Raw genomic sequence first — 60,827 nt, forward strand, 5'->3', positions numbered from 1 at the left:
GGTTGGTGATGTGGCGAAGGACGAGGGGACGGACGAGGTCAATGACGGTCTGTAGGGTGATGAAGAAGCGTAGCTGCTAGTGGGAACTCTCTGTTAATGTCTTTGGAAAACTACTATGCTTGGAGCCTGTGTATTCCTGAATGTTCTTTCTTAGAGCCTATGTTATCTCGAATGTTTCTTTCTTTGCCTTGCTTTTTTTGAATGGCTTTTTTTTGAATGGATAGATAATCCTTTCCTGTACAAACAATGCCTTCTTTTATGCCCTTTACTTTCCTTCGCTATAAAATAAGCTAAACTCACGAGTTTGGCTAAGTCAAAACGCTGCCAAGTTGTCGAGTTGCTGACATCTTTCAGATTGGCATAGGGGGGCCTTAGAGCTAAAAGTGGTTTGGCTTCCCCTATTGAAGCTACTAAACTTGTGATTTTGGCTAAGTCAAGACGTTGCCGAGTTGTTGAGCTGTTGACATCTTTCAGGTCGGCATAGGGGGCCTTAGAGCTACAAGCGGTTTGGATTCCCCTTATTCATTTAGCGGGCGGTCTACTTTTGCTCTTGTGGATGCAGCTCAAAACTTACGAACTCCTCATAAGTAGTATCTCCTTAGGTTACCAATGTTCCACGCACAAGGTACATGCTTCTCCTCCAATGTTTTAAGTTTGTAAATGCCTTCACCGATCACCTTAAGTACTTTGTAGGGGCCTTCCCAGTTCGGACCTATCTTTCCTATGCTGTGATTAAGCACCATAACCTTTTTGAGTACAAGGTTGCTAACTCGAAATTGGCATCTCTTAACTTGAGCGTTATAGTACCGAGCTACCCATTGTTGGTACGCCATAGTCCGAATGTAGGCTAAGTCGCGAACTTCCTCCACTTGGTCAAGGTTAGTCCACAGCTCGTCCTCGTTAGCCTCCTCATCATATGTCTCAGATCACAAGGCCGACACTTCGATCTCAGTTGGGATGATAGCCTCCATCCCATACGTCAGGTTGAAAGGAGTCTTGTCGGTCGTCGTCTTGGTGGTAGTTCAATAAGCTCAGAGAATGCTGGGCAACTCGTTTACGCACAAACCTTTAGTTTGGGGAAGTCGAGTTTTCAATCCATGAAGGATTTCCTTATTCATCACTTTGGCTTGACTATTCGCCCGGGGTGGGACACCGAGGTAAAGTTCTGCTAGATTCCCATCTCGGTACACCAGTTTTGGAACTTGATGTCTTCGAACTGCTTTTCGTTGTCTAATATTAGTACCCTATGGAGTCCGAATTTGCAGACAAATGTTCCTCAAAAAAAAAATTTGGATGTTGCGAGCTATGATGGATACCAGCGGCTTAGCTTTCACCCACTTAGTAAAATAATCCACCACAACCACTAAGAACCTCATTTTCCTGGTTGCAGGTGGGAGGGAACCGAGAATGTCTATCTTTCACTGTGCAAATGGCCATGGGCTGGTAAGGTATCTCAGGACAACAGCGACTGACGTAGTATGTTAGCGTGTCGCTGACACTTCTCACACTTCCGAACTAACTCCATTGCATTTGCCTTCACTGTGGGGCAGTAGTAGCCTTGTTGTAGGGTTTTCTGGGCTAGTGCCTTGCCCCCCAAGTGTCCTCCGCAGAGACCTTCATGGATCTCACATAACACTTGGTCCGCTTTTGTTGGATGCAGGCACCACAAGTAGGGAAGTGTGAATGACGTACGTTACAAATGTTCGCTAATAATAACATAGCGGGCTGACTACCGTTCTACCCTCCATGGTGCATTGCATTCTGCTGGTAGGGTCCAATGGTGCAAATAATCAACTAGTGGGTCAATCTAGGTCGGTTTTGCAACTAAAATAGGAGTGACCTCTTTTGCTACCCTTTCTATGCTAGGTTGTAGCAAGTCTTCAATGTAAATTGTCATCTTCGTGATATCCGTTGCATCGACTAGCTTCAAGAGCGCGTCGGCCTTGGTGTTCTCGGAACTTGTTGGATGTACCAAGAGTGGAATTTGGCCAAGACCTCTATAACCTTGGCCAAGTATCCCAACATGGCGGGCTCCCGAGCCTCATATTGCCCATTCACTTGGTTCACCACTAGTTGGGAGTCATTGTACACCACGAGATGTTTCGCACTGACCTCCTTTGCCAATGATAGCCCAACTATCAATGCCTCATACTCAGCTTCATTGTTCGAAGCTTGAAACACGAATTAGAGAGCATACTCTAGCTTCACCTCGCTAGGTCCATAAAGGATTAGCCCAACTCCGCTTTCGCACTGGTTGGACGAGCCATCCACATGGAGGATCCAAGGCTCCTCATCCCAAGTCGGGTCAGGCGTCGTGCTAGTAAATACCTCTGAGGTGCTCATGGGCCCAACAACTTTAGGGGTCGGCATTCTGAACGTGCATTTGCTGATGAAGTCTACCAGGACCTAGGTCTTGATTGTTGGGCATGGCTCAAATCGGATGCCGTACTTGCTCCTATTTTGTTAACCTTTCCGAGACCTTGGACTTTTGAAGGACTTGTCTCAGAGGTCGATCAGTCAGAACCACAATGGTATGGGCCTGAAAGTAAGGGCGCAGTTTACGGGCTGCTAGCACCACCGAGAAGGCCAACTTCTCGATGTTTGAGTACCTAGTCTCGGTGGCATGTAGGACTTTACTTACGTAGTAGATATGTCACTGCACCCTATCCACCTCGTAGATTAAAACTGAGCTAACTACCTTGAAAGTCATCACATGCTGAGAGGTAGAATTTTAGCTCGTCTCTAGGTTCTGGTCTGGTTAGCAAGGGTGGTGAACTTAAGTATCTTTTCAACACATTAAACACGAGCTGGTAGTCTTTGGCCCACTCGAAATCTTGGTTCTTTTTTATGGCCTTGAAAAACGGAAGACACCACCTAGCTGACTTAGACATAAAGCGGTTCAGGGCGAGTTAGATTCAATGCCACGTCGATTCATTATGTATCCAAGGAACGTGTCCAACGTGAATCCAAAGATGCACTTGTTTTGGTTGAGCTTCATGTTATATTTTCTTAAAATGTCAAAAATGTAGTTTAGGCCGGAAATTAAAGAGCTTAAAAACTAGGTTTTAACAACCATATCATCAAGATAAATTTCTATTTTACTTCCAATCAAATTGAAAAATATTTTGTTTCCAAGATGCTGGTAGGTCGCCCTAGCATTTTTTAAACCAAAGGACATAACTTTGTAACAGTACAAGCCCGTTTTAGTTACATAAGTTGTCTTTTCCTAGTCGGTTGGATCCATTTGGATTTGGTTGTAGCTAGAGTAGGCATACATGAATCTCAACAACTCAAACCCTAAGGTCGCATCTACCCGGCGATCTATCCTAGGGAGTGGGGAGTTGTCCTTTGGGCATGCTCTATTAAGGTCGGTGTAATCGACGCACATGCACCACTTGTCGTTGGTCTTTCTTCACGAGAACTAGGTCTGCAATTCAGCTCGGGTATTGGACCTCTCTAACAAAGTTTACTGCGAGGACTTTCACACCTCCTCGTCCACTATCCTCAACCAATCCTGTGTGAGGTTCCTTTTCCATTACTAGACTGCTTTAACTAAAGTGTCAACATTTAGCCTATGAGTTATGACAGAGGGGTCTATGCCGGGGATTTTTGCTGCCGACCAAGCAAAAACATCTAAATTATTAATTAAAAAGCTTACCAGTTCAGAGTGTAGTGGTTTTGTGAGGCGGACTCCAATCTTTACTCACTTTGTGGGGTCAGTATTTGAGACCGGCACCAGGATGGTGTCCTTCACGGGGCGAGCTCTCTCATTGCCGTTCTTCGGGGGTGGCTCTAGGTCGACGTCGACGGCTTGCTTTCCTTTCCCTTTTAGCGTGGTCACATAGCTCTTTTGTGACTCAACCTGATCTCCTCGCACCACTTCCACCCCATAGTCTATTGGGAATTTCATCGACAAATGATAGGTCGACACCACAGCTTTGAGGGCATATGGCATTGTAGGGCGAGGGAGTTGAAACCACTAGGAAGTCGTGGTTGAAGTGCACGTGATTTTGCGCTGAGCCCGCTGTCATTGATACTCATATTTGGCCTAGAGGTCGCACCACTTCTCCATTGAAGCCAACTAGGGGGCGTCAGCCAGTAGTAAGTCTTCCTCTCCAACTCCATCCGCTCGAATGCCTCTGGAAAGATGATATCCGCTGAGCTGTCGGAATCAACAAGAATCCGCTTTACCTCAAAATCATTTATCACTAACTTGATCACGAGGGCGTCGTCATGTGGATATTGGATTCCATGAGCGTCATCCTCGGTGAAATAGATTATTTCCTCCACACGAAACACGAGGGCACTTAGGTAGGTTCTTGTCCTCATGCATGAACTCCCAAATTGAGTTCTTCCTGCTTGAGGTGTTGCATCTTGCTACGGTGGACCCCGCTCATGATCATGTTGATTACACCATGGATGGGCCGCTCTATGGGTGGTGGGTCTCAAGGAGGTTTGTTCCTGCTTGACTTGGCACTTCTCTAGATTGGTCAGCAGGTCGATGGCAATCTTCTTGCTTGATGAATTGCTTCAGGTAACCTTGGCGGATTAGCTCCTCGATCTTGTCCTTGAGGTTACAATAGTTTTTTGTGTCATAGTTGATATGTCGGTGGAAATGGTAGTATTTGTTCAGGTTCTTGTTGGTAGGGTCTCCTCTCATCTAAGGTGGCCATCTAATGTACTTGGCTATTTTTATTTGCATCAGGATCTCCCCTCTCTTCGCGCTCAGTGCAGTGTAGTTCTGGTTTTGGATGGGAGGGGTGTGAGAACGCCGACTTGAGGACCTGCTACCTCTATAAGGGGACCTGCTCCTTCGTGGCAACTTGCTACGCCGATTTCGCGGGGACTTGTTTCTCCTCGATGACTTATTTTTCTTCCTTAGTTTGTTGATCCCCTATTCGTCCTCCAACCTCTTCCGTTTTCCGCTCAGCTTCAATCGGGATCCGAGCACTTCCTTAACCTTTGTGAACTTGACTGCTTGGTTGAGAAACTCCTCCATGAAAGATGGAGGGTTCAACTTGACCTCCTAGTGCAAGTCAAGATGTCGGACACTATTAACTGTTGTGGTGGGCTGTATGGCCGAATCGAGGTTTGGGATTTGCAACTACTCCAGGTTGAACCGCTTTAGTGTCAGAGCTTCTAATTGGGTTGTTGGACCACATTCAAGAGGCAGGTCGCTACTTCAGACATCGCTTACTCGTCGCAAAGTAAGTGGTGGAGAGATCGACGAACTAGCTCCAGCTTTTAATTGAGCCTGCGGCTAGTCCCGAGTACCACATCCAAGCTGTAGCTCAGAAGGTGGTCGAGAAGGCCATGCAAAGGCTCACATCGTTGGCCCCATATAGCTACACCAGGGCCTGGAAATTGTCTAGGTGGTCGACCGGTTCAATTGTTTAGTTTAATGATTTCAAGCTAGGGGCCTTAAAGTCTTTAGGTCATGGGGCCGTGAGAATTTCAGTGGCTAGTGGCGAAGTGCGGGCCACCGGCTGTGTTGACGAGGTGGTGATCTAGCTCACCTCTTTCTTCTCTTCCTTCTTTTCTGCCTCCTCGTTTGGGGTGAGGCAACTCCTTCCTACATTATGGCATGCACGTCTGTGATGCCTCCTCCTGGACCCCTTAGTGGAGTTGGTGGCCTCGGATGTCACAATTCGGGTTGATTCCATGGCAGGAACCTGGTTTGGATCATCGTGACACCGATGTGGATCTAGTACTTGATTGTGGCTCTGGTCGTCGGGTTGTTGATTCTGGTTCTCGTTCTGCACGGTGACCTGATGCTGTTGGTGTTGTTGTTGCTGCTACATCCCTGCTAATGCCACAAAATGGACTTCCTATGTCCTCATCTGCAGGTTTATCCCGTTGACAAATTGCATCAGCTCATGAAATTGGCGATCATCAATCACAACAGGAACCATGGAGGGCTCAATCGTTGGAAGAGGCACGTTCATGACGGGCAGAGGGAAGTTGGGATTTTGTGTGATAGGGATGCCTGGTACAGTCAGGGGCACGGTGAATTGCCCGATAGTGACAGAGGGGACCTAAACATACATGGCGTGCTAGTCCTACCCCCCATGTGATTGCTTCGTCAACGCGTGTGTTGTTGTTGATGAGGTTGTTGCTAGAAGATGCCATTAGGTTGAAGTCTTAGTGAGGAGGTGAGAACTCGACTTTTTGTTATGTGTTCCCATAGATGGTGCCAATTTATGATGCAGGATTTGGTGTTCCTTGCTGGCAGATAGTGGGATGTCGAACTGAGTAGGCCGCTTAGTTGAGTTGCAAAAGAAGATATCATAGTGTTCATGTTGCTTGACCCAGGGTGGGCACTCCAATACTTAAGTTAGCAAAGAGTTTTGAGAGAGCTAAAAAGCGAGAAAGCTAGAGAGCTAATGAATTGTGAGAGGTAAATCGCACCTACCTTTTCTGTGAATGGGGATACCTTTATATAAGCAAGCTGTCATGAGGCTCATGAAGTGCGTCCGAGGTCTCTAGCCCGTTTGATTCGTAGGTGGTTTCACTCCCAAAGATGGACTCCGCGTAGGGGTGATAATTTCAGCCCGGCCCAGCTCGGCCAAGAAATTTCGGGCATGGGCCTGGGTTTTGTATTCAGGCCCGCAAATTTTAGGGCCAGGCTTGGGCTTAATACTTCAATCTCGGCCTGACCACATATATTTAAACTTACACATTTTGTGTATAATGTATACATATGTATACATGTTATTTTACATTATATTATATATAAAAATATTATAATATGACATTTATAATTTATATTATATGTAATATTTTATATTATATAATGTATAAAATAAGTTTATATGCATGTTATGTCATTTAATATATAGATATGTAATGTTTTATATATGAGTGACATTGGCTCGGAATCAAGCCTGGAACCCTGGGCTGGGCTGGGCCCGGGCCTAAGCTATAGCCCTTATCATAAGTGCAAAGCTTGGCCTTAGCCCGACCCATGATCACCCTTAACTCCATGTAAGTGGGTAGTGTCTATCCAGTCACGCCCAAAAGAGGTGGGGTGACAATCGACTCTTTTGATGTGGCATCGTGATCTCGGGGATGTCGGAGGTGATAATCCGCTCATGGGGGAGGTCGCTAGCCAAACTCAGGTCAGGTCGGCAAAAAGTAGGTCGCCTCTTATGCCGAATTGATGTTTTGTCGGGCCGTTCGCAGTCCATCCTGTTGAGGTGGTGCCAAGGTCGTCAAGGCGGATGTGAGGTGTCTGAGGCACTCCTGAGGTTGCTTACGTGGCGCTGAGATGTCACTTGGTTGTCTTGATGTGCCACATGTCATCACATCACTAGTGGGTCAAATCGCCTCTCATTAGTAGATGTTCCCAATACGCAGTTGAGATATGGTAGGTGTTTGGCATCGATGCTGGGAACATCGCACCATTTCTGAGAAAAATAGGTGTTGGGCATGTGGAGTTGTGAGCACGGTGCTGGGCTTATTTTTTGTTTGTAACCAGTGCTGCCACATAGGCATTATTTGAGAAAACAACACTGGTTTTATTTGGTATCAATGCTGGCAGCAATGTTTTTAACATTGATCTTATTATCCAATGTCTAAGATGATGCCACATTGATGCCATATCATTACAACTTAGGCAATAACACACAATTTTCCTAGAAAATATCAAATTTGGCGTTACTCCATACCACACTTTCCCGATTTCCAAGGCATGGTCTAGAGCAACGTTTTTTTTTTTGAGAAAATGATACCAAACAAGAGGGCATTGCTTCCAATACCGTTTTCTTTGACGTGACACCTACATCGCACCATTTTCTCAGAAAACGACACCACCATGTTGTCTGGTGCAGATGTGAACTCCCCGTTAAAGCTAATCTGAATTACAACTCATACCAATGCGAAGTGTGTTCTCCATGACGGATCGGGATGTGCTACAAACACGACGTGCACAATTACTTGCATTATCCAATCGCTTGTGAACACGTAATGTAAATCATTGCCTCATCGATAAGTTAGCAGATGTATGGATTTCCAACATTCTTGGTGTTGGTCATTTAATCTCATTAGAGATTAAACCCAATGGGGTTTGATTGGTCAATTACATGAAAAAAACACACATGCACACATGTTTTGAAAAATAACTTTTTTTTTCTTACTAAAGTCACTTTTTAACTTGTCCCACATTGGAAAGTTACAAGAATTGTTTTGGGTTTTTTAATAGGAGTTGATTTACACTCCTTAGATATAAAGAGGAGAGTATGGAGGCTTGTCGCGCATGTGTGCAGCGCAATGAGGTGCTTTAGAGGCACACTTTGCATGTACCCGTGTGGCTCGCGAAAAGTAGCTTTGGCTTTTGGTGCGAGGCTAACCGTTGATGTGATCAACGACCACAATTCAATTTGGTGTGATCGAGAGGCACCATTCAAAGTTAACAGTCACAATTTCAAAAATTGTGATTGTTCAAGGAGCCTTTTTTTAAACCAGCACCTTCCTTTGTTTCATGACTCTTCACGAATTATTTAAGGTGTGAATCAAGCATTTGCAAACACAATTTTCGAAAATTACTTTGTCTCTCTTAGTCTGGTTTGTTACTGTCTCACAGAAGGTTTCTTTGGAGACTCTTCAACTTTGCTGGTTATAGATTCTCATCTAAGACTCTGTTATATCATATGAACGGATTTGCCTGTAACCCAATAACAAACTTAGTGGAAATGAGTGATGACAAATAACGTTCTAAAAACAGTATCTTCAAACACGCCTCAAAACTTCTCCTCAAAATTTCAATGATTCCACTTCCAAACACCTAGTACTCTATTTCATCCATCCTTATATTTAATCCTGTGATAATATATCACACAGTTGATCCTCTTTCTCGCACACCCCCCCGAATCCTAACTGAAGTCCTTAATCAAATGAATTGTGGGCCAAGGAAAAGTGATGAGTCCGGGGGGAACCAAAACCTACTAAAGCAAGCGATTACCAACGACGCTATGTTGTGAACTCTTTGCTTGTACCATAGGCCCTTGTGTCATGAACTCGAGACCTCTTTAGGTGGGAGGACTTCTTATAGTTTGTGCCGGTTTCGATATCTTATGATCATGGGTGCATGCGCCACGTATTAACAATGAACTCACGTTTTAGCGTTATGGTTGATTAATTAATGTGATATTGGTGAAAAAACATTTTTTTTTATAAACTTTAGAGCCGTTAAAGAATTTGCTTATCTATATTATAATAAACACCGATATTTAATTTCTGATAAAGTTAATATTGTCAGTTGGGACATGTTTATGCAGGTTAGGGTAGAGCTGCCCCCAATTCGATGAGTAAAAATATGCAGAATCAGTCCATCATTGTTGGGGTCTGTAGTAAGAGACCCCAGAACTCAACCAATTATTAATTGGGATTATCACTCGCCTGTTTGGGTCTTAATAGATTACAAAATAATCAAAACCCGATTCAATTATAAACTAGACATGTAATAATTTCGATCTTCGATGAAACCTTTTCATCTTTTATTTAGAGTAAGCATGTGTTTGGTTTTGTGAATGTCTATAGATGGCATGGTTTTCAAAATCGGATTGGACCAGAAAAATTGAGAACCAGTCATTTGATTGGTTCTATTTTTCTTTGAAGTTGTTTTTTTCCTCAAAACCATTGATTTTGGTTAGTAAATCATTGAACTGGCTGGTTAATCATTTGAACGGTTTTGATCATTTTTTCCTAAAACCCAAATGGTCGGACCGTTCAAACTAGTAACTAGACCCTTAATCGATTCAATTTTGAAAACCATGATAGATAGAGTGTTTATTGCTTTAAACAATATTTAGGCTGTATTTGATTGTAGTGTAAATGCAAATCGATATAAAATTCAACGTCAGTTCACATTTGTCTATATTTGTTTTTGTTATAAATAAGGAGTGGTGCAAAAGCAAAACTTTACTCCTGGTCTGTATTTTTATGAATTTGTTTCTATTGTAAGGTTTACATCAATTTTATTAATATATTATTTACATCCATTATTATTTGAAAAAAAATCCAATGGTTTATTGAAATTTTAAATTCATTGGCATTGAACTCCATCAATCTATTTTTACATTGATGAAGTATATGCTTTGTTCTGTAGGTATTTCATAGATGGGCCATTTATTGCTTTAAATGTTTATTTGTACAATGTTACTTTAAACCTTTAAGCTATGTTTGGTTTGAAGGAAAAGGTAGGGAAATGCAGGGAAACCTATACAAAATTTGTAAATGTTTCCTTTCATTTCCCTATTTTTTCCTTCAAACCAAACATAGCCTTATTGTTTTGTTGTTTGTTTAGACATTGTTTTAAACGTTTTTTTTTTTTTTTTGCTTTCTACCTTAGATTAATACCCATAAAAGTGTGTCACATTATCATTTTATTTCAGTAAATATTGGGATATTAAGAAAAACGAAAATTTAACGTTTTTCCAAATGTTCTATACACATAAATCAAAACATTTCAGTTTCTTAATATTTATTTGATAAATGGTGAAATCAAAAAGTGAGTTCATATACAATAAACACCAATGCCAATATGGTGTTGATTCCAAAGAAATTGAGAAAAGATTTGTGGTTTGGCAATGAATGTGCATCCTAAATGTGATACTATCAATAAATGATGAAAATAAATGACAGAGGGCCACCGTTCTCATAACCTAAGACTTTTGTAAGAAAGAGGATCATGACCCGCCATTGCATTGGTTCAACTTAACAGAGATTTCATCAAAGCGTCGAAGTTCACCTTGGCCATGGTGGGGCCACTCAAAATGGGTAATGACTGAATTGGCTGTATGGAATTATTAATTGATTAAATAGGTGATTTGCCCCGTGAAACTTTTTTTTTTTTTTTGAAAATAAGGAGAAAATTTATTAATACCACCTGATTGATCTATCTCTTTTATGATGCCAGTTAATTGGTTGGTTGTGAATTTATCCGATATCATTTCTTTCAGGTATCATAGTCCAACCCGAAATAAGAAAACCGAGAATTAATGATAATTCTTATTTGTTCTAAACGATTTACCAACAACTTCTGATTGAATAATTTCTTGGACTTTTTGGACTTGAAATGTCTAATGAAAGCATCTAAACCCAGCTAATTAGCGACCTAATCTGTCCAGGTCATTAGTTTGATTGCCCAATGACAATCGCATTTTGAAAACAATACTTAAAACCAAGGTGATGTTTGATATCGATGCCGATTTTCCCAAAAATCTGCGCCATTTGGATTCACATCAACATTTTTAAGAATCAGTGGTTTTTTCTCTGTTTGGTTGATCAATTATGCCAATTTCTAGGAAATCATCAAAAAATCAATCGTTAAAATTGGCCTGGGCGAGGGATTACCACATTCAGTAATTCCCCAATTTTTAAGGCTTTTCTGATTTTTGTTGGATGAGGTGACATCTTACGAGACAAAAGGCGAGAAGTTGTTCTAGTGCTTCAGTGAAAAATAATTATTCTTAAAACTCAATACCAAACAATCTCAGAAGTGATTTTTAAAAAATCGGCTGCCACAAAAGAAATGATACCAAATAACAAGAAAAGCATGATTTTTGAAAAATCACTGATTTTGGAATTCAATAATCACCGATTTTAAAAAAATCAAGTGTGAAGAATTATCATTGATGCCAAACATCACCCTAATTTCACTCATTCCATGGAGCAATCATCCTTTCCCAGCACTTCGGACACTCATCTTTTAACTGTAACACTACTTTTAGCTGAATCTTTTTATCTTATTTTTCATTCTTAATTAAAATCGAATTGTTAAACTTCGTTCTAATCCGTGCTTATGCCACAATGGCAAAGAATGAAAAGGGCTCCAAAATTTTGCAAAAAACAGAAACTTGTCAAAGGAAAGAGGTCTCCCCTCCAAAAGAAGAATCCTGACACCGCCTTGTTTATGTTGTATATGTATTTACCAACTACGAGAAAACATATAAAGATATATTCTCTTGATTAACAAATGCATGCCTGAATCAGACTCGAAACACCAGAGGCCCAGAGCAAGGTTCAAAGTATCGATACGATATGTCCAATACGGTATTGTATTGTATCTTTTAGCATACGATACAAGATGTGGTATGAAATTGGAAATGTCGTATCTTTTCGTCCGTATCGGTATCGTATCGATACGATACGGTGCTATATTGACCAATACGGCACTAAAACGATACAGGTGGAAATATAATTCTTCGAACTCAGGAGAGAAGGCTTCTTTCTCTTTCTCTCGAAAAAAGCCTTCTCTCCCTCCCAAACAACTCCAAACCTCTCTTATACTTGTCTACAATGTTAGATATGCAAAAAAAAAAACATAAAAAACGCATCAAACTTGAAGATTTGGGAAGATTTTTGAGGTCTTGGAAAATATTGCGAAAACAGGTGAGTTTTCCAAAAATTTTCATCTAATCTCTCTAATTTGCTGTTTCTTTCTTGTTTAAATGCTTGAAAATGCTCTAAACCTACCCGATCTACATTTCTCATGTCAAAAATCACATTTTTTTTTATTGTATGTGCAGATCTATGGATTTTTATGAAGAAATATGAAAAAAATAAAAATAAAGAAAAAAAATTGTTTATTTTTTTATTTGAATGTAAGCACTTACTATGTTAGAAACCTATGGGTGCAGATCTTTGTATGTGCAGATCTATGAATGTAAGCACTTACTACCATATCCATGTAAGATTTGAAATTTTCTATGTAATATTTATTTTTTGATTTATTTTTGTAATTTTCAGAATTAAAAATAAATAAATATTAATTATTTATTTTTTAATATGATTTGTCCATAAACACTGAACATATTGTAGATATATGGTTGATCTATCATGCCCATAGATTATTTGACATTTATCATTCAAATATGATTTTTTGTAATTTTTTTGTAAATTTCAGAATTAAAAATAAATATTAATTAATTATTTTTTAATATGATTTGTCCATAAACACTGAAAATATTATTAATATATGGCTGATCTATCATATCCATAGATTATTTGACATTTATCATTCAAATATGATTTTTTTTTATTTTCTTTTGTAATTTTCAGAATTAAAAATAAATATTAATTAATTATTTTTTAATATGATTTGTCCATAAACATTGAAAATATTCTTAATATATGGCTGATCTATCATATCCAAAGATTATTTTACATTTATCATTCAAATATAATTTTTTTGAATTTTCTTTTATAAATTCTATAATTAAAAATAAATATTAATTAATTGTTTTTTAATATGATTTGTCCATAAACACTGAAAATATTCTTAATATATGGCTGATCTATCATATCCATAGATTATTTGACATTTATCATTCAAATATGATTTTTTTTTATTTTCTTTTGTAATTTTCAGAATTAAAAATAAATATTAATTAATTATTTAATATGATTTGTCCATAAACATTGAAAATATTCTTAATATATGGCTGATCTATCATATCCAAAGATTATTTTACATTTATCATTCAAATATAATTTTTTTGAATTTTCTTTTATAAATTCTATAATTAAAAATAAATATTAATTAATTGTTTTTTAATATGATTTGTCCATAAACACTGAAAATATTCTTAATATATGGCTGATCTATCATATCCATAGATTATTTGACATTTATCATTCAAATATGATTTTTTTGTAATTTTCAGAATTAAAAATAAATATTAATTAATTAATTTTCAATATGATTTGTCCATAAAAATTGAATATATTCTTAATATATGACTGATCTATTAGTTTTAAAATTAAAAATGAATAATAATTATTTATCTCTTATTGTAATTTTTCATAAACATTGAATATATTCTTAATATATGGCTAATTTATCATTTCCATAGATAATTTGGTTTTCTTATTTAAATTTGAACAATAATTTGGAAATGTGGATTATGAATAAATATGACATTTATATTGAATAAATATGAATATGATTATGAAGTTTTTTTTCTAATTTATTTTTATGGTTTACGTGAATTATGAAGTGCTCTCTATCGAGTATTCGATATGACACCTAAAAGGGAAGAAAAACTAGATATTGGCTGGAGATATGGTACTGAAGTAAATAATAATAGACTCCATACCAAATGTCATTTTTGTGGGCAAATTATGAAAGGTGGTGGTATAACTCCTCTTAAACATCACTTGGTTAGAGGGTATTCAAACGTTTCTGATTGTCCAAAGTGCCAAATGGAAATTTTCAAGGCAATGAAAGAACATCTCAAAGAACAGGAGATGTTGAAGAAACAAAAACAAAAAGAGAAAAAAAATGATAGGAAGAACATTGAAGGCCAGAGGGGATGATGAGGATGAGGAAGAAGAAGAAGATGATGACGATGAAGAAAGGTCTGAATATGTTAACATTGATGATAATGTAGAGCAAAGGGCATTCAATATGAGTAGACATGCATCACGAGCTTTTCAATGGAAACAAAAACAATTACAAAGATTCCATAGCACTAGGCCCCAATTTTGAAAATCACAATATCAAGAGGGGAGTTCTTCACAACCACAATTATCTAGAAACAAGAATAGTATCTTTTGAGCAAAGAGTTGGAAAGAAGCATTTAACATATTTAAGCCCTCCAAGTCCAAAAAAATCTCAAAAAGTGACACTCCTAATATAGAAAAGATGGACAGATTTTTGTATAGAGACAAAGATGCTGGGCAAAAAAAAAAAAAAAGATTAAGGAGTGTTATGACCATGGATTTGGAAATGATGCTAGAAGAGTTGTCTCAAAGTTTTTTCTATACAATTATATCCATGCAAATGCAGCAACCTCTCTATATTATAAAATCATGATAGATGAAATTGCAAAAGCAGGAAAAGGTGTACGGGGGCCTATACCTTATGAAATTATGGGGAGGTTCTTAGATGAGAAAGTTGAAGAGTTGAAAATCCATTTCAAAACATTCTTCCAAAAAGCTGAAATATATAGGCTCACTATTATGTGTGATGGTTGGACGGGACCAACTAGATTTTCGATCATCAATTTTATGGTGTATTGTAATGGGCAAACAATGTTTCATAAATCTATTGATGCATCTAATGATCGACATAATGCACAGTATTTGTTTAATTTGATGAATGCAATGGTTGATGAAGTTGGTGCAGAAAATGTTGTACAAGTTGTAACTGATAATGGAAGTGCTTATAAAGTAGTTGGTAGAATGTTAAAATAAAAAAGAAAGCACTTGTATTAGACATCGTGTACAGTTCATTGCCTTGATTTAATGTTAGAAGACATTGCTAAACTTTCTATGGTGTCCAAAGTGATTGAAAGGGGAAAAATGATTATCAATTTCATTTATAATAACTCAATTGTTCTTAACTTGATGGGGAGCTTCACAAACAATAGAGAATTAATACATTCAGGGCCAACTCGTTTTGCTACTCCTTATATTGCTCTTGAAATTCTAAATTCTCAAAAGACAGCATTGAGACGCATGATTGACTTAGATGAATGGAAATCACTACCACAAGTAAGAACAAAAAGGGGAGAAGAAGTTGAGAAAATTATCAATGACAACAATTTTTGGAAATTAGTTCAACAATATGCTTTGATGACTGAGCCCTTTGTAAAAATGCTTCGAATTGTTGGTGGTGAAAAAAAAGCAACAATGGAAATTGTATATGAGGCAATGCATAGAGTGAAAAAGATGATTGAAGATAAATTTTTAAATTCAAATAAACACATCCTGGACATTATAAACAAGAGATGGAATGCACAATCGTTCACTATTTACATAAAGCAAGTATTTTTTTTACTCTATTTAATTATATCATTAATTTCCAATATTTTATATTTTTATGCTAATTACTAAATGAGTTTTTAAGATGTAAATTAACAATGCTATTGTTTTCTTAAATTTCAGCATATTATTTAAATCCAACTTTTCAATATGATCATGATCTTGTTGTGAATGAGGATTTATTGTCATCTTTGAAAAAAGTCATTACAATGTTGGAGCCAGATGAAACCAGAGCTACCATTGCCTTACAAGAGGTAAAGTGTAAATGATTGTGTAAGTTGATAAATTATATAATAAATATATTTTGGTAATATGATACTAATATCTGTTATTTTTAATTTAGGCAAAAATATTTCGTGAAGCATTAAGTGATTTTACAAATCCCGTGGCCGTTAAAGTAAGAACAAGAACAAAAACTGACCTAGGTAAATTAAAATTTTAATATATTCTTGATTTGTCTATTGTTTAATGTTAATTATCAAGTTGTTAACTAATTAATTTTATTTTTAATATTATATATTATATATTTGTATTAAAATGTATATATATTTTTTGTTTTTTCAGTTGAATGGTGGTTGATTTATGGCTAAGATGCTCCACATCTTTGTAAAATAGCAATAAGGATATTATCACAAACGGCTTATTCTTGTGGTTGTGAACGAAATTGGAGTACCTTCGGCCTTATTCATACAAAGTAGATAAATTGTCTATCCTATGACACTTTGGAGAAGTTGGTATATGTCCACTATAACATGATATTGAGAGTTAGACATCTCATTAGAGATAGAAGGCATTCAGAAGGTTATTTCAACCCAATTGACCTTGATGATATATATGATGTAGAAAATCCAGTGATATCTTGGTTAAAAGATAAAGACACAGAAGCAAGGGTCCTAGATGAACCAGGTAATCCTCCAAGACTTGATCCCTATATTGCAAATCAAATGGGGATAAATGTTGATGACTGGGTCAGAGAACAGACAGGCAATACTGATGATGGTGGTGGTGGTGATGGTGGTGAATATGATAGAAGTGGCTATGATAGAACAGGTGGTCGCAGTGAATGTGATGCTACAATTAGTTTTGTCAAATATATACCACTTATGGATGATTCAATGCTACTTAGTCAAGAGCTATACCGTCAAAGTCACAGAGATATGTAATTAATGGATAGTTCCAGTTATGGTTCTTATAGTTATGGAACATCAGATGAATGAAACCAATATTATAGAAGATCCATAGAAAGTAATTAGATGATACCTGGATTAAATATGATGAGTTTGAGTTCAACTTCTAATTATGGCTACAGTTCTTCTCAGTATGGATATGAATCATATGACACAGGTCATATAACTACAACCCCTAGAACTACAATGAGTTATTGGCTTTTTGGTGGTTTTGCTGAAGGATATGGATCAAATTATCAGACTCAACCTTGTTATCAGCAATGCTGTACTAAGGAGCAATTTGAGCATTTTAGACAAATATATATACATCATACACTAATAGAATGAGTTGGGGCAAATATTGTGATTTGGTTAGAGATCAATACAATGTAGATATAAGCAATTATGAGCCTGCAAGAAATTCCCTATGGCACTAAATTATTGCTTGTTATCACATGATTTCAGGTATATAAATAAATAATTAATTTTTGTTATGATTTTAATATTTATTTATTAATTATTTTTCAATTATATGTTATATAGGTTATTCATGGACACCACCATTCATGAAGGTACGTTTTATACTTCTATTACTAGATGTTTTTTTCTTTAATTTTAAACAATATTTTGTGTTGAATTAGGTTGTATGTGTTGAATTGAATTATTAGATGTTGATGTGATTATAATTTTAATAAACATTGTTTAGATGTTTTACATATATTGAGTACTTGAGTATAATGTGGTTCCTTATAAATTCTATTAAAATTTATTAATTTAATGTATCTTATTAAAGCCTTATATTTAGTGTTATTGGTGTATTTTTATATTATATTGAAGTTTTTATATTGTTTTTATACATATCTATGCGTATCTTAATTTTTTCTGATACACATGCATATCTCAAACGTATCTCAATATGTATCTTAAAATTGCTTTCTTAATACACTAAGCGTATCCGATATTTGAAACTTGGCTCAAAACGAATATTTAAACTACATGTTTCATTCTTTCTGTTCTTTCTGCCCCTCAATCTCCTAAACCTTACCTCTCCACCGACAATGACAAAATGACTGATACCTAAATTCATGAGTACTTCATGATCGTCTTTTTATCTTTTTTCTTTTTGTTTTCTTCTCCATATTCCTACCGCCATTTACATCAAAATTAGCCACCGACTTTCGCTACAGATTAAGAGTCAGCCATCTAGAATCTAGCCATTCAGTTGTCTCATTCATATACTTGAAGGAAACATCACGCTTTTGTCTGATTTTATGATGCCAGACAATGGCTCTAGATCGGAAGGAGACCTTTGAGCCTCTTTCCCCCTCTCACCCTCTCAGAGTCATTCTCACTAGGATGATATTTGGATTCTAGACCTTGACTCATCACCAGATTTCACTTGGCTCATTACCCAAGTTTTAATATGAAATAAAGAATTTGGCGAAACAGGATTTGAACAAAGATATCTCTGTGTGTGTGTTGTGACTTCGAGTCGCAGGTAAGTAGAAAGTCTGAAGTCCATGTTCAGCAGTAAATTGTCGAACACCCATAACTATCTAGTTTTGTCAGAGACAGTTTTTCTCATGCTCTCAGAATAATGAGTAACGGATTTTATTTTCAAGAAGAAAGAGGAGGTCCTAGTTACTTGTCTTTAAATTCATCTGCCAAAAAGCATAAATCAGAAACAGAAAATCAAGACATTGCGAATGAGGAAAGAAAGTGGTTTATTCACAAACACCGATAAATGAAAATCCCTGTAGTTCAAGCTTCAAGGGGTGGGAGTGGGGGAATGAGATAAAATCCAGGGGTTTTTACCGTTCACTCCACCCTTAGGTGGAACTACTACTAGAATAGGGGTGGACTGAATCCTGTCCTGGATTGATGCCAAATTCATGGAAATGATGTGGTTTATAGGGGGCTATTAATAGATTAAGAGGGGGCTGCAAATTCAATTTCTGAGGAGGATTGCAGTCCAAAAATTCCTAAAATCGCAACCGTGGTCTTATGCAACACCCAATGAAATGTGAATACACATTAGCTTTCGAAATCGAAATAAATTCAAGTAATTATTACATTAATTGATTTTTTATTTCATTGGGGTCACATGCCACCTAGGAATGGCAACGAGATAGCTATTTTATTTAAAATAATTAAAAATAAAATAGCTAAATTTTATAATATTATTAAAAAATCTAAATATATTTAATCATATTTTTAAAATAATAATATATATACATATACATACATATATAATTGGAATCCTCATGGAATGGCCTGCAGGGCAGGGAATAATACTCTTTTTGTTCCTGATAAAAATTTCTTTATCCATGTCCCCACAGGAAAAAATCATATCCATCCCCACCTCATTCAAAGTCGATCCCGTAAAGATTACAAAAATGGAAAATATTGCCATTCTTATGCGATCACAATTGCAACAGATTTTTTTTTTTTTTTTTTTTGGGGATCATCAGCAGCCATTGATGTCGATGTCACAATAGGGATAGAATCTGGTGGTGGAAAATGACAATAATGAACATGCGTAGGTGGTTAATGATGGTGAAGGGGAAAAGGGAACAAATAATAAACACGAAAGGGATCGAAAGAAAGGAGAAAGACGCTGCAAGTTTATTTTTATCATTCCAGGGATAGGAGATGACTGAGAACATGATTCATCTCCTTACATAATTTCTACATTCTAAGGAGTTGTAATTATGACCTTGGAGCTTCTGAGTTGGCTGGTTTTCTGGGTAAAAAGCATGTTATGTCAAAGTTTCAACAGAAATTGGTTATCTTATTTCTTAATTTTAGTGGGTGGGAATGTTAATTCCCAGATGCTGCATTTCAAAATTTTGTTACAGAAGCTAAGCCATAGTATTGGCAGTTTGAAGGCTTCATTGAAGTTAAGAAAGTAGGGGAAATGTTTTGAAAAGTTTGGTTTGGATAAGCTTAACAGATTAAAGTCAGCATGTAGCTTTCACTATTTAAACCCGCTTAACCAAATAATCAACACTGTGAAATCAAGGTTCAAAATTTTCTTACAATATATATTGTATTAATGGGTCATTGATATGCTTATTTTAAGGATTTTTAAAAAGATTTGACTATGATATGGGAAAGATATGATATCTGAAAAACTTTTGACCACTTAATTAGAATCATAAATGTGGTAGTCAATCAGGTGTTATTTATCAAATAGAATCAACTAGAATTATAATTATTTGTTTTAAATGCTTAATAACCTTTCCATCCCTGAAATTTTGAAACAAAAAAAACAATAAAATAATAAAATGCAAAATTTTCTTACAATATATATTGTATTAATGGGTCATTGATATGCTTATTTTAAGGATTTTTAAAAAGATTTGACTATGATATGGGAAAGATATAATATCTGAAAAACTTTTGACCACTTAATTAGAATCATAAATGTGGTAGTCAATCAGGTGTTATTTATCAAATAGAATCAACTAGAATTATAATTATTTGTTTTAAATGCTTAATAACCTTTCCATCCCTGAAATTTTGAAACAAAAAAAACAATAAAATAATAAAATGCAAAATTTTCTTACAATATATATTGTATTAATGGGTCATTGATATGCTTATTTTAAGGATTTTTAAAAAGATTTGACTATGATATGGGAAAGATATAATATCTGAAAAACTTTTGACCACTTAATTAGAATCATAAATGTGGTAGTCAATCAGGTGTTATTTATCAAATAGAATCAACTAGAATTATAATTATTTGTTTTAAATGCTTAATAACCTTTCCATCCCTGAAATTTTGAAACAAAAAAAACTAAAATAATAAAATGCAAAAATAAAAATGATTCAGGTGCACAATGTTGAATTCCAGTAAAGAACAATTTAGAATAAATTCAAATGGTATATAGTATATATTTCTTTCAAGGTGTTTTCTCACCTCTTAGGCCCCATTTGATTTGCAGGAATAGGGGTCTGGAATCGGAATTGAAATGGGCTATTCCAATTTTAACTGTTTGGTTGAGCGGAATTTTATTATTTGAAAAATAACATTCCCCCATTTGAAAAAATGGTCATTCCCTGCCCCTTCCATTCCTACTGATTTCAATTCTCATTTACATTTGTGTCTAAAACCAAATAGACTATAAGAATAAACTATTCCGATTCCGATTCCGATTCCAACTATGAACCAAATGTACCCTTAATTGGTTCGTTCTGTATACAAGAAAACCCCTTATTAATTAAAAAATAATATATATTTAAATAATAAATTAAAAGGTAAATCGTAAGAAGCTCCAATTCTCTATTCATGGGGGCTGTTTTTCTTCACAATTAATATGTACATTCTACTTTTTCTAGCTCCTGACCTTTATCATGATTTCTCGCAAAACATTAATAAATCAATGGGACACATGAACATTATAAGAGGTAAGCTCCAGTCACCAGTCGCCCAAACGTTGATGGCGCTAGAAAGCCTGCTGTCTGGGCATAGTTTAATACTTATACGACTTTTGAGCGATCAACGCAACTGTATGTCATTAGTGGACCCGTCAAAAGCTGAGCTCAAAAGTGTCAAGACCATAAGAACAGGTGTGGATGTGGCTACCACACTTTCCCCGCTCCTGGAGATGGAGTGCATTAAGATTTTGGTCGGAAGAGTGCAGAGCTTTTGCTATAAGCTATCATTTTTGGTAATAAGGGAGAGTCTCCGATTATATACTCTCTATGTTCTAGTTATGTCTAGTAAGCTTTTCAAATTTTCACTGCAAACAATGCTAAAATCTTAGGTCCCAGTTGGTTTGCGAGAATAGGAGTTTTGAATCAAAATTTGAATGGGCTGTTCCGATTTTAACTTTTTGATCGGATAGAATTGAAATCCCTTTTTTGGGATGACAATTTTTACCCTATCCAGTGGGTATTTGCCCCTATTCGCCCTGATGGGTAGGTATTTTTTGCTTGAACTATGGGTTTTGGGGTGGGAATAGGTTTTGAGATTCTATAATCTGTACTACCTGGTGATCGAACAAGTCAGGGGTCCGGTTATTGGGTTGAACAATCTGATCATTCAAACCAAACGCTCGACCCATTCTGACAAAAAAATAAATAAATAATGGTCAAAACCATTTGAATAGTTAACCGCCTGGTTTAGTGATTCGTTGACTAAAATCAATAGTTTTAGGGGGAATCCAGTTTTTGGGGAAAACGGAATCGGTCACTTGATCGGTTCCTGGTTTTCTAGTCTGATTATCCGGTCCGGTCCAGTTTTCGAAAACCATGATCTGTATAGGTATGGGTAGGGTACCATAGGCTAAACCTACTCTCCCCGACCCGCATATTGTTAGACATCATATAAACTTTGGTATTAGATGTTGAATTTAATAATCTTTTGAATTTTATGTGAAGGACAATTGATAATTTATATGCTTTTTACATGTCTTAATCAAATAAATGGAAACTTTATTGTTTATTTGTATTATTTTACTTATATATTGCTTATATATAACAAGATACAATAGGGAATTAGATGCAGGTTCTAAATCCAATTCACCCCTATCCTTGAATGTGGGGAAAGTTTTACATTTTCATGTATAGAGAATTTGAATTCTCAAAATCCAACCCATTACAAATTGAAAAATTTAAAGAAACAGATAGAATCAAAATTTACAAAACCCTCTCTAAACCCATCTTAATGCCATCCCTCCTTTTTTACATTACTGGTGGAATGGCATTCCCTTATTTGAGAATAAAATCTCATTAGTACTTATTCCGATTCTCATTCTCATTTCTATTTAAATCAAAGAGAGTATAGAAATAGACATTGTGATTTTGATACAAAAAAATTTAAATTCCCATTCCAATTCTAATCCAGACTACAAACGAAATAAACCCTTAAAATAAACAAATCAAATAAATATACGTAACTATAATAACCAACTACAGGTGTGTAAATGTGTTCATCATCCTTTCAAATCACTCCAACGTTGAATCATTAGACTTTATAAATCTGACGCGTGCAATACAAATTGGTTGGTTTTGAGAGAATGCATCACAGCAATTGACGGTGACCAACACCGACTACTCAACCCTCTACGTCCAATCCCTCACCTACCGAATAAAGCCCCTCATCAAGTCATCATAATAACCCAGATCAGGATTTGAACCCATACTTCATCGAAAGGAGAGATGCTGAGTTACAGATGCCCCAACGGGACAAAGCCAAAATTAAAGCCATATCGACTAGCTACTACTTCCACTGCCAATAAGGATTAACGAATCGACTGTCATATAATTAATTCTGGGACACACAACACAACGGTCGGATGTGAAAGGGATCTTGCCTTGGGCCTAGATCCAAATATTCAAATCCACTAATTAAATGGGGTCATGTGAGCCCATTTTAGTATCGGTTAGTATTTCGTGTAAATCCTTGAACAAGGGATCCTTTGATTGACTTAACTATCCCACACTTGCATAGTGCACGTTATGCACCTGTAACCCAACCAATAGTCGAAGCTTTTCTCACGTGATGTTGTGATTTTAGCCAGAAAGCTTTTATCTTTCCAGGAACACGCCCAAAGGGAATTCGGATTTGGTTCTCACAACACCGTTTCATAGTCGTTTGCAGTTGTGCATTAAAATAATTTTTAATTGATTCGTGGATCAATTTGATCTCACAAAATTGTCCACTGTTTCTTATATCTTTTTGCATATCTTCATATTTGTATATTTTTATGTATTGAGAGATATTTTATTCATTACTGTCAATCAAAATGCGCCAAATCAATAAGCTCCAATTGAAAACTACTGGGTTAGCTCTGTTAGTCAGACCTTGAGCTATATTATGGCCGACCTTCACTTAGAGCCCATTTCAAAGGACTTCAGCATTGATTGAGCTACATTCATTAAACCGCTTCGAAGAAGCTATTAAAACTAGTTTTATCGAAAAGTCAATTTCTCAGTCCAATGTATGTGTTTTTGGGCTTTTCAGGTTTTTCATCAAACATAGTTTAGTGGCTTTCCATATGGTGGCCTACCGTCCAATATCAGAAGCTGCAGAATAAAACCTTCCCAAACAGGCACTTAATAACATGATAGAGAATAGCAGGACATGCAAGTAGAGACTTGAAATCTAACCCCGCCTGTACCTGGGTTGGGGGATGAACTACCCCATTGCATTTTCACATGATCCAAGGAGTAAAATTTGGCATCTTTACAGGCCCAGTTCCGAATCTTAAAGTTGAAGCCCATATTGGTCAAGTACTCATCTCTCAAGCCTATTTATTAATAATAATATAATATGGATCCAACACGATTCATTTGGTATATCTCCTTTTCGTTTAAAATGTTCCTATGAACGCTGAATCCATCACTCAAAGCTTCAACAATTCCGTGGCACCGATGTCTCACAGTTTTTGACTTTCTTCGACTTAGATTTGAACTGAATTGGGCCCCGGCAAACTTGAGATGAGATTGATATTTTTATTGGCAATCCTAAAATTGAACATCAGGGGCCAGATCCTAGAATCTGAACCATCCAAAACATTACAGAATGGATCACGGTTCACAGGTTTTAAGTGGTTAGGATGCCACACTGAACTGATGGGGTTCACCACTGACCTATCACCTTTTTTGAGTTTTGAAGCATATTAGTGGCCCATACATAAGTATGAGGTACGTCAATCTATAAGTCGAGTGGGGAACGAGATTGACTATGGACCAGATAACAGCACTATTGGTCCAAATCTGGTTAGTGGGCCCCAGGTGTCTAAGTCTAATTTCAAGCTGATGTGATGTGTAAACAACATATTCTAAGAATGTACCCGCTGGTATCAACGAAGCACTAGTGGTCTAGTGGTAGAATAGTACCCTGCCACGGTACAGACCCGGGTTCGATTCCCGGCTGGTGCAAATTGGATGTCGTTGTAGTATAGTGGTGAGTATTCCCGCCTGTCACGCGGGTGACCCGGGTTCGATCCCCGGCAACGGCGTTTTGTGCTTTCGTCATATAAATCTATTTTTTGTTCGTGATGGTTATTATTTTAACGGTGGGGATTATAAAGAACTTATTTTATTGGTAATCCGTTTTAGGCACGCGTGGGTCGTTGTAGTATAGTGGTGAGTATTCCCGCCTGTCACGCGGGCGACCCGGGTTCGATCCCCGGCAACGGCGTTTTGTGCTTTCGTCATATAAATCTATTTTTTCTTCGTGATGGTTATTAATTTTAACAGTGAGGATTAAATAACGTATTTTATTGTTAATCAGTGAAAGACACGCGTGGGTCGTTGTAGTATAGTGGTGAGTATTCCCGCCTGTCACGCGGGCGACCCGGGTTCGATCCTCGGCAACGGCGTTTTGTGCTTTCGTCATATAAATCTATTTTTTGTTCGTGATGGCTGTTAATATTAACAGTGGGGATTATAAATAACTTATTTTATTGGTAATCCGTGAAAGACACGCGTGGGTCGTTGTGGTATAGTGGTGAGTATTCCCACCTGTCACGCCGGTGACCCGGGTTCGATCCCTGGCAACGGCGTTTTATGCTTTCGTCATAAAATATATAATAAAAATATGATATATGTCTTAATAATATATAATATATTTATCTATATTATGGATTTTTTCTTTACTAAAATACTCCTCTTGAATTTAGTTAATCTCCATTGAAAGGGTAGAAAATTTAAGCAAAAGAATACCATTAAGTGCATTCAATTACCTCTCATTAAGTTTCACATTTAAGTCATTAAATAAATCACATTTTTTCTCATTAAATTCTACTAATAAATCCATACACAATAATTATTAATAGAATGAAACTTTATATTTTTAAAATAAACATAGAAATGAAATTATATTTTTCATCTAGGTGGTGGATAAATAGTTCAATCATTTGGGTCAAATGGATAATTTCATGATGTCATAAATAAATAATACAAATTTAGAAATACAAAAATATAGAAAAAATTAAAAAAAAATGGACATATTTATATTATTATATATTTGTCATATTAAAAAATAAGTATGATAAAATAGACATAATTTTATTAATGATGGACAAAAACCGATAGGAAATTAAACCATCTTCATATCTAGGGGTGGGTTAGTGTTTCAACCTTTTATGTCAAATATGTTAACCTATGATCTATAATTAAAAATAATTTTTTAAAATTGAATAGTACAAAAAATGAAACAATTTTGGGCACATCTATAATATTATATACCAATAGTATAAACTAAAATAAGTATGATAAACAATAATTATTTTATCAATGATATAAATGAAATGCAAAATTTAAAACCAGTTTGGAAATGAAACCAATTCCATATCTAGATGGTAGGTAGGCCAATGATCTAACATTCCGGGTCAAATGGGTCAATCTATGATGTCATAACTAAGTAGCGAATTTTAAATAAATAAATAAATATATATATATATATATATATATAAACTCAAAGAAAAATATAAGCTTTGTGATGTTGCTTGATCCTAGGTACTACAAGAACTAAGGTCACAGTCAGATAATCCTTGCCAACTGGGTGGAGCTGAGGTGGAAGGACGAAGCCACGCACCAAGATCTGCGAGCAAGAAACAAGTCAAAGGCCCGAGGAATTATCCCCGGGTAGGTACTCCGACGCTCAAGTTAGTAGAGGGTAGTGGGCGATTGGGCCGAGCAGTTAGAGAATAGTGCTAGTACGAGCAGAGTAACAGTATGGGAGTCAGAAGTTGGATCCTTTACCTTGAGCGAGAGGTACCTTCTTATAGCTGGAGATTCGTGTCTTGGTTGCACTTATACATATGGCGTGGTGTCGACATGACTGGATGGATAAGGTATGATGTAGTGTTGACGTGGCCAAGGTGATAAGGTAGGCCACAGAGTTGTCGTAGCGCTAGCGTGGCCGAGGTGATAGGGTGGCCACATAGGTACCGCGTGGTGTCCAGAGCCAGCTCATCCATAACCCGAACACTTTGTATAAAGCATTTTGATAGAGTTTTATTGTTATTATTCACCATATTAAACAAAAATAAATGTGAAAATAAGAATAATTTTTATCGATGATAAAAATGGAGTACATGATTTAAAATAAAATAAAATAACAAAATAGTTTTTCCATCCAAGTGGTGGGTTAGTGGTTAAACTAACAATGTCAAATGGATCAACCCATGAGATTATTATTAAATAATAAAATACATAAAATTTTGTCGATAATTTTGGGTACATTCCATAATATTATATATTCATCATATAAAAAAGTGTGATTAATGAGAGTTATTTTCATTAACAATAGAAATGGGATAAAATTTTGGATATAAAAAATAAAGAGCGTTAATGTCTAACACATGACCCAACTAATAATGTCAAATGGTTCAGCAATTTAATTAGCTAGGTCATCGTAGGCAAGTGATTTGGTAGGGATGCAAGCATACCATATCAGATTTGAATCACGGTTGATTCAAATATGATCTGATCCAAAGATTCAATTGGATCTCATAAATATTGATTCGAATTCAAATCCAATAAAGAAGTCATATATTCGAATCTGATATGATCCAATTTAATTTAAAAAATAATAAATTATTAAAATAAAAAGAAAATATAATAGTTGAAATAAAAAAAACAAAAAATATAAGTATTTTTTTAACTATTTCCATGATTAAAAAGTTTACAAATATGCAATATAAATAACATATTTATAAATAAATAATAAATAATATGTATTTTATATATAAATATTGTATATATAAATAATTGATCTGACCACAATATTAAAAACCAATGTTCAAACAATATATTGGAATTGCATTTTGTCTTGGTAAATAAGTAGTTTTTAGTATCTCATAAATTAAATAATAAAAAAATAAAAATATAGATTTTTTATAAGTTTTATAAAAAAATTGAACATACATTAATATTATATAATCTTCATATTAAACAAAAATATGTTTGAAAAATAAGAATTATTGTTATAAAGATAGAAATGGCTAAAATGCAAAGAAAAAAATGAATTAATGTCTTAATCATAGTCCATTTTCCTGGTTAAATAGGTTAATGGTTCAACCAGTAAGGTCATTTGATTATTGATAATTATCATCATCATTATTTGATATTGCCATGTGTAAAAATAAGAATTACTTCTATTGGTGATGAAAATGGAATACATGATTTAAAATCAACCAAAAAAGGAAAAAATGGTTTTTATATCCAAGTCATGGGTTAGTAGTTCAACTATCCATGTCAAATGGATCGTATATAATAAAATATATAAAGTTCTACAAAATTTAGAAATTTTCAGATAATTTTGGGTACATTCTATAATATTATTTATTCATCATACAAGAAAAGTGAGATTAGTGAGAATTATTTCATTAATAATAGAAATGGGATAAAATTAGGATAAAAAATAAAAAGCATTAAAGTCTAACACATGACCCCACTAACCATGTCAAATGGTTCAATGATTTAATTAGCAAGATCATTGTAGGCAAGTGGTTTGGTAGGGATGCGAACAGATCAGACCAGATTTGAATTAGAGTATATTCGAATTCAATTCGACCCAAAGATCTGATTGGATCTCATAAATATTGATTTGAATATAAATCTGATCAATATGTTGGATATCCGAATCCAATACGATCCAATTGAATTTAAAAAATAATAAATTATTAAAAGGAGAAAATATAATAGTTGAAATAAAGAAAAAATATAAGTATTTTTTTGAACTATTTTCATCATATAAGAAGTTTAGAAAATGCAACATAAATAACATATTTACAAATAAATAGTAAATAGCATATATATATAAGATATATACATATAAATAATTGATTTGACCATATTTAAAACCAATATTCAAACAATATGTTGGAATTGCATTTCTTCTTAGTAAATAAGTAATATTTATTATCTCATAAATTAAATAATAAAAATAAAAGTATAGACTTTTTTTATAAATTTTATAGTTTGTACATGCATTAACATTATATATTCTTCATATTAAACAAAAATATGTTTGAAAAATAAGAATTATTGTTAGTAAAAATAGAAATGGCTAAAATACAAAGAAATAAATGAATTAATGTCTTAACCATAGTATATTTTCTTGGTTAAATTGGTTAATGGTTCAACCAGTAAGGTCATTTGGTTGCTCACTATTATCGTCATCATCATCATCATTTGATATTGTCATGTGCAACATGCGTACACTTTTACTAGTATTATATAATAGTAAAATTAATAGTAAAAAAGTATTATATATATTCTAAATGTATAAAATACTATATAATATAAAATATATTATTAGTAATATATAATTAATATATTATAAAATACATGTCAAAGTTGGGTTGTAAGCTCGGGCTCAGAGCTGGTGATATTTTGTTTCTAAAGAGGCAAGGCTTAGCCCGAACTCGCCTCGACCCTACCCATGAACATGTTTTGTATTCCCCTTTAGCACAGGTCTCCTAAGTTTTATCCCTAGCATGTAGCAATGACGTTTGTTATTTTTCAATAAATAGATCATTTAAGCTTTTCTTTTTCTTAAATGAATAGTGAAACAACCCATGAATAAATAATAATAATAATAATAATAATAATAATAATAATAATAATAATAATAATAATAATAATAATAACAACAACAACCCATGAATAGGCTTGTTCATGGGTCGGTAGCCCGATGGGCCAGCTCGGCCTAACCTGATATTTTTTAGGCTTGGACAAAATTTGGCCCGATACTATTACATATAATAGAAATATACATTATTTATATATAATATGTATTTATTCATTTATTAATTTTTCACCAAATTAATATTATATTAGTTTATTAAATTACACAAAAAATATGACATTTTATGTGTAGATTGGGCTTCGGGCTCGGGCCTAGATATTTTCTATTGATAAAGGCGTAAAGTCTGACCCGACCCATGAACAAAGATAAGTAATTGAGTCATGGTCTATTGGTGAATTTAAAATTTTCATTCATCTCCTCTATTTCCATTATCAATAAAAATATTTCTTAATTGTCATACTTGTTTTTGTATAATATGATAAATATATAATATCAAATATTTATCCACATTTTTTTACAACTTTTTATATTTTTTATGATTTTGGTTTTGATCAATTTTTGAGTTTTTATTATTTAAATATGACATCATGATTTGATCCACACACGATTCAAAAGAAAGAATGATTTCATTTTTGGGTAGCATTAAACTTTTTATTCTATTTCCATAATTAATAAAATTAATTCCTCTCTATGTAATGTTATAAGTCCACCTTTATACTAATATTCTTTTGTTCTTATATATTTTTATTTTTATTATTTAATTATTACATCATTAGTTTATCCATCTTAACCAAACACTTGGACCATTGTTCCAACACCTAGATGCGAACATAATTCTATTTTCAAGTTAGTTTTAATTTTATATTTTGTTTCTATCATTAATAAAAATAACTCTTATTTATCACCTCATTTTTATATAATATCAGTAGGTTTGCCAACGGGTCGGTTCTGGGTCAGAACCATCTAGAACCGATCCCAAAATCGATAAAACTTAGGGACGTGGAATCGACCCAAACCCTATGGGGTCTATAACTTTGGACCTAGAATCGAATCAATCGATTCTTGGAACAATTGGGTCCAACCTAATGGACTCGATTATAAAATGAATAGTGAAACAACCCATGAATAAATAATAATAGTAATAATAATAACAATAATAATAATAATAATAATAATAATAATAATAATAATAATAATAATAATAACAATAACAACAACAACAACAACAACAACCCATGAATAGGCTTGTTCATGGGTCGGTAGCCCGATGGGCCAGCTCGGCCTAACCTGATATTTTTTAGGCTTGGACAAAATTTGTCCCGATACTATTACATATAATAGAAATATACATTATTTATATATAATAAATATATAGTATGTATTTATTTATAAAGTTATTATCAAATATTAATTTATTATTTGGGAAATATAAATTAATTTATTCATTTATTAATTTTTTACCAAATTAATTTTATATTAGTTTATTAAATTACACAAAAAATAGGACATTTTATGTGTAGATTGGGCTTCGGGCTTGGGCCTAGATATTTTCTGTTGATAAAGGCGTAAAGTCTGACCCGACCCATGAACAAAGATAAGTAATTGAGTCATGGTCTATTGGTGAATTTAAAATTTTCATTCATCTCCTCTATTTCCATTATCAATAAAAATATTTCTTAATTGTCATACTTGTTTTTGTATAATATGATAAATATATAATATCAAATATTTATCCACATTTTTTTACAACTTTTTATATTTTTTATGATTTTGGTTTTGATCAATTTTTGAGTTTTTATTATTTAAATATGACATCATGATTTGATCCACACACGATTCAAAAGAAAGAATGATTTCATTTTTGGGTAGCATTAAACTTTTTATTCTATTTCCATAATTAATAAAATTAATTCCTCTCTATGTAATGTTATAAGTCCACCTTTATACTAATATTCTTTTGTTCTTATATATTTTTATTTTTATTATTTAATTATTACATCATTAGTTTATCCATCTTAACCAAACACTTGGACCATTGTTCCAACACCTAGATGCAAACATAATTCTATTTTCAAGTTAGTTTTAATTTTATATTTTGTTTCTATCATTAATAAAAATAACTCTTATTTATCACCTCATTTTTTATATATTATCAGTAGGTTTGCCAACGGGTCGGTTCTGGGTCGGAACCATCTAGAACCGATCCCAAAATCGATAAAACTTAGGGACCTGGAATCGACCCAAACCCTATAGGGTCTATAACTTTGGACCTAGAATCGAACCAATCGGTACTTGGAACAATCGGGTCCAACCTAATGGACTCGATTATAAAATGTATGCTAATAAAATAAGACAATAATAACCTTATTGAAAATGACAATAATACCCCTGCTAAAAATACAATAAAACCCTACTAAAACCTAAAGGCAACAAAAACTCTACTAAGAAACAATAAAAAACCTACTAAAAAGTCAATAGATACAACCTATTAAAAACCAACCTGTTATAATAAAGCAAATAAAACCCTGTTAAAAATGCAATAAAACCTGCTAAAAGATAATCATAATAAACCATTAAATATGTTATAATAATAACAAACATCTTATAATCATAATAATAACAAATCTATTATAATAACAAACTTGTTATTAAGTGAAACCTGTTACTAACAATAAAAATCTACTAAAAGCTAATAATAACCATAAAAAATTGATAAAAAACAATAATAATTTTGCTAAAAGAGTTATCAAACCATTAATGATCAAATTTGGATATAAGTTCAAAGTTCTCAACATCTTCCAAGCTAAAGTCAATTTCTAAATGTCTTAAACCATTTAACAAGTTTTCAAAACCATTCATAAAATCCCAATAAATTTACAAATTACAACTCATTCAACCATAAATCCAATAACAAGTCTAAGTTCAATTTTGAATTCTCCAATTTTTCATTAGTACAAGAACCATCACAAGTAACAAGCAATCTCCAAATGCAATCTCCCAAGCCAATCTTCTCGTTCATTCAATCCTACAAAAAAAAATTAAGGATATATTCACTTTCTTAAATTCAAAGAAAAATAAATGGCTTAATTTATTGAACCATTGCCAAATTCTTACATTTTCTAATGACCAACCAATTTTTTCATTAGTGAAAGCATTTTCTGATACATACATACCTTGTAAAAAAATTAGCATGTTAATTAAAAAATAAAGTAAGAAATAATATTCTTTTACTCACTCATATCTAAATCTGTCCGACAACTAATCTTGTCCACATATTAGAGCTTCAATAATATCTAGAAGAAGGCAACTACGTCTTGAATCAATTACGTCTTGTCCACATATATGGAAGAAGACAACCGTCTCGTAGTCTTTCAATTGAAAATTGGTTAATGGGTTCCAAGGTATCACTTCTCCAATGTGAAAGAAAAGAAAAATCATATACTTTAAGGTTAGGAGTTAGAAGTAAGACCAATTTATAAGAATATCATTTATATGTGTAGGAGTATTATGACTTGTTGGGCAGGGGTTAACCAAACCTGAACCAGATTTGGGTTAAATAATCAAAACTATAATATAAAAGAACACCCAATTTGGGTTAAAACAAACATTGAAAGAAATCATAAACTTTAACATTAGGGGGTAAGCAGTTAGACTAAATTACAAGAATACCCTTTATATGTGTTGAGGTATTATGACCCAATGGACCAAGTCAGCCAAACCTGCACGTGATCAAAACTCAAACATGATCCTACACCCTAATAAGCCTGACCATAACCTAACCATGTAGGGGTGAGTCAAGTCGAATTTAACCCATTGACATCCCTATACAAGATTAACCACTCTCACTTGGGTTTCAATTTGGATTGTGGTCAGAACAACTAAACATAACTCAAAAATATAATACTTGAATCAGCTTAGATTGATTTGGCTCAATTAGAAATTTCACAAGGCTCTTTCTACTTCAATTTTGTGTAACAAAGCCCAACTAGTAAAAATTAAAGCGATCCTTTTCTAGGCATATAGAACAACAAAAATGGCCTTTATTTTATAAAATTATTACTTACTAAACCATGCAATCAAGTTGGTTCCACAAAATGGCCTAACCAAAATATCAGTTAGGTTCTATTTCCAAACCGAACCAACTGAATGAACACCCCTAGATCAGATTCATCCACTACAACTTGGGATGTCAGTGGACTGAGTTTGGATTGGACCCTATCTGAATCAAAATCAATTTTAATGGATTGGATGGACCAGTAAGACATAATGAATTGGATCAATCCAGAGATAATGGTTTAAAGTATTTATTGCATTGCATTGGACCTGATCCAGTTGTAATGGATATATATTGGATGGACCAAGTTGAACCAATATCCAGTCCATTGACATAAGATAAGACTACGGTGTCAATGGACCAGGTTTGGATTTGACCTAATATAAATTAAAACCAACTTATTGAACAGTTTGGACAATCCAGACATTAAATTGAACCGATCTAGTATTGTCCAAAGTATTGAACGGATTGGATTGAACCAGACCCATATATGTAATGGACTCATACTAGACCTGATCGGATTAGACCAATATCCCGTTCATTGACAGTCGTATCTACAACCAGCAATGGATTTAAAGACAATTGACACCCTCTAATTGATACTACTTTCTGCTTGCAACACAAATCTCACATTTCGTGAATTTTAGCCATATTCCTTTCCACCTGGCAAAAGCAAGTTTTCCTTTTTGGACACCCTTTGCTTATTTGAAATATATTTATACTTGGTGAAGTGGAAGAGAAACCCATTACATAAAGCACGCAATAAATCTGGCATAGGTAGAACTTAGAAGAACTGAAAACAAGCCAATCCAGAAGGTTTCAGTTTGATGGGTGGTACGTACGAAAACGCTACATGATATTGATGAGTCCTCCATAACAAAGTCGGTTGAAATGTGTCAGCAATAACAAGTTCTGAGTATATGTTCTGTGGAACAATGTGAAGGGCTCAAGGCCAAAGCAATATGTATTTTTGTGTCTTACTAAAATCTTCCTTAAAGAAAATTCCTGGCTCCACCCTTAATGGGACAGATGACAAATTATGATGATCAGGTCCCATACTTGCCCGCTTGGCATTGATCAGACCCCACACGCTTCCATAATGCAACAACATTAGAGAATGCCAAAGCGACCAAACACTCCCTAGCCAATGAAGCTTACAAAGCCATATGACCCATATTCAATGTGTATAACACAAAATTCATGGAGGAGAAAAAAAAAGGCAAGATATAAGAAGTATTTACCCATGAAACAATTAATTTCAATTACATGGAAGTCTTTCAGTTTCGTTTTCAAATTACATCTGGTCATTTCCGATATCTGAGGTTAGTAGTGGGAAGGCAAACACATCTGTTGGAATGGAATTCAAATGACCACATTCTGATCATTTTAGCTGTAGTCAGGACTTGGGAATGGTTTCATCTCATTCTTTTGTCTTCTACTGTTCGTTCCTAGTTTACGCGCTTCTGGGGGCGCTTGTCCAGCATTCCATCCTTCCCAATTCCCGATATGCGAGAGAGAATAAGAGTAGGAAATTTCCACCCAGTTTCATTTCCGTGTTTGGAACGACAATTAATGGTACTCAACAAATCCTCCTTTATAAAAGGGTCCGAGGCCAAAGGGTCGTGGTGCAACCGTTCAGATACCTGCAAAAGCTACACAGCAAGGAAACAAAGTGAGTGAAAGACAGAGAGAGGAGGATATATCGTGAAGGCGAAATGGAGATAGAAGAAGTGAACACCTCTTCATCAGCACTGCCACTCCTGTCTCTGAACCATGTCTCTTTACTGTGCAGATCGGTGAGCAATTCCGTGAGGTTTTACGAGCAGGTCTTGGGCTTCGTTTCCATCAAACGTCCCTCATCTTTCAATTTCCACGGAGCTTGGTTAGTTCTTCTTCTTCATCAATCATCATTTTCACTTTCTTTATTTTCTGCGTGTTGTTTCTTAGCGAGCCTGAATTCTATCAGCTTAATTAGCTATTTCAAATTTCTGTGCAATATCAATTAATCGACTAGGTTGTTCAATTATGGAGTTGGAATACACCTGCTTGAGAACACCTCAGAGAACGCAAATGTCCCGAATCAATCACGACCCATCAATCCGAAAGATAACCACATCTCCTTCCAAGTAAGCATTAATGTCTGGATTGTTTTCAGCCATATACAGGGATTTCCTGAAATTTAATTGATTTCAAATTTTCAATTGAGCAGTGCACCGACGTCGGGATCGTTAAAATGAAATTGCAAGAGATGGGAATGAAGTACGTGACCGCGTTGGTGGAGGAAGAAGGGAACAAAGTGGATCAGGTGTTCTTCCATGATCCAGATGGATACATGATTGAGATCTGCAACTGCGAGAACATCCCTGTGGTTCCTCTCTCTGCTTGCCCACTCCGAGTTTGTAAGACCAAGGAGGTAACTTCCATTACTTTTCCTCTTCCTTCCCCATACGCTGAGTATAATCCAGGTGACATCACCTGGAAGAGCGCTGTGGCTCGGTGCGGAATGATGGAGCGTGCTATGATGATGAGCTTGAGCAAGGAGATGATGAACTTCTCGTTCTGATTTAAGTTGTCAACAGTTTTAAGAGTTAAGAGCACTGTCAATTCCTGTTGCAATTATAGTGAATTATGGGTCGTGTTTGTGGTCTGGTCTTAATTTGATAATTTTCATGTTCGGTTGCAGCTCTTAAGTTTAATTGTATGTGTTTGACTATTGTAAAGAATAAATTAAATATTGAATTGTTTTCGTCAATAGTTGTTGATAATAAGAATTTGTTTTATGATCATTGGTGGGTATAGTCTATGGTTTGATGCAGGATGAATCCATCTTGGCTAGGGGCGCCCATGAGCCGGGCTCGCCCGGTGTGGCCTGGAGCACATACAGCCTACAGCCTAGTCCCACTGTCAGCCTGGGCTGGACCTGGCCAAAATTTTATTCGGTTTCTGTAGGCCCAACACTCCACAATATGTAAACTATTTATGCCACACAAAATTAATGGGTCAAGATAGTCTTTAAATGGGCAAATTCCATCCTGGAATTGATGCAAGGTTGCTTTGTGCAAGTTCTTATGTTGGCTTAGTTCGAGTTGCAACCATATAAGGCCATGTGCCGCCCTGTGTCTTAGTTCTAAGATCCGTTTACTAAACAACCTTAGCGCAATTATGGCTGGGCCAGGGCAGCAGTTGTTCGATTCAGTCCTCACAACACAAAACCCTTCTCACACTGTTCACAGCATTTTGCAGTTATGCATTCCCTATTTGTATATTTTTATACATGAAAGATATTTTCAATGCACAGCTGAAAGGAGTTTACACATCTGCGCCCCACAACATGAGAATTTCTCTCGATAATGTACCAGAAATGATGATGTCATCATCAGAAGATATTCCCAATACACGGTGGGAATTAAGTCAAGAGTCCAGATTAATTAGAGACAAAATCATACACATGATCTGAGCACATGGTCTGAGCTATGTCCATCACAAGTGAACACTAATTCGCTGGTATGTACTGAACATTGACGTGTTCACTTGTGATAGGTAGTTTACCTCGGTGTGTATGATTTTGTCTCCAGCTGTGAGAACCGAACTGAACTGGCAGGACTGGGCAAAGCCAGACTAAACTGGACCAGGTTAGCCTCGAGTAGTGAAGGCAGGATTTGATCCTAGGCATGCATGTGGAAAGACCAAGAACATGCTGCTGAACTAACTGGCACTCCACCCAATATTCTTTTTAAGTTTTCCCTCACTAATCCACAGTCCAGGAACAGATTTTCAGGCCAAAAGCCCTAATAATGTTTGCAGAATAAACCCATTTATAGGCAATTCTTAAATTAATAAATTAAAACTTTCTAACAGAAGATATCACCCGGAGAAGCAGAAAATGAGAAAAGCCGTAATATATACAACATATATAGGCCTGAGTGAGACATGACGAGTAATATCTCACCTTGTAATAAATTCGTTTTAGATATTCATGGGGATGATAAATAGCTTTTTGTTAGAACTCTAGAAGTTGAAAAGCAATGCAAAGGATCAAATTAGTCCGGATACGTTTAAGGTTAAAGTGTCCAAGATAGTGTTTCTAAGGTTGGACAAATATATATATATATATATATCACGATTACAAATTTGGCTTACACCAAAAGCATGATTTGATAAAACTTGGTATATGACTCAATTTTAAGAATAATGATACTTACAAGCAATATTTTGTCAGTAAATTCAATATGGAAATTAGATTTTGTTCAAGTTCAATACCTTCAATATGTCAATTTTATATTAGGAATTCTGGACCAATAGTTCGAGCTATTTTATGGGTAAAGGTATGTTAAAATATATACTAAATTGGAAATATAAATCCGTTACTAATTAAGAAAAATCATAAAATCATGAAAAACCAGATGGCTCCTCTTCCGCAACCATTTTTATCCAGCCAAATACCTTAAAATAACAATATTCAGGAAATCATCATTTATTTTCTTTCATTTTACACTATCATTATCTGATTTTTTTATGTAAGTATTATACAGGGGTGTCAATAGACCGGTTTTAGATTGGACCCCCTCCGATCCCTTCCAAACCAAAATCTATTTGGAAGGATTGGACGGACCAACATGACATATTGAATTGGACCAGTCCAGATTAAATGGTCCAAAGTATTTATTGGATTGGATTGGGTTGGATTGAGTTAATATCTGATCCATTGATAGAAGATGAGAATGTAGATGTCAATGAACCAAGTTTGGATTAGAATTAATTTAAATTAAAATAAATTTGAGCAGATTGAATGGTTCAGACATTAAATTAGACCAATCCAAAATGATCCAAAAGATTCATTGGGTTGGATTGAACATGGAGGTCCATTTGTTATAGATTCACATTGGACCGGATCGGATTGGACCAAATCCAGTCCAATTGACACCCCTTGTTTTATCTAATGTGAGACACCAATGGTGGGTCTAAATCTTCTACTTGACATGTAGCAGCTAAAGAGGGCAAAATCATCACTTTCACAAAGAGAGATATATGTTCGATCCACTTCGAAAAGATCCAATTTGGTTGGGTGGTCTTCTCTTCCAAGATTCTCTGATATTTTGTGCAGAATATCAAAATCTTCAAGATGACCGACCAGAAAACTACGGATAGATATAGATAAGCTATATGTTGTGCGGTGGTCTGGCCAGACTCTGGACACCCTACCTAATACATGCTCAAGTCCCCTTTCAAAGGTTCTATTTTGTACCAAAACAATAACTTCAACAGATTTAGTTCTAAAAAGGAACTTCTCTGAGTTTTGGATTTCGTTTGCAGTGTGCTCGTATATATATAGAGAGAGAGATATTAATGCACCTATCACCACATAATTAATTATTAATCTACGCGTCTTGGGTATAGCTAGCAGAGAGACAGAGACAGCAGCAGCTTCGTTGCAATAACGGGAACATCCACCATCACAGCATATTCAAGTAAATTTACATGATAGAGAGAGGCAGAGACTCAGAGAGTAGCTAGAGACATTCCCGAAATTCAAGGTAGCTGCCGCTATTTGTCTGGCTCTGCTGAACCAAAGATAAATCCAGGAAGAAGAAGCTGCTCACTAAAGCAAATAAAGTGCAGCTTTGGACTCATAGGGCCGAACATCCACAGAAGATTCCTTAAGTAGGGGAATGGGATCTTATCTGTAATACAGCAACTGCTAAAGATCAAAGGTCACCCTGCTGCTTTTCACTTTCAGTTTTTCATGGTAGACAGTCATCTGGGTGGTATCAATTCAATGGTTACTCCTGACGATGGAGCCCACGAAAATGGGGAATATCAAATATATGCATGTCAAGTTGTAGGACCCAACATCAGATACCCATCAGGTCAAAGGTCTCTGGCTGAATAATCTGAATAAGTTGGCCGTGAGATTGAAATTAAAATTATAAGTTTCTGGACAGCTCCATGGTCAACTATCTGTAGTTCTGTACTGTAACTGTAGCTATCATCCATCTATGCTGCAAGTATATATAGACCGCGTATTGTATTTAACTATTTATGGATTTTGTTAATAGGTAAGCAGCAGATGACGAATTGTTTACATTATATTTCCAAGAACCTTCCCAGAGAGATTTGAATTCAAAGAAAATGCCTACCCCTTTCATGGTTTGGTTCTATATATGTGTTAAGCCAATCCAATTAAGTTTAGTTTCCTCATGCAACAAGGATTCCGCTGGTGCATGCAGTTTCCTAACCATCAAATATTCCTCAATCATATCTCTTGGGATTATCAACTGAATAATCCTATTTAGGAATGTTGTGTGTACGTGATCTCATTGAGAGATTCTTGCTTAGTATTCGTTTGGCTTAACGCTACGTGAACCAACTCCACCATTCATCTTGTTGCTAAGCCAAGCTTCAGTTTGGAAGGAGTACAAATGCAAATATATACAGTACAAATGCAAGCAAAATAATACAAATCATAAGATTTTGCACTCTACATATTTGCATTTGTTTTCCTTCCAAACTGAGCCAAAGACTCTCTGAACTTGAAAATTAGCAAATTAAGACTTGAGTTTAAAAAAGCTGATTATCTCCATCAAATGGGTGCACAATTAGGCTGTATTTGATTTGAAAGAAAAGGTAGGGATAGGTAACCAAACAACACTGCCTCAAGGGGGGCTTTCGGGACTGGATGGGCTAGAGATACGGGCATGTCATGATTGATTTGGAGGGCGTTTTGTAGTGTGGATGAGAAATTGAGTGGTGTATTCTCAACCACACCACAACAAAATAGGTGTTCTATACTGTGATAAAAATAAGTAGCCTGAACTACACCGCACTCATATAGGCATTCTATATGGTGTCAATCAAGAGTAATAATTTTTTTTGTTTTTTAAGAAAAATAAAAATTAATTTGACATGTGATCAATTTAACCATAGCCAATACAAATTAATAAGAAATTAATGGATAATTAAATTCAAAAATTAATTGTGACTAAAAAAATTAAAAGTAATATAAAGATATAAAACACATACATAAGAGAACTAATATTCATGATAAATAATTAATAAAAAATTAATTAGAATTATTAAAATTAGTAAAAACATAAAAAAGTAAAATTTCTACTTTTAATACTAATTAATAACAACTGTAATGGTAAGATAAATATTCTTAATTAGATATAAGACAAATAATTAAAAAAAAATATTGTATGAATTAATATACATGCTAAGTACTGGATAGGGAGAGGAGCATGTGGTGTGGTTGGAACCACGAGATAGTGATGTAGCTGATATTTTGGAGTGTGGTATAACCACACCACAAGAATTCGGACTCAGGTTGATGCTTGGGCATTTAAAATTTCCAGACTGGGCTCGGGCCTGATTTCTGAAGGAGTGCAACTTGGGTGGGCTCAACCTGAGCCCGACCGGTTCAATTTATAATTTTACACGGGTTAGGTTTAAATTTCTGATCCTTGGGCTGGGCCTAAGCCCAAAAGTTTGGGCATTTAAATTTTTTGGACTGCGCTCAGGCCTAGCTTTTAGGAAACCCAAACGTGGCTCAAGCCCAATTTGATCTTATCTCAACTCGAATCCGGCACAATTGTATACATGTATATGCACATATGCAGACACATATTTGCATGCATAATGCATATATGCATATACATACACATATATATCAATTTTCAGTGTAAGCTATTTGACCAACTTTTAGTATGGGCTGAGCTGGGGATAAATAATTCGGACTTGGGCTTTAGGCCCAATTCTTTGAGTTGGGCATGGATCATTGGGTTGAGCTAAACCCCCGTCCAGGTTGTCCGACTTACGCCCCTAATTTGCTGGCGTTCCTAGAAAGAGGGCTATTGTCTTCACTCTTCCGTAAAAGATTAATTGAAGGGATAAGTAGACCACACTCCACCTCAGAATTCTGAATTTCAGTGCAGTCCTAGAACAATTCTTTATTCCACTGAACAGGAAAAACCCCAAGATTTTAATAAGAATTGACTAGGATTATAGGAAAGTTCCTCCGATCCCGCTTACAGCACTCATTTACGTACTTATCCGTATTGATTATTACTGAATACATTTGAGACATTTTGAGAAGTCTATAAAAGGGTAAGAGGGTGTGGGGAGGATTACAAGCAAAATCTATAAAAGTAAAAGAAAACAGAACAAGAAGGATATACATTGTGTAGGCAAAATGGGAGTAGATGAAATCGGCCTTTGTACATCACTCCCCCTTCTTTCTCTCAACCATGTATCTCTATTGTGCAGATCGGTGAGCACTTCGGTTAGGTTCTATGAAGATGTCTTGGGCTTCATTCTCATAAAGCGGCCCTCTTCTTTCAATTTTCATGGAGCTTGGTTAGTTCTTATTCAATTTTCATGTATATTAACGAGTTTCTTCAAATTTCATTGAGAATTAATTACGTGAATCGTGTTCAGGTTGTTCAACTACGGAGTTGGGATACACCTGCTCGAGAATAATTCGGTGGATGCACATATCCCGAGTGTATCGCGACCCATTAACCCAAAGGACAACCACATCTCATTCCAGGTAAAGAATTGTTAAAACCTTGTCGCTTGTGAGATATAGCTCTATGGGTTCTCCAGCTGATCAATGCAATTTCTAATTGGAACTTTTTATCGAACAGTGCACCGACGTCGGACTCGTTAAGATGAGACTGCGAGAAATGGGAATGAAGTATGTGACGGCAGTGGTTGAGGAAGGGGGGATCAAGGTAGATCAGGTGTTCTTCCATGACCCAGATGGATACATGATTGAGATCTGCAACTGCGACAACATCCCCGTGGTTCCTCTCTCTTCTTGCCCACTCCGAGTGTGCAAGGCCAAGGAAATAAGTTGCAAGATGGCTGCCGTCATTGGTTGCGGAGTGATGGAGACTAAGATGATGGAGAGTTTGAGCACGGAGATGATAAACTTTTCGTTTTAAGCTGTGTGAACTGTTGTTTATTAGAGTAGCTAAGTAGCTATAGCATATTTCTGTTAACTAATGTGTGGCTTTTGTTTTGGTCTCTCATCAAGTTTGAGACGAAACTTGGACATGCTTGTATTTTGTTTAATGAGAAGAATAACTATTAAATATATTATCGAACATTATAGGCTCTTTTCAGCTAGGGTTTGATAGGTTCTAGAATGAAAACTTTTTACAGTCAAGAACTCAGTCCAATGATCGAACAGAATATGGCAATATATGGACATTTTACGTCTGCTGCCACCACCGTCGCACAAATTCTTGCAACTGCGGAGAACATGGACAAAGATTGGCTCTCTACGTTCGACATCCTTGTGCTGTCCACAGGGCGAAGGTAGAACAAGACACGGAATGATCTGGTAGGTGTTTGGAAAAAAAACGGTTATTACATCAGTGCTATGTGTACGTGTTTTCTGAAGAAAAGCTCACCGTTTGGTTGGAAGTTTTTCAAAAAACGTTTTTTCAGATCACCTCTTGAAATTTGGGGAGGGTATGGTCTAAGAAAACGCCTTTTCTCTGTTTTCCTTCTTTTCTATCATTAGTATGATGTTGAAAAATGTCTATCTGGTTCCAAACATTAAAAAAAGTTCATCTTTTGTGCTGTATCGTTTTCTCAAAAAATATACTACAAAAACAGCACTGAGTCCAAACACTGCCCTGGTTTTAAGCTCGATGCGTCCATTTTCTTCAATTGGGCGGTGGCACAAATTTTGTGGGTCGTAGGTCGCAGCAGAACTCAGAGAAATTGTTTAGTTTTGACGGGAAGTTTCTTAGTAACATCGTCGTGAAAGATGACATGGTTTGGGTGGACCATCTCCAGCTCGTACAATGCATCAAGAATGTTTCCAAGGTAAATAGATGGGATTTACCGCTTAGGATGTTTTAATATCTTGTCCTTTTATACTCTCATAATTAAATCCTGTGTAGCAAAGGCTGGAATCACTCTCACAAATCCTCAATTTCTGATTGAGAGGCATGAGACCTTTCTTTAATTTAATTTGTTGCAATCAAGCATCGACTCTACCGATGAAGAATCCAATCTGCTATATGTGTTTTGCTTCATTTGTCTTAATTTGCGGTTTTATTAGTCACGAGGTGCCTGCAGGGCCCACTAATATAAAACCTGCCTATCAATGGGTTTTCAGTTTTCTAATTTTCTTGGAATGAAACCCCATCTGTTTTTTGCACCCAGTAGTGCAAGTTGGGCGGACTTTGTTGAATTTTTGTTAAATTTTGAACGGATCGACCCAAAGGTCTGAGCCCGAAACAGTGTAAAATGCTAATTCAGGTTAATTCAAATTGCACCTTTATTCACACTGCTGTGTGAATCATTTGTTATGTAACGAATCACAAATGAACAAGGTTTGACCTGGAGTCAAGATGCTTGACCTGGAGCTTACAAAAAATCAAAATTCAAAATTTTCAGAAAAAATTAAAAAAAAAAATTCACAATAAATTAATGCTTTATTCATAATTTATTTATGGGAAAATTCTCAATTAGAATCTTGTACTTTGGGTCTAGTATCATTTTGGTCCCAAAACTTTAAATTGTGATAATTTAGTACTAGAATTTTCAAAATGTGTCAATTTAATACCTATCGTTAATCAACCATTAAATGGTATTTGAAAAGACACAAATACCCTTCGAGTGTCATCTAATTTTCTTTATTAACCATCCAAATTTGACAAAAAATGAACAGTCCCAAATTCTTGCCACGTCTATTCAAGAAAGTTGGAGACATGAGGTCACCACAATGCCCATGACATGACCCCAACTTTCTTGAATAGAAGAGGCAAGAATTTGGGACTGTTCATTTTTTGTCAAATTTGGATGGTTAATAAAGAAAATTAGATGACACTCGAAGGGTATTTGTATCTTTTCAAATACCATTTAATGATTAGTTAATGGCTGATTAACAGTAAGTACTGAATTGGCACGTTTTGAAAATTTGGATGCTAAATTGTCATGTTTTGCAATTCAAAAACCAAAGTGGTATTAGGCCCAAAACCAGGTCGGACTGGTTCCTATTTTTCTCCAAAACTGGATTTTCTCCAAAAACTATTGATTTTGGTCAGCAAACCGCTGACTCGGGCGATTAACCATTCAAACCGTTCGAATGGTTTTGATCGTTTTTTATTTTTTAAAATTTTTTGTCAAAACGGGCCAATCATTCGATTCAAATGATCAGATTGTTTGACCCGATAACCAAACCCCTGACCAGTTCAATCTCTAAATCGGTTTTGAAAACCATGGTCTAAACCAATAAATAATATATGTATAAGATATTGATGTAACATCCATCACCCAATATTATGACTCAGTATCGAATCAATCTATCTGGTCCAAACTCTCAAAACTTGAAAGTTGGAAACAAGCACTTGTATTATCTCATCCCGTAAATTCCTTGTGTAAACCAATGGTCGATTGGTATTAATATTAAAACTATTTTCTTTTAGATTTGCTGTTCACGCGCAACTAGGGTTTCATTTGTTTGCACTTTTACAGTGATATTAGTGTACAAATATTAGTACAAAGGAGTTAACGACAAATTTTGATTTTCTTTTGTTTCATATTTTACTTTATTTTATTTATTTGTAATGCAAATGAATAATACTCTCGACCATAAAGACCATTACTATATACTAAATTAATCGAGGCCAGTAAGATGGGGCCTTCTTTTTCCCTTTAGCATGGAGAACTCTCGACCCCTCTCTGCAATATTCTCTTTGCTCTTTCCAAAAGCCACGGTCCACCTTAGTACTGAAATCCGATTTGCTCCTCACACACAGGACGCCTTATACTGACTTATAGGTACATCCATAGTACATCTAATATGTATATATCTCCTGTATTTTATATATTATTATTTATGGGAGATGTTTTCAAAGTACGGTGAGATGTATTTATTCGTACAAATTATGTTTATATTTATTGTAATCACATAGAAAATATATCTCAACCTCTGTATAGTATTATATAAGGGGAGATGTTCTCAATTTATAGGGGCTAGTGTGAATCTCCCTCAATACCCTCTCTCATATTGATATTTCATCATTTTCAATCCACAAATTAGGAAAACAAGTGTTGGATCAGTGCCAAGTCCATTCCATATATCTCCGTACTTGTGTGCTTTATTTTATGGGGAGATATTCCCAATAAAGGTTGAAAGAACTGTTATAACCGTATGGGCACACATTTGTGCTGATAAAAGTCGATCTCGAAAAACAGGGCCAATAGACTACCCTTTTTCAAGCTTTTGGACAGATGAAATGCTACCCACTTCTCAACGCGTCTCATCGGTTGTGATCAGTGAACCAGATTAATTCAAATATTATTATTTTTAATACTTATCTAACGACAGAATTGGAAAAATATTGATTTTGGGGAGAAAACCAACCCACCTGAGCCACCTGAGAGGCCCTGCTACGTTACTGTCGCTGCTCTGTCGAGCGAACAACTGAACATAGATCGGGCCAAGAAGGAGACCCAAGATGGGTTCTCAAGTCGGGTTATCGTTGGGATATTCGGGACAGGTACTATTGGATGGTGGCTGGCAACCTGGTTGGATGGAATCCCTGGCTGAGTTTTTCAGCAACGACAGCCTGCAAAAGCGGTTGAGAAACATATACTTGACGGACACACAAAGTGATTATATGACCACCGAGTAGTCACTACAATAGAAATGAATCTAATTTGATATATAAATTCAGATTATCAAAGCTAATAGATCCGGTTTTGCGGTTAAATAGAGTGCTGAGAATAGCTTTGTGGTTAATGTACATGTGCGCCTAAGCCATGGGCATTCACCAACTAGGGTTTGAGTCATGCTCCTCCCATTTTTTTATTGTGAGACGCTGGTCGATATGCCCTGTATCAGGCATATCGTATCAATATTTTAATCCTTTGTCCCATCAAATATGTGATTCTAATTCTGTTATTACCATTTACCTCTATGAGTTGTTAACATTTTGTGCTAAATACCAAAAAATGATGTAGGGGTGTCAATGGACCGGTTTTGGGTTGGACTCCATCTAAATCAAAATCAATTTGGATGGATTAAACAAACCAATAAGATATACTAAATTGGACCAAGTCAGACTTAATGGTCAAAAATACTTATTGGATTGGAATGAACTTGGTCCATCTATAATGAATTTATATTGGATTGAATTGGAACTAATCCAATTGGACAAGGTTTGAGTTGAAACCAACCAAAATTAAAATGAATTTGAACATATTAGACAATCCTGACATTGAATTGGACTGGACCAAAAATATTCATTGGACTGGATTGGACCAGGTCCATTTGTAGTGGACTCACATTAGATTGGATCATATTGGACCAAATCCGGTCCAATTGACACTTCTACCAGTGGATAGAACAGTTCTGGTTCTGGATTCGTTTTTGAAACCTTGGCTTTAGGGGTGCTCACAGTTTGCACCGTGGGGCTTTTTCTTAGACCGAACCGGTACTATTGGTTTTTAGAAAACCGGTAATAAAAACCGAATCGAAACTAGTCGATTAGTCGGTTGACCGGTTTGGTTCATCGGTTTTTTGGTTTTTTAATTTTTATAATATATATTATAAATATATAATAAAAAATATAAATATATATAAAATATATAGGAATATATGTATACCGGTTGGTTCGGTTAACTGGCGGTTTTCTATATTGGTTAACTGAAATTGAACCGGTACCTTCGGTTTTTTAAAAACACCGAACCGATCAGTTCAATTAACCAATTTTTCGGTTCAGTTTCGGTCGGTTTTTTCGATTGATTCGGTTTTGGTCGGTTTTTTCGGTTGGTTCATTTTTTTGGTTTTTTTTCGCACCCCTAACTAGCTTACAACCTGTGAAAATCCCTCCCAAAAAATAAAAAGGATAAATTATACAGACCTCCTATACTTTTTTTTGCTACAAAGACCCCCTGAACTTTGACCGTTAGACAAAGACCCTATTAGGGCTGTTCACGGGTTGGGTTGGATCGGTTTACAGGGGTTTTCCCAACCAACCCAACCTGGTCGGGTTACATGAGGTGGAAATCGAAACCGACCCACTGATAAGCAAAACCGACCTGGTCGGTTTGAATCGGGTTGGGTCGATTTCGGTTTTGCTTCTATACAAAAATGATAGAGAAGCCTAGAACTAGAAGGACACCTAATTCTAATTGTAATTGCCTAATGGGTTGCCTATTTGGTGTAAAAGACTATAAAAATTAGGATAGATACAATTTAGTTAAGTAGGAACTAGAAGATAGGGCTGTTCTAGTTCTAGTAGAAGACTAGTTAAATAAGAAACTAGGAACTACCGAACTAGAAAACTAATTGGTTCGGGTCGGTTTCGGTTTTCACATAAGAAAACCGAAATCGACCCGATATATCATTTTATGATTTTGCTCGACCCAAAACCGACCGGTGCTGATGAAAACCCGACCGACTCGAGTTGGATCGGTTCGGGTTGGTCGATTTGGTCGAGTTGGGCCTTCTTATGAACAGCCCTAGACCCTATTAGTGTTCTGTCGGTTATCATGGAAAAAATTAGCATTTCGGTGTTATAATATTTTTAAAGACCCAAACTGCCCTTTTGACAATTTTTCGAACCATTTTACCCTTCACCGAGCAAACTCCTTTTTCTTCTCTCAGATGTGTTCAAGCTTCAGAAGCAAAGGAATATATCTATGTTCAATCTAATTTTCTCTGTACACAAAACGGAAATGAGGAAAAGTTTATAGAGGATGGAGAAGGTGAGTGGGGCATGTGTTGCTCTGCTACTACAAGGAGATTATGTAAGTTTGTGATTGTTGGTGGTCTCAAGGACCTCTACATTTAAACCAGAAGCATGTAACAATAGCATCTCAATAGAGAAAATGGACCTGCAGATGCGGGCAGATGAAGAGAAAAGGTAGAAGGGCGGCGAGAATGTAGGAATACAAGATGAAGATGAAAGTGCTCATCCTTGCTACTTTGGTCACTGTGCTCAACCCATACTCGCACTCTCCACTCTCTTTTCTTTTACAGAGACAGAGGGATTGCACACTGCAACTGCATTTTGTAATTCTACGCAATCAACAATGAAGGAGGGTTGCTTTACTAAATGCCAATTATTATGATTCCGCTGTCTGTATCAAATCGTAAGGAAATTAAATCAAGAAGGTCTTCAATGTATTGCGGCCATGAATATTAACACCAGTTCGCGCATCACACAGGTTTCTTCTATTAAGAAAATTAAAAGGAAGAAAAGAGAACAATTTCAGTCTGAAAAGGGATGGGGTTTATGGGGTTTCGGTGTGATAAAGGATGATTTGGCCCGACCTAGCAAAAAGGGGATACGTGGATAAGAACTGACTAAGAGATGACAGTTCAGCCTAGCCAGATTAGTTCACAACAATTGAGTTCGAGTATTCAATCATCTCGGCACAAGGGCCATCTCAGCACCAGGGTCACCTCGTTGCAAGGTCATTGCGGCGCATAGTCACCCCGGCATTGAGGCACCCCGACACTCAATCCAGTTCGGAACTAAAAAGACTGAAGTATCAGCTCGGGACTACTGACCTAGGCTATCACGTAACGATCCCGGAAGTTTCTCCAACAAACTCCGAACCTCACAGGATCATGCCGCGTAACGGCAAGCTTATCTTCTCCCCACCCAGATTGGGCGGAATTGATAATTTTTATTAGTTGATAATGTTACTCCCCAATTAAAGCGGAAACAGATCCCATCAGTACGAAGATCCCAGAACCGATTCGCAAAACCTGCGAGAGCTCAACTATATAAAGACACCAACCCCAATGGCACAAGGTACGCGTGATTTTTCTATTCTCTAAATCTCTAGTTCTCTAAACTCTCAAAGCTTTTCAACTTGCGTAAGTTTACTGACTTAAGCATCGGAGCGACCTCGCCGAATTCTTTGATCCTGTCTTGCTAATTCCCCTAACTCGCTGCCTGAAACCTAGATCATCCTCCTGCACGGTGGATGCTCGAATGTCCCAGCCATGTACGAGCAACCCGATGCTTTTATGGGTTTCGGTGGCTGCCAAGGACTCAAAATAGAAAGAGAGGATAGATAAAGGGTTTCGGTGGCTCACCATCCATATGACCAACACTCCTAATCTCCAGTTCAATGAAAATCACAAATGCCTCTCTTAATCTCAAACTGATTTCATTTGAGCTTTCTTGTAGTTAACAGCTACAACTTAACCAATTCTCAGTTTCTACCAGTCATACCCAAAAAAAGCATGTCTACTACTAAATTAGTCAGGGATCTGTATTAGTGGGTCTCTCCCACTTTGAAGTCTGAGCTTGAATTGATCGCAATCCAAACCAGCTCTTATTTTTCTATGGTGAATTTTCAGGAAATAAAAGAGAAAACGAAATTGCATTTTGGAGTTGAAGAAGTTCTGCGTCTGGTTCGCTTGTTGATGTACAAAACGAGAAAACGAAATTATATTTTTGGAGTTGAAGAAGCTCTGCATCGAAGGAAACCAAAGACCATGTCGGATGGGATTGAAGACTTTGAAAGCTGTGATTCAAAAGACTGTTGGAGTCCAGTCTCATCATATGAGCCACTGTTCAGTCATCCAACTGAATCGTCTCAGGAAACTTCCGTTGAGAAAACATTTTCCAGCAAAAGAAGCGAGGGGCTGTGGCCTGTGGGAGAAAAGAAATCAATTTCCTTTCTGCTAGAAATCAATAGTCGTTGTGGCTGTTTTGGTAATTTAACGCATGAATGTAGGTTAGATTAGGTTTAAGAGAAAGGGGCAATAAAAAGAAAATAAAGAAACCTTAAATGGGTATTCTGGTGATTTAATGCATTCCGTTACCTGATTTAACGGCTACAGGGTCTTTATCTAACAGTCAAAATACAGGGGTCTTTATCGCCAAAAATGTTAAATGTAGGGGTCTTTGTCACTGACCCATAATAAGGGGGGGTTCTTTGTAATTTATCCAAATAAAAAAGAAAAAGACCGATTCCGGATTCCCTAGGAGATAGGTCAGAGGAGGATTCGTCCATTTGATTGGATTAAAAGATTACGATCCAATGGATCTTTTGTTGAGTGTTGGAGGTCCGGCCATAAATTCTACGTTGTTGTTTTGTCGGTTCAGAAAGAGAAAGAGAGAGAGAGAGAGAGGCAGATAGATGCCCGACGATGGCCGATGGTTGGAGAAAGATCGAATAATGAGCGAAGCAATTGGTGTGTAGGGCAGATATGAAATTAGTGGGTGAGGTTAGATGGAGTGCCGCTTTCATTCCCCACCACATTTTGAAGCTTGTGGCTGATAAGAATTAACAAGTGTGCGAAGAAAAGGAAGGAGGGAAAGGGTTTCGCTGTTTCTTGTAGTGTGTAGTGTGTGCTCTCTCTCTCTCCCATCATTACAGCCACGTGGTGATTAGATACGGACGTCTTCACGAGATTATCTTACATTGTTCTTCCTTCATTGACTCAAAATCTTCGAGATTTCAGGTTGTTTGAATTCTCAACTTTTGAGCCAATCAGCGAGCGGTACGTGGGGTTCCCACGGATAACCTCGACGGGAGCGTTATCGTATAATCATCACTTATTAAACCCGCCTTCTGGAATCCCCCAACAACCTCACCAGTCACCACCACAGTTTTCGTCTTTCGAGTTGTCCATCAAGATTCAAGATCAAACCCCATGTCTCCTCTCTCCTCCAGCCCAGCATGTTCATGCCTATCCACCACAGTTTTAGAATATTTTTGGGCGGGGACCACCTTTGCTTGCTGTAGCGACGCACTGAATTAATCATGTTCCAAATGTGTGGTTCAGTGGTGGCGTCTGTACGATATACGATAAAACAGATTTGTGTGCTTAACATAGCACCCATAAAAAGGATTCCAACGTCTACCTAGAAGGCCAGCCAGCAGGTCCAGCACCATCAAAACCTTGATTAAAATAGAAAATATTAATTAAATAATTAAATAAAAAAAGGCAAACGTCAATGGCTCGTTTCTTCATAAAAAAATAAAGTCTGGCTTCGACTTCTCTTCTTCTTTTCTTATTTCGCTCTTTCCTCTGTCAGTTCTGTGAAGCTTTTTGTTTCCTTGATTGATTCTTTGGTTCGTTTGTTTTGCATTTGTTTCTCTTTGTTGCTTGTTTTCGGTGAGATGATGTCGAACTGGAGAAAGGAGAAATGAGAGAAGTAGGGAATTATGCGAACACTCTGCGACGTCTGTGAGAGCGCTGCCGCTATCCTTTTCTGTGCAGCTGATGAGGCCGCTCTCTGCCGCTCCTGTGACGAAAAGGTATATTTCTCTCGGGTTTCTATTCCATTACTTTTTCTGCTTTTTTTTTTTTTCATTTCTCTGTTAATTGGTTGGATGATTCTTCTATTGTTTTAATACTCTGGTCCTAATGATGGTAAATTGGTATATGATTTATTTAGATGGGAATGTTTATTTGGGTTACTTTACTGTGATTTGTTAATCGCCGCTTCTTCCTTTGGAAAGAATTGGGGCAAATCCTTTTGGAATGCTTATTTGGGTTACTTTATTTCGGTTTATGTTTTTATGTAGTAGAGTTTGATAAACATGCAATATTCTTATCTGTTTATGTTTAAGATTGGTGTTCAGAGGTGTTTGAGTTGATTCAATACTAGTCAATTTGCCCATATAGCGGTACTCTATCTAATTCATCCGACTGGAAATTGGAAGTATTTTAGGCTCTAATGATGTTAAAATCGAGAGTCAAAGGGTTGGCTTCTCTAGTGCTGGAGAGCAAGATGGCATAATTTCTATGTGATGCCCCAAATGAGCTTTTGAAAAAATTTGGCATGAGATTACCAAAAAAAGAAATGTTTTGACATGAAACCCAAGAGCTGCCGCCATACTGTGGCATCAAATCCAGTCAGGGTGATGACACTGCATAATGATGAAAAATGCATCTAAGGAAATTGAGCACTTACTCTTGTAGAGTGGCATTCTTTGCATTTGAGCAATTCCAGAACTTAAGAGAATAGGACTCTAGTAGCACCAATAAAGCTGGAGGCTTAGGGGTGAGAATGGATCGGTTCAGTTTGGTTCCATGGAAGAACCTGGAACCTATCCTGTAGAGGTTGGTTCCAGGCTTTTGGAACCCGAACCTGCCCTGTGAGCTGTGAAGGTCGGTTATGGCCTTGGTGGTTCTTGGGTCGGTTCCAGAGTCTACCAGTGGAACCTGTTGTTTCTTTACCCTCCAAAAAAAAAATGAAGCATGTCCTTTAAAAACTTGATTTTCAATAATGATAATATATAGCTTAAAACATATATTATCTTTTTTGGTTAAATTGAGTAATTTAATATGTAGATTATTATAATATATGATATATGATTCAAAATTTGGCATTATAATTTAAATTTTATAAATATTACCTTTTACATTATTTGTTATATATATTCAAATATTAAAATGAAAACAAATGATCAAATCACTTAAGTAACTCAATGGTCAACTGAGATTATGGCTTTTTGTAACCATGAGCGTTGGGTTCAAATCTTCACATCCTTAAAAATATTTTGGGGTTTATTTCAAGACAAGTTCGGCTCCAAGGCCGGTTCATCAGATCGGTTCGGATAGGGCAAACCCCTAGACTCCGGAGCTGACCTGACTGGGGGTCGGTTCCAAGAATTTGGAACAAGACCCTACCCTGTAACAGATTGGGCAGGGTCGGTTCAAGTCGGGTTCGAGATTGGTTCCATCCGATCCAGGTAGAACCTACCCATTTGCTCACAGGCTCAGTTTGGGAAGATTACAAATGCAAATATGTACAGTGCAAATACAAGGTCTAGAAATACTGTATACAAGGTTTTGCACTGTACATATTTGCATTTGCACTCTTACCAAACTGAACCTCAAGTGTGTCAAGCCACTACACTTGTTTTTCATGCTCAATTCAAATATTAGACTAGAAACTATTCGCACTTTTTTTTTTCTTTTTCAAATAAAAAATCAAATGCTTGATTTTCATTCTTAAGAGGTGTTAATGAGGTTTAAGGTATGCATATTTTTCTACATCTTACCTTTTAAGTATAGGAGGAGATGGCATCTTAATTAAACATACTAAGCCCAACATTATAAAAGAGGGGGGGGGGTCACAAAGGGATGCCAAATAAACCAATTTCTCGAGAAGTGATGAGGGTGATAATAAGGTTTACACTGGAGCCAACTTTTTATTGGGCAAACCATTCTACATTAGCTTTGCCTCACATGGACCTAACTCGTTTTGCCAGATCCAATTTTTCTAATCTGAGCCTTGAGATGTTCTCTGCTAAGAGTACCTGATGATTTCCTTGGTTGGCAATACCGAAGTTTTTACTGCAAGTAGTAGTTGTAATAGGGTAGTGTGAAAAGGCACTATATATCATTTCTTAAATCATTTTCTTTATGAACTGAAATTCCAACAAACATGAATCTCTCTTATTGAGAAGAAAGGGCCCTAATATGATTGGTCCCAGATAGGAATACTTCCAGCCAAGGCTTCACAGAAAATCAATAAGTTGCTTCTTAAATGATTTATGCAATTTTGCTAACTTTACTGTAATATTGAAAACTAATTTGTCACAAGTGGCATCACGTTATAATTGTTAGGACAGTCTGTAAGGAATAAAGTTGTGTTTAAAATGTCCATACAAAAATGTTTGTTCTTTCATGGACTCTTGTCCCAGGTGCTGTGGGTCACATTGATTTTCACTGTAATCTGGCCCAATTTTTATAGCAACAGTATGTAACGTTTCTGTTCAATTGAGTGACAGGTTCACATGTGCAACAAGCTTGCTAGCCGGCATGTACGGGTTGGGCTTGCTAACCCCAGTGATGTTCCTCGCTGTGACATATGTGAAAATGCACCTGGTATGCAGCTTATTATTTTATTTTATTTTGTTTTTTTAATCTTTTTGGCTACAAGATGCTTTCTTATGTAAAGGAACTTACAACTTTTTCTGGAAACTGGATGTAGCATTCTTTTACTGTGAGATAGATGGAAGTTCCCTTTGTTTGCAATGTGACATGATTGTACATGTTGGAGGTAAAAGAACTCATGGAAGATATCTCCTTTTGAGGCAGAGAGTTGAGGTTTGTGACTTTACTGGAGGCCACTAGGTCAAATTCTTGTATCTGTAATATAAAAAAAGGAAATTTATGCCATTTTGGTCCGTGATGTAGTTTCCAGGTGATAAGCCTGGCAATTTAGAGGACCTGGCCTTGCAAAACACAGATCCGGGTGAGACTAGGAGGGAGCAAAATTCACTACCTAAGCTGACAGCAAGAGAGAGTCAGCAAAACCACAGGGTCTCAACAGTTCAAGTTCTAGATGCTAACAATGATAACCATGGGAAGAAGGATACTAAAATGATTGATCTCAATGCCAGGCCACAGAGGGTACATGGGCAAGCTTCAAATAACCAGGTATGTGAGGATTCTAGTGTTAGTGTGTTACTGTGAATAAAACTGTCAATATGGAGTCTGGCTGGACACAACCACCTGATTCTATGGCCTTTGATGGGCCTAGAGTCTAACCGGTGCAAAATCCAAGCCCTTTACATTCTCAATGTTGGATCTTCTAGGATTTGTGTCTGCTAAGATTGATTTTCTAACCAAGTAATTAGGTCCCTTGGTGGACCAAGGGTAAAATGAAGACAGCTATTTTTAGAAGTAAGATCTCCGTTTTACAATTTAGAAACTGTCGACTGATTTACTAATTATGTGCACTGAATGCATGCCATGCCTGCTTGAAAATTAAGGCACCAGGGATGGATGTTTTAAGTGGTAGTAATCATGAAGCAGCACATATTGTTCCTATTGGAGCATTCAAAAAAGAACCTGAAAAGTGACCAAGGTATCTCCTGCACATCTCTCCAGTGGTAGTATGCAAATGTTGTCTTTTTCATTTCTCTGTTGTTTTAAAGGTGAACTTGGGTCTTTGAAGTTTTGGGGAATTACAAATTTTTAGACTTGAGTTGTTTGACTGATTGTTGGAGAACTCTTGTAAGTGTTGCCAATGCATGGGATTTGTTATACAACATTTGCTGAAAGTTTTGGGCGTGCTTCAATATGTATACTCAGATCTTTCCTTGAATAGTGACAAGATCATAAGAACTTCACTCTGGTTTTCCTTGAAATATTTGGAGGTGCTCGATATTACTTGAAGCACTTTACTCTGATGTTCCTCACATATAGATGAGCTCTTGCTGCAATTAAAATGTTTGGAGTGTTGTGGTTCGGAATTTTCATTGAGAACCTGCAACAATTGCTTGTAAGAGTAAATAATGGGTAATTTTTTTATAGGAATCATAGTCATGGAAACAGGTAGTACAAATATTATTCGAAGACTTGGTAATCTGGTTTTTAATTTTTGAATATTGTTAGTACATCTAACAGACATAGCTTCTATCTGATTCAGAATTAATCTACATGGCAATACTCTTCTGTTGACATGGAAAGGTCAGATAATCTTGAAAGTGTTTTCTAGAGGAACATGAATGATGAATTCCTGGTCAACATCTTTTGGCCCAGGTTTTAGGTAGCCCATGCATAGGAGCAGTGACATGTTGAATCATAACAGAAGCCCAAAAACAAGATCCTTCTAGCGAAGGAGTAGTCTGCTAAGACCATATTTTAAGTTTACATTCTTCAATGCTCAAAAGGAAATGGCTTGAGTCATTGTCTTGTCATAGAATTTCTGAAAACCCAATATGTTAGCACTGCTCTTTTGAACTCCAAGACTAAAGATAAAGATGATGTACTGGCATTTCTACTACTTTCTACTTGAAGTTGAAGTTGGATAACACTGATATGGTTAATGCAATGATTAAGATTGAAGCCAACAAACAAGGCGGAATGCCTCATAAATTGGACATGTATTGGAGACGTTTTGACAGTGGAAATTTCAAGAGCAATTAGAGAGTATTTGACAGTAATGTATTATTGGCTTTTCTGACAAAGACAATAGATGGAGGTTAGAGACCTTTTACCACCAATTGCTTGTCCTTGATCTTCAGCCTAATTCCAACATTTCCTTTTATCTCTTTACACATCTGTCAAAAAACAGGAGCAACTGAATTGAGGTACATCTCCGTTGCTCTTTTTTTTTTTTTTTTTTTTTTTCCTAACGTGCCTATTTTACCTTTGAAAATGTATTAAAATGCTTCCAAAAGAAGTTTTTAATTTTAATTAAAAAAAACTCCAAGTAAGATTAAAAAGAATAAGTGATTTTCATCTATAAAAGTGTTAGGTCTAATGAAGTCTAGAAGGGTAAATATGGCATTCTGAATTGTATTGAAAGATGTCCTAAAAAGTTGTAAGGGTAATTTTATAATTTTGAAGTCTCCATTACCAGGTGAAAGGGAGGTAAGTACTGGTTTTTGTTATACTAGAGGGGAGGTTTTTGTTAAAGTGAAATCTCAGGGAAGATTAAATTATGATTGCCAGAAATTTTAGGGGAAGTTTTTATATTTTACCTTTATTTTTATGTAAGCCAAAATTTAAAAAACACAAAGACATGTTCATGAACTATATTTGGTTATCAGAAACGAAAACAATATAGTTTTAATTAAAAATAATAATTCATATTTTTAGGACAAAATTTGGAGTACAAGAGGTTGAATTGTAAACAAGAAGATTTGATTCCCCGCATTTAGATGGGTGTATCATCCATGGTCCTTGCTCTCATCTTCCAAATAGGGGCGTAACAATTTATTTCTCCGCATAGTCCATTCATCTTCCAAATAGGGGCGTAACAATTTATTTCTCTGCATAGTCCACTGTTTAGTCAAACATGGATAGGCTAGAATGAAAAGTTCAAGATTAAATGATTGAATCACTTTATTAGATCAGTAGTGTGACCAAGGGCATCAGATTGCATTCTTAGCTTCCATCCTGCCTGCACCTATGGTACTACTTTAGCTATGCTACGGATGGTGGTACCTCAGTCTATGTTTGCCTTTGTCAACTCACATTAGCCATGCGTTGAAACAACTAAATCGAAACCTTTGATTTGTTGCCATGGCCTCATCTTGAATAAGGGTCTGTTCGTTTCTCTTTAATTTTTATTTTTTAAGAAGAATTTTTTAACTTTTAGAAAAAAATGGTTGTTTATTCTTTAATGATAACTCCGAAAAGACAAACAAAAATTCTTATATATGGGGTCAAAATGAATATTTGATATTTTCAAAATTCAAAATAACATTCTTTGCATGTAAAGTTCAGAAGAAAGAAAAATTTATCAATATCAATACACTTCTTAATGTAATTATTGCACTTTCAAATGTTAGACTTAGAACAAACTAACATGCCCTTAACACAGTCTTATTGCTGGTTGAAGTGACTTCTTGATGGGGTTAATGCAGTATATCCAACCCCATGATTTTATGTTTTAGTCCTGCTCTACCTGGCAAAAGTGAACTCTACCTTTATATGCTTTAGTGTGTAAAGAGAAAGGCCTGCCCTTGGTGCAAGCCCCATACCAAGACAAGACCAATGAGCAAACCCTTATTTTGTATAAAACATGTTTTTTTTTTAAATAAAAAATTTAATAATATATTTTTTGTTTCAGTTTTAAAAACAAGAAGATACATAACCAAGGTTTTTAAAACCGGATTGAACAGGAAACCATTATGGGGACCAGTTCCTGGGTCGAACGGTTCGATCATCCAGTCTGAATGGATGGCCTGTTCTGAGAAAAAATAAAAAAGTAAAAAAAAAAACAGTCAAAAATTACTGTTTGGGTGGATGATTTGATCACCCGAGTCAACAGTTCGATGACTAAATCAACAGTTTTTTGTCAAAAAGTGGTTTTGGGGTGAAATAGAACCAATCAGTTGACCTGTTTCTGGTTTTTCTGGTCTAACCGTTCAGTCTGATCCGATTTTAAATAACACAAATTTTTTTCCAAATTAGATGATTAGATGGCTTTGATTTTTGACACTTACAGCAATGAGAATTCACATTGAAGAATACGCCTTACGTCATTAGGCATCATGACAAAAATAATGAGTTTAGAATAAGTTTGCCCAGGTAAACAAGTTTTATAGTCATATCCGAAGAAGTATTGTCTGCAAAGATGGAACAAGCCATGAGAATCTTGGTGGATGGTGTATTGCCCCATTAAGTAATATAATTAAGGAGACACCAGTGGAAGTATGTCATATATTGACATGCTTAATTGAGAATCCAATGTAATGCTGTGAATGTATCGTATTTGGATAGGATCTATAGATCTATATTTGCATTCATTTATTATGTCAGTTTTAGATTAGATTTAGATTTAATTTGCCATCATCTTATTGTGTTTAAAATGTTTAAAAAATTAAAAGGTCTTAAAAAACTTAATTATTTTTAATTTATATATGCAAATATATAAACATAAAATATAAAATTTTGTCAATTATATATATTTGGATTTTAATCAGAGCGAATGAGGTTAAATCCACATTCGATCTATTATATAATCAGAAGTCCTAACATCTAAACCCAATATAATCAAGTTCAAAGTAGAGTTGGAGATCAGACTTTCAGAGTCAATTGACAGCCTATACATTGGTGAACATCACCACAATTTGTATATTTTCATGATGTGGATAAAGTGAGGCCCTGTTTGGTTCGCAAGAATAGGGGTCTGGAATCGGAATTGGAATGTGTTATTCCGATTCCAATTGTTTGGTTGGGTGGAATCAGAATTCTATTCCCATTCTTTTTGGAATAATGGTCATTCCTTGCCCCTCCCTTGGGAATGAAATCCTATTCCTGTTGATTTTAATTTCCATTCCCATTCCCATTCTTGTCTGAACCAAACAGATTATGGGAATGAACTTTGGAAATATTACATTATCCATTCCCATTCTGCTTACAATTTTAAGAGAGTAAAGTCTCACATATCACGTTAGTAACAAGAATAGAAAATTTATTGGTAATGAAAAATTATTAATTGATATTTTCATTTATATGGATATTTTGTAATTATTAAATATTAAACTATAATTATTGCAGAATTTTAACTATATTTATAATTTTCATAACCATTTGGAAATTTTAATATTTTTGAAAATTTATTAAATTTAAAAATTTTAATAATTAATTGTTGGTAATTTGCAATGGTCTTTGATAATTATTAAATTGGAAAGTTATCTGGGAATTTTAATATTGATAATTATTAATAACTTCCATGGTTATTGGTAACTTAATTATTGATTTTTTAGTATTTACTGGGAAATTCTAATTTGGTGATTTTCATAAGATAATTTTCATGTTTTTTGGTAATTTAATTTAGTGAAAATTAATTTAAAAAATTATAATTTACTGAAAATTTTTATATTTTCAGTAATTAATTGTTCATATATTCAGACTTTTTTGAAAATTTATTCACATCAATACAAAAGTTTATTCATAAATTTTTGAAAAATAATTTATTTATATCAATATCTGTACCAAGGTTTTTAAGATATTTAAGCTTTTCTTTATATTTTTTTTATTTTTCTGTTATGCAAATAACAATAAATAGAGATTTTTTGTTAATTTAGTTTGAAACACCCCTACCAAAGTATCAACTAGTTGGTTTGTAAGGTCTCGTGCTGGTTTTAGTGGAGACCGAGAATTGAATCATGTTTGCACTCATGTTTAGGGCATTATGGGATTGGGGGATGATCCCCCACCCACTTGTGTAACTCAGTTACTCCATGGAGCAACAATTTTAATTTTAAGCCTTCTTGGCGCTTTGACCTCTACAAATAAATAAATAAATAAAGACATCTTTCAAATTATCAATTAATAAAATTAATCAACTTTCTGTTTTTCCTATGCACCATATGGGCCCCGCTAGTAAAGAAAAAAAAGATGCACTCTACTTAAATGAAAACTTGTAAAATTTTAGAAGCTTCTTTCAAAATCAGTCTCTTGGAGGTGTTAGTTTTCGTAATTTGAAATTGAATACAAGATTTGTAAAGGTTTTTCCTACATTTTCCTTCAAACTAAACACAGCCTAAAAAGAAAATTAAAAACAAAGAGTATCGATCAGATTATATGATTTTGAAGCATATCCATAACTCTCTCTGCTACTCTCTTTTTTTTTGATAAAACAAATAGAAAGAGCTCGGCGGAATTAAGTATATTTGTTCTCCCTTAGGCTGTATTTAGTTTAAAAGAAAATGTTGTCTCTTTTTTTTACCTTTTTTTTTCAAACCAAACACAGCCTTAATTAAATCTACAAAGCACGTAGTTTGTAATTTGTATCACTATTTTATATATCTCATCAACCATGGAGCTCGTTTAGTTATATTCAAAATCCCGGTTTCTCCTTCCTCGAGTTTCTTTTTTTTT

At 35.6% G+C, this 60,827-nt stretch overlaps 3 protein-coding genes, 1 long non-coding RNA gene and 4 other non-coding genes across 9 annotated transcripts; all 8 read left to right on the forward strand.

Moving 5' to 3' along the window:
• Positions 1-12,189: 12,189 nt before the first annotated feature.
• On the forward strand, positions 12,190-17,392 carry LOC148791330 (uncharacterized). The gene is made up of 4 exons (XR_016076776.1): positions 12,190-12,390; positions 15,889-16,019; positions 16,109-16,190; positions 16,330-17,392. It is a non-coding gene; the product is annotated as an uncharacterized LOC148791330 (long non-coding RNA).
• A 7,361-nt stretch (positions 17,393-24,753) lies between these two features.
• Positions 24,754-24,824, forward strand: TRNAG-GCC (transfer RNA glycine (anticodon GCC)). The gene has a single exon. It is a non-coding gene; the product is annotated as a tRNA-Gly (tRNA).
• An 8-nt stretch (positions 24,825-24,832) lies between these two features.
• Positions 24,833-24,904, forward strand: TRNAD-GUC (transfer RNA aspartic acid (anticodon GUC)). The gene has a single exon. It is a non-coding gene; the product is annotated as a tRNA-Asp (tRNA).
• Positions 24,905-25,014: 110 nt separating this feature from the next.
• On the forward strand, positions 25,015-25,086 carry TRNAD-GUC (transfer RNA aspartic acid (anticodon GUC)). Its single transcript has one exon. It is a non-coding gene; the product is annotated as a tRNA-Asp (tRNA).
• Positions 25,087-25,195: 109 nt separating this feature from the next.
• Positions 25,196-25,267, forward strand: TRNAD-GUC (transfer RNA aspartic acid (anticodon GUC)). The gene has a single exon. It is a non-coding gene; the product is annotated as a tRNA-Asp (tRNA).
• Positions 25,268-35,147: 9,880 nt separating this feature from the next.
• LOC104607511 (glyoxylase I 4-like) lies at positions 35,148-36,290 on the forward strand. The gene is made up of 3 exons (XM_010273167.3): positions 35,148-35,420; positions 35,553-35,664; positions 35,748-36,290. The coding sequence occupies exons 1-3, from the start codon at positions 35,254-35,256 to the stop codon at positions 36,099-36,101; spliced, it is 633 nt and encodes a 210-aa protein (XP_010271469.1). The 5' UTR covers positions 35,148-35,253; the 3' UTR covers positions 36,102-36,290.
• Positions 36,291-41,647: 5,357 nt separating this feature from the next.
• Positions 41,648-42,642, forward strand: LOC104607512 (glyoxylase I 4-like). The gene is made up of 3 exons (XM_010273168.2): positions 41,648-41,890; positions 41,972-42,083; positions 42,181-42,642. Exons 1-3 carry the CDS (start codon positions 41,727-41,729, stop codon positions 42,478-42,480), a joined length of 576 nt encoding a protein of 191 aa, XP_010271470.1. The 5' UTR covers positions 41,648-41,726; the 3' UTR covers positions 42,481-42,642.
• An 8,479-nt stretch (positions 42,643-51,121) lies between these two features.
• LOC104607513 (B-box zinc finger protein 19) lies at positions 51,122-55,675 on the forward strand. 2 transcript variants are annotated; one of them, XM_010273169.3, is made up of 5 exons: positions 51,122-51,787; positions 54,272-54,368; positions 54,475-54,590; positions 54,681-54,923; positions 55,259-55,675. In XM_010273169.3, exons 1-5 carry the CDS (start codon positions 51,695-51,697, stop codon positions 55,346-55,348), a joined length of 639 nt encoding a protein of 212 aa, XP_010271471.1. In that variant the 5' UTR covers positions 51,122-51,694; the 3' UTR covers positions 55,349-55,675. The 2 variants fall into 2 exon arrangements, with proteins under 2 accessions (XP_010271471.1, XP_010271472.1); XM_010273170.3 differs by having other exon boundaries at positions 55,266-55,464.
• Positions 55,676-60,827: the final 5,152 nt, after the last annotated feature.

Source organism: Nelumbo nucifera, chromosome 5 (genome assembly GCF_055504915.1).
Source record: "Nelumbo nucifera cultivar China Antique chromosome 5, China Antique-T2T, whole genome shotgun sequence".
Classification (NCBI taxonomy): domain Eukaryota; kingdom Viridiplantae; phylum Streptophyta; class Magnoliopsida; order Proteales; family Nelumbonaceae; genus Nelumbo; species Nelumbo nucifera.

Coding starts and splice junctions, on each gene's coding strand:
- LOC104607511 (XM_010273167.3), top strand. CDS start 35,254: ATGGAGATAGAAGAAGTGAACACCTCTTCATCAGCACTGCCACTCCTG. Junction 35,421..35,552: donor TTCAATTTCCACGGAGCTTG/GTTAGTTCTTCT, acceptor TTAATCGACTAG/GTTGTTCAATTATGGAGTTG. Junction 35,665..35,747: donor ATAACCACATCTCCTTCCAA/GTAAGCATTAAT, acceptor TCAATTGAGCAG/TGCACCGACGTCGGGATCGT.
- LOC104607512 (XM_010273168.2), top strand. CDS start 41,727: ATGGGAGTAGATGAAATCGGCCTTTGTACATCACTCCCCCTTCTTTCT. Junction 41,891..41,971: donor TTCAATTTTCATGGAGCTTG/GTTAGTTCTTAT, acceptor AATCGTGTTCAG/GTTGTTCAACTACGGAGTTG. Junction 42,084..42,180: donor ACAACCACATCTCATTCCAG/GTAAAGAATTGT, acceptor TTTATCGAACAG/TGCACCGACGTCGGACTCGT.
- LOC104607513 (XM_010273169.3), top strand. CDS start 51,695: ATGCGAACACTCTGCGACGTCTGTGAGAGCGCTGCCGCTATCCTTTTC. Junction 51,788..54,271: donor GCCGCTCCTGTGACGAAAAG/GTATATTTCTCT, acceptor ATTGAGTGACAG/GTTCACATGTGCAACAAGCT. Junction 54,591..54,680: donor TTTTGAGGCAGAGAGTTGAG/GTTTGTGACTTT, acceptor TCCGTGATGTAG/TTTCCAGGTGATAAGCCTGG.